The sequence below is a fragment of the Lissotriton helveticus genome, chromosome 3_2, assembly GCF_964261635.1.
Source record: "Lissotriton helveticus chromosome 3_2, aLisHel1.1, whole genome shotgun sequence".
NCBI lineage: Eukaryota > Metazoa > Chordata > Amphibia > Caudata > Salamandridae > Lissotriton > Lissotriton helveticus.
In genome coordinates, this window is record NC_136062.1 from 58943560 (window position 1) to 59015648 (window position 72089).

Here is a 72089-nt window from a genome sequence, read left to right on the forward strand (position 1 = left end):
GTCATCATGGCTTGCGTCTGTTTTTCTTGGGTGCTAGCTGACTACGCTGGTATTATGCCGGCTTCCACAAGTTTACGTACTAATTTCGCTAAACAAGAGAGAAGAAGAAGACTGGTGTACTGTCTGAGTCTAATGTAGTGAGTCCATATAGTGCTAGTAGAATTCCTGAAACTCCCACTAATGTTAGAGCAGAGGCCGACGAAGTGGGAGGTTAGATTTTCAAGTTTATTTATTTTTATTTGCTTTGGTACTCAACTGAGGACCACAAATATTTTAAGCATAAAATTCAGTTTTTACACCATTTAAAATTTCTCATGTTAATACAAAGTTAAAAATGGTTTTACAAATTTGTAAAATTTATGACAGACAAATTCATTTGGGGGAAATTTGCATAAAATGATCAGTTCCTTTGCTGAGTTAATTTTACATTTGACGTATATAGATTGCAAAAACTTTTTCCTTGCCATTACCACTTTTGGATTTGGGCATACAAACATTAAATGCTCTAGATCCTGCTCTCCGCCATTACACAAGTTACATATCGAGCTTTCCTTTAAGTGCCATTTAGATGTTACGGTTTTGACTGGTAATATGCCAAACCGGAGCAGAACGATCGCTCTTCTGACGCCATGATTTAGATTAAAAGCGATATACTGCTGAGGTTTCTGAAATGTTATTAATTCAATAAAATTCTTATATACATTTAGTTTAGAGCAATGCGAGGAGTCTAGTTTAAAGCTAAATCTTGAAGTGTAAAGTTTTAAAAAGAGCTTCAACTGGGATGGTGTCCAAGCTAGCAGCAAATCGGTGTCAATCTCTGCTAGCTTAAAAGCTATTGACATGTTCTTAGAAAATACATGTTTAGACGAGTCTCGGTCAAAGGTCTCAGTTTTGAGCAGGGATCTGAGAGTTCCTTCCTCCGCATGTAGGAGATTGTAAGCCCACCTGATGATATTAGCGATTCCTTGAGAATAAGAGCTGGTTAGTGAAAACTCGAGGCGAAGAGCTTGTACTGGGACAGCCTGAGACACCTTCATTAATCTCCGTAGTATTTTCCCTTCTTTTAGGTCTAGGAAGCTCCATTGATTTATAGGAATATATTCCAGGGTATATGATAGTACTGGTGGTATCTTGACACTGTACACCTTAAGCAGGGAAGAGAAGTGCCTGTGTCCCAAGGCTGCGTATAACCTTAAAAGAGCTCCCGCATGTACATCAGATTTCCTGATAAAGTTCACAATCTGTGGCCGATTTTGTAGAGTGTTGGAGAAAATTCTGCCTAGATAGGTATATTCCTTCACCTCTTCCACCTTTTCTCCCCCAAGGGTCGAACAATATTTCGGGCTCTTTTTCCTCCCCGAAAACGAGACTATTTTTGTTTTAGTGATGTTAGGGATTAAGTAGTTTTCCTCCGTATATTTAAGCAGTGCCTGAAGATTGTTTTGTAGACCAAATGGGGTTAGGTCTAATATGATAATATCATCTGCATATAACAATATATTATGGGAGGCTATCTTTGGTGGAAAATTATGTACTTGCTGGAAGTATTGAGGCATGTCACTAGGGTAGAGTGAAAATAATAGGGGGGCGAGAAGACATCCTTGTTTGAGGCCATTAGGGGTTGGGATAGGGCTAGTTAGGCCCTTTCCCTCCCCATTTGAACCTGGCACCAGGTATCAGTGTGCAGAGAGATTAATATTCGTAATAGTTGATCTGGGATACCCATTTTACTAAGTTTTTTCCAAAGTATTCCTCTGTCCACTCTGTGAAACGTGGTCGAAAAATCGATAAAAGCTGCATACACAATCTGAGATTTAATTGTCACATATTTGTCTAGTATGGTTTGCAGCACCGCGATATTGTCCGTGACTGAATGCTTTGGCCTAAAGCCTGCCTGGTATAGAGGAATCAGTCCAGATGAAAAGGCCCAGTTTTTAAGTTGGTCCAGGACCTCTGCCGTAAAGATCTTTCCTGTGGCATCCAGAAGAGCTATTTGTCTATAGTTACCAGGTTGGAGTCTTGATCCCTTTTTGTGAATAGGAATGATGATGCTCCCCTTCCAAGACTTCGGGATTTCCCCAGTGCTAAAGATGTAGTTAAATAGGGGGAAAAGCATCCTGCTCCATCCTTTGGGGTCGGACTGGAGGACCTTGATTGGAATTTGTTCAGGCCTGTAGCTCCTGTTGATCTCGCTTTTCTTATATGCATCTCGATAGAAAAGGGGGTAGATGTTCTACTATTTAGAGATTTAATTTCTGGGTTGCTTGAGAACGTATGAGCCATTTCTGAGGTGGTATTTAATTTATATAGATTAGCGAGATAATTTTTCCATTCTTTTGGGGGAACCGGGATAGCTTGTAGTGCTTTTTTTGTGCCTGTTTCTTTGGAGATTATGGACCAATAGACACATTGATTGTAGTGCTTTGCTGCTCTCTGCAGATCCACCCAGTTTTTATCTTGGGCTATTCTCTTATGTTTTTGTTTTTCCCTCCTGCGTTGGTTCTTTAGTTTATTAATTTCTACCTGTCTAGACAATGATCCTTCTAGGAACTGTGCTCTTATTAGTTTATTTAGAAGCTTTGTACTGGTGGTTAGCTTTGAATTTTTGTTTTGGATCTTTGTAGGTCTCGATTGCTTCAACCTTTCCTGCAATTTTTGCGTTAATTTATTAATGATCATTTCAAAATTGGTTATTGGGTTTGTAGAGTGCGTTGTTTGAAGAAGGTGGTTAGTGTCTATTAGGGTAGTTATCTTTTTAAGTGTCGTTGAGTTCCAATGAATATGCCTTTGCTTATGGTTTACCATAACTGTACTGTACTGTACTTGTACATGATGTGGCTAGTTGGACATAAATATATTTTCCATTCTGTGCGTAACAGCAGAATGGCATGATCGCTTCCATGGACGAAGTTTATTTGGAGTTGTGAGGCGAGCCCTAACAAGTCAAGGCTGCATATCATATAATCCAGAAGTGAGGAGCTGTTATTTCCCATTCTCGTGTTTGAGGCGGGAATGTCGCCTTCCACATTCCCATTTAGCAAGATTCCATTTAACATTGGAAGTGTTGCTAGCAAAATGTTTCCTCTTTTATCCGCCTTGGTCCCTATAGGAAATACCGGTACGGAAATTTCCAACGCCTCTTCTTTGTACCAATTGGCCCATTTTATTATTTCCTCATTGGATAGTTTTCCATTAAGGTCACCCATAATAAGAAATGATGGATAATCTTGACTTTCGATGATTTGTTCGATGTCTTCCAGAATTTCTATTAGCAGACCATCCATTTTTGCTCCAGGAGGAATGTATACATTAAATATTAATAGTTTTTTTAAGAGATCTAAAGGGTTTATCACGCAATTGATCTTGATACATTGATAATGACGTGATTTTGTTGGTACTATTTCTTGGGCCCAGTTATACTCTTCGCTTAGTAGGATTGCTATCGCGCCATTCGCATGTCCTCGCTCAACCCGCAGAGCAGGGATATCATATGTAATATATCTTTCTTGATAAACGTTTTGTGTAGACCATGTTTCTTGTAGGGCCACAATAGCGGGTGAATTTTTTACTAATTCTTCCATGTTTTCTTTAGTTTTTCCCGCTAAGGGAGGTTAGATAGATACATGCCACAAATGTTATGTACTGTGCTTGCAAGTTGCTAGTGCTACTGTGATACAACTTTCTGTTGAATTATTTTGTGTTAAGCTTAAACAGTATTGGTTACAGTATGTTTTTCTTTCTTCATATAGATACTCCTTCTAAACTAACAAGGAAGGAGTTGGCTATCCAGGCCTGGCAATGGAAGCTGGAGGCAATTGTCACTGAATATCAGTGGCTGGTGGCTCAGGAGGAGGAGGATGACTCGCAGTCAACATCCACAACAGCTGCATCCTCCGCCGCTGCTCCTGGGTCATACAGCCAGCGCAATACTCTAGCGGTACAGCGCCGTGGTCCGTTAGCCACCCGCTGCCGCCGAGCAGCGAAAACAACAGCTGCCCCCCTCAGTACCTGCAAGGCGCGTACGCACCGATTGACCCTGCGAGTGGCCTACCTTGAGCAGGAGGTGGCGAGGCAGAAAGCCCTGCTCAAGGACTTCTGGAGAGAGCTGCGTGACCACCTGGTCACAGGAGGACACCGCTGGCGAAAGTAGAGAGACTGACCCTTGTCCCTTTTTTTAAAGACTTTTGGGGGGTGGGAATTTGGCGTTGGGGTTTTTTGACTTTTGGGGACATTTGATTTCATGGACATTGGTTGGGGTTAGGGAGGGGGTGGGTCAGGTCTTGCGAGATAGTTTATTTTTGTTAGGGTCAAAATAATTATTTATTTTCTACTTAAACATAGCATACGCATTTTTACTGTTTTGTGGAGGTGGTAGAGGGGGGTTAACTGTATGTTTGTTTTCCTGAAACTTAACTGGCTGCTTGATTCAAATTGTCTAAGTAATCGCCCAAATTTGTAGAAAAGTGCCACTGACAGAGTTAGTGAATTCAATTGTCCTACTACTTTACTAGTACTATCGTCAGTCTCTCCTCTCCTCCTACTCTCTCCTCTCCTCCTACTCCATTATTCTTCCTCCCCAAAATGCTTATTTTACCTGTGATTTGTGTTTGAGAATAGGGCTAGGCACAGGGCTAGCTGCATGGTAAATGGCGATTAAGATTGGCTATGGAATCCTGGACTGATGAAATGTCATTTTTGTGGTGGTAGTAGTAGTGGTACACACTGGTAGTAGCAGCATATGAAAAAAAAGGAAATTAAACATTGAGTGGCCTGAGAGGAGCATTAGAACAGTACGATAGATAGTACCGTACACAAGAACAATGCCATAAATTGTAGCCTAAGCAATGCTAAAGTATTCCATCAAAAGTTAACTACTAGTTGAGTGGAGTATGGCTACTTTAAGAAATAGTACTGAAGGACACATCAGCGTAAGCATTCGTCACTTGTAGGAGGAGGATGTTGCTGACGATGAATCCAATCGATGGCGCACATGAAATTCTGATTTGATTCGCAAATACTCATGGGTGTGTGTCAAGCAGAATAAGAATATATCCTCGGATTCCTTGACCTGCCTTGAAATTGATTTTCTGTTGCTTTTGACCTTATCCTCCCCAGCAAGTGTGTGGAATTATTATTGTCATTTAGTCACACTTCAATGAAAACCACACAGCCCGGGAGAAGAGGGTTAGGGTTTGAAAATTGGACGGGAATGGAGGTTTTTGGGAAAGTTTTGTGGAGAGAGAAAAAAAAACACAGCATGGACAAACAACAAATGATAAAAAACAAATCTTTGGATACGAAGATATCCATAAATCTTTTAAGGGACAGAAAGGAAGTGCATGCATGAAGTTGTTTGCTAAATGGATGGTGAGGTTACTGAAAAGTAGTAGTTACTACAACTTACTAACTATGAGTAAACAATTTGACAATACAGGGCTGCAGTAATTACACAATTTCTCTTGTCGATCTGCCCTCAGAGAAAATAAACACTTATTAGTACATTAAATAAGTTTTAAAAATAGCAAATGAACTTATCAAATAGCTGTGGGATGAATTTGAAGCAGAGAGCAAACGCAGAGAGTCGCACTCATAGAAATTCACACAAATAACATTATTTAAAATATAAGGAGAAGTGAAGAGGATACTGTAACTGTATGTTGTAGTTGTCCTGTTCAATTTGGGAAGTTGCATGCATCTAGCCATTCCTCTTTTTGCGGTATTCCTCAATTCCATCTGACTCTCTGTCGATAAATCTTGGTGACCACACTCTCCACTACCTGTCTGGCGGATGCGGAATTTCGGATTGCTATGGTAAGCCTGAGTTAATTTTTTTCCCTTCGCACAGGGTAAAAGCCGGCCTGTAATTGTCGATGGAAAAACAGGAAGGGATATTAAAACACCCAGGAGGTAAAATATAAGGTGCTGTGTTTAGTGCAAAAATAACACTTTCACTTTCAGAGGCGACCGTATTACATACAAGCATCATTTCTAAAGTGCGTACTCTGAGTCTCCCTTTCAAGGATAATAATTAGCACAGAGCAGGCCAGGGTCATGCAGACAGTCAAGGCAGGCACCACTGAGTGAACCAACCTCCATGTAGCATACCTATTTGACACCTACAGACAAAGCAGATCTAATTTTATACAGCATGCCACATAACCTCAATTTTACATAAACTGCTGTCTGGACTCTGGCATAACAACACTACACTGGCTCGACCACTCCGTACCACGACTAGACAGACATGTAGTTCTGCTGTGGTTGTTGTTGACTTGTTAAGTTGTTTACCGGTTTGCCACTCACGAAAGGGCCATAGTACGTCCGTAAACCGACGACGATGATGATCCATTCATCCCAGTGAGTGACTGTAAAGATATTATGTAACTTTGATCATCAATACTCATCATCATCATCATGGTATTGGCAAACTCAATGTTGTTCATGCAGTCATAGTCTACACACAGTGAGTCCAAGGACATTTTCCATATTAAAAAATGCAACGTAGTGGCCCCTGCAGTAGAAGTTCAATTTGCATTAAACAAGGTAATAACAGAGTAGAATTGAGTTACATTTAGTGTGTAAAAGATTAAACATTAACAGAACACATAGGATTCTTTTCATGCATAACAAGCAAACAGCAATTCCTTTCATCGGAGCCAGACAGCCAGTGTTGTCCACTCTGCATGCCATGTCATCATTCATTACCTGTTCCACTTTTTGTCAGCATCTTATTCTTAAGTGAAGGAACACGGGGCAGCCTCTTGTGTCAATTTCAAAAGTAACAGTCAGCATAGCGTCAGTTTCTTGATTCTGCATAATCCGGCTACCTGCCATGAGTGAAACAAATGGATAGGGGGAGTCTGGAGGAGGAGGATAGAGGAGCATGACTGAGTTGTGAACTTCAGGAATGCAGACAGCGTCACCTTCAATATGGAAATAAGATGAAGACAGTGCTGCTGATGAATTTGTAGTGATTAAAGTTTTGATGTGCTAAAAGTTACAAAACAAAGAAAGACACAGACAAAAAGTGAATAAGGATGAACAAATAAAAAAAGTAAGTATTTCAAGCCTAGGTATTAGTAAAGTAGAGCTCATCCTCAAACTCTGTCAATTGAACCTGGAGTAGGTCAGCTAACAGACAAGAACTTCCGTCACCTAAGTCGGTGTCCTCTTCTTCCTGCCTGGATTCACATATTTTGTAATCTGGTGGTATGAAGTGCTGATTAATATTGATCAGTGTTCACCTATCCACATTTTTGAACAAGAGGCGGGTCCTTTGTGATGTTACAATGGTACCAGCAGCACTGAAAACACGTTCAGAAGACACACTTGCGAGTGGGCAAGCCAAATAATTTATATCCAGCTTGGTGATCACTGGCCATTGAGGCCTTTTCCCATACCAATACACCAATGGGTTCTGATCAAAGAAGACCTCTGTTGGGTCATCCAGATAGGCCTGCACCATCCACTCAAGGTCCTCCATGGGTGCTCCACTTTGCGTACCATCTGTTGCCTTTGCATCAATACTGGAAAGAGCAAACCCATGATGAGTTATCCAATCCGCTTCCGACAATATTATGGCTGGGCCTGGTGCTGGTGATGACGATGATACGGTTGCTGCTGTCTGTAACGGCTGGGAGGGAAAGTGACTGCCTTCGGCCACAGAAGTGGACCTTAACACCGGATGGCCTGCTGCTTCAGTAGTACTTATGGTTCCTTCAATTTCCTGCCACTCTTTTTCGAACTGAGTGGCTGACTGAGCTAGCCAATGTTTGTACGTGGAAACATCTGCTTCATAAAAAGGAATTCATGTATTGCTGGCCAGTGCCTTTTTGTACCATGGATCCAGAATAGTGGCACAAATGTAATGTTGTTCTGAATCTATTGCTTTAAGCCTTTCATTGTCAACTAGGCGGCTTAATAAGCTCTCCGCCAACCGATATGAATCTTGTATTTCAGCATCAACTCGGAACATTGAAGACACCGCCTACAGTTGGTGCTCTAGCATGTGCAACAATGGGATAGCTTTGCCCAAAGTACAGTCCTCCCTGCTGACTTAATGTATAAACACCTCAAAAGGACGAAGGATGTCTGTCAGGCTTTTAACTAGGTCCCATTCATCCACCTCTAGCCTCATGTCTTTCATAGAAGCACCCCGTGAGTTAAAGACATACTTATTGATTACCAAGTTCTGCTCAAACAGACGCGCAATCATGTTGAAGGTTGAGTTCCAACGTGTTGCCACCTCCTGGATGATGCAGGGATTATTAAGTGTAAGTTTGTTCTTTTATATTAGATGTATATATGTGCAACTACATCGTCCTGATGATGGTCCTGTGGATTTCGTAGACCAACGGGGGACTGAAACGTCGACGCTTAGCACCGTTTTGCTTATCTGTTTTTTGACTATGCCTCTGATAAAATGCTATGTTTGATTTGGATTTTCATCTAATATGGTATTTCAACTGTCCATAAATTCAGCAAAAGGTGTTTTTACACTACTGTAAACAAGTTTATAAATTGCAGTATTGTGTCCGTTGCCAAATATCAAAAGATACATTTAAAAGAATATACAAAAATAATAAACATCATGTTTGTATATACCTGGGTATTTGTATATGTTTATATACTTCTCTCCTGCAGGTGTTGAACTATTGATCACATATGTGGCATAAATTTGAATAATAAGGAAATTGAATGGTTCCTTGAGGGGCAACTGTATTTTGTTATTGATTATACCCGGTCCCTGGGGGGTTATTGGGTGGTTCCTTTTGATTTAGAACCTCCAGGATGAGTCCTCTGCCTGGCACTCTACGGTTACGTTGAATGATCCTCAGCTGCTTCCAGGCCTTAAAAGAATGGCTGAAATGTGTGCAGATTCTTCGGCAGGTGGTCAGTAACTTGCTGACTGTGTTTTCTTTTTTCAAGAAATCTTGAACAACAATGTTAATACTGTGCGTCAAACACGGCACTCTGAGAAAGCCACCATCAGACATGGCCTTAACTAAATTACTGCCATCATCCGTGGAAACATAACCAATCATGCGATTTCTTGGCTGCAGCCATTCAAAGACCTTACTGTTAAAATCCTCCAACATGTTTACTGCAGTATGAGATTTCTCCATGGCAAACATGGCTACTGTTGCATGTTTCCGAGTAGCTTGAAAAACTGTGACACTGTCAACATATGCAGTGATGCACATGTAATCAACGGCTTGGCAACTGGTCCACATATCAGTTGTCAGGTGGATAGTGTGAACAGCACTCTTCTGCAAAGCTTCCCCAATCACCTGCAGCACATCATGATGTAGTGCTGGAACTGCAACTCTGGCAAAATAGGACCGGTTAGGAACCTTCCATTTAGGGCAGACTGTTGCCACAAATTCTAGAAAACCCACCCCTTCCACGAAAGAAAAAGGGAGAAGGTCCGGCGCTAACATTTTAGCCAGCATTGCATTATACAGACCAGCCGATGGGTGGTTGCGCTCAAATGACGCCTCTGACCAAAACATGCTTTTAATGGTGGTCTGGACCGTTTTCATATGTGATGAGGATCCAGACTTCCTCAACCCAGTTAGGCTCATTGATGTACTTTTTCGCATTGGTGTCTCTACCAGACTACTGTGCCTCCTAGATGTTGCTGGGGTAGAGGAGGGTGAGGGCGCTACCACTGCAGTGCTGCTGCCAGGATACTGTGTGTACCAGAAAAAAATGTCTCTCAGTTCTTCACCTCCCCCCTGCACGATCAGCTCCTCGTCATCAGATGCAATATCAATGGATAAATTTGGATTTGTACTTTTGGCTTTCCGGATGTTACTTAGGTGCGCCTCCCACTGGATAATGTGGTGTTTTTGGACATGACCTCTCTGGCCTCCGGTACCAAGCTTACCGCGACTAACTACTTGTTTACAAATCGAACAAATGACTAGGTTTTCCGCCTTTTTGCTAATACTAAAGAAGTCCCAAACTGGGAACTGGAGATTTCTGGTGGTGGTGGAGGTGCTACTTTCAATGCCAGATGAAGTGGAGGATGGGCGTGGCGGAATTTGACTCTGTTGTGCACTTACAGCACCACTACTTGAGGTAATGGAGGTCGAGCTGATGGAGGTCCCTGCTGGCCCTTCTGATGAGAAAATATGGAAGCTGTTGTTCGTGTTGGTGTAGGAGTTACCTGTGTTGGTGGTGGTACCAGTGGTGCCACGCCACACACATCCTGCACAGCAGCATTACGGGATAGGGATAGGGTTCATCAGCAGCAGAATACACCACTTCTACGTCTTCTTTGTCATCAGCTATAACTGAAAGCCTTGCGGGAACCTTCCTTTTACCTTGCTTTGTCGGCTCATGGCGTGCCTCCCTCTCAGACTGCATTGGTGGGTGCCAATCAAGATCTAGATCATCAGAAGGAAGGGGGCTTGTACTAGTCCTCCTTGACCTTTTCCTTGCTGGGGATCTGGAAGACCATGGATCATCAGGAGGAGTGGCTTGCTCGGCTGATACCTCTGCATGAATCTCGATTTCCTGATGTGCCCCTACTTCTGGAGGAACAAGCATTGTGGGCAGTTGTGCCTCTCCATGCGCCTCTCCATGCGCCTCTCCTTGCGCCTCTTCTTGGGCCACTCCTTGCGTCTCTCCTTGCGCCTCTCCTTGTTGCACCTGTGGATGTCGTAGCGGCTGTGGTTGAACACTCGTCAGATGAGTTACACCCTGCGTTGATTGGATGCTACTTTGCGATGAGTCAACGCCAACATCACTGGCCGATGGTGAAAGAGCAATTAAAGTGGCTGCCTCTGCGGCACTCATGGGCTTGGGTCTAACTTGGCGTGGTGGCACTGAGACCAATGAAGCGGAGGTGCTGCTCCCAGCTTGGTCCCCGGCGGACACCGCTGCTGCAGGCGTAGTTTTTTTTCCCCCAAAAATTGTCTGTCAGCACACCAGTCTCCTTGGTAAGTGGTGCGACTTGCTTCTTTTGCTCAATCCTACTGCCTGTAAAAGCAAAGGAAGCCAGAGGAACATCAGTTAAAGAAATGTTGCATATGTCGTGCTTCAATTAATATTTGCAACTAGGCATTTATTATTGTTAACACAACACACCCAAAAACGGAAAGACCCAAAATCAAAATTGCAATTCTAATCCAAAATAGATGTTTAAATTAATAGAAGAGAGAACACACTGAGAGAGTCATTTCATGCACCTCTGAGTACCCCTGGGCATAATGGATGAAAGCAAGGCAGACTGGGTGCAGGCCTATGGCACAAAACACACTGCCTGGCTTCAAAATGGCCCCTAGACCCCCACCCACATGGGCAGGCCCTGGACCAGGCCTCAAAATGGCCCCCACCCACATGGCCAGGCCCTGGACCAGGCCCCAACAACATCCAAAAAATAGAAATACACACACAAATCACCTCAATCCAATGCCATCCATGCCCTAAATCATGTTTAAATTCAAGAGACCCTACAGAAAGACTTGGTCCATGCACCGCTGAGTACCCCTGGGCATAATGGATGAAAGCAAGGCAGACTGGGTGCAGGCCTATGGCACAAATCCCACTGCCTGGCTTCAAAATGGCCCCGGGAACCTCACCCACATGGCCAGGCCTTGGACCAGGCCTCAAAATGGCCCCCACCCACATGGCCAGGCCCTGGACCTGGCCCTAACAGCACCCAAAAAATCACCCCAATCCAATGCCATCCATGCCCTAAATGATGGTTAAATTCAAGAGACCCCACGGAAATACTTGGCCCATGCACCACTGACTACCCCTGGGCCTTCTGGCTAGTGTGGCTTTAACACATACCCCAAAATTACAAGAAACTTCCACTTAGATATAACAGTGAGCTATTCAATTCCATGCCGTAAATGATATTTAAGTTCAACAAAACTCACAAAAACAGTTGCATCATGCCCCTATGACTAACCCTGGGCCTACTGGATACTGTGGCTCTCCACAATATATCTTTTTTAAAGTTGTGAAGAAGTTTATAAATTGTAGTTGCAGCAACTGCAATGCCTCAAACAAACAACACCAACTTACCAAATCTCAACTCCAAAAGTGATCCAAACAAAAAGTCCTCAAATACAAATATCCAGTAGCAGCCACAAAGAGTAATCCTTCCAGCTCTAGATCCAAATGAAAAGTGACCAGGACATGGACAAAGCACTGGGAGGAGCCTGCTGGACAGGAACAGGAAGCTGGACACTCTGGGGCACGTCTTTCCTCCCAAACCCCCAAAAATGAACTCATTGCACAAAAAAGTGCATCCAAATGTCAATCTGAGGAGTTATTCTGATCCAAATCATCCATTTCGGAAGGTTTATGCTGCCAGCGATAGATTTCTTGTGCAGAATTGCAATTTTTGCGATTTCGGAAAAGCGAGCTGTAATATCTCCCGCCGGATGTCAGCTGCACGTCGCATGTACGTGTTCGCAATTCTTTACTCTCGCGATGCGTGATCGTGGGCCCTTATGACGTATTTGCGTTCTCAAAGTCTCCAGTGAAAGATGGCGGGACGCTATGACGTACTCGCGGTCGAAAAGTCTCGCGCGAACACGCAGCCAGATCCAAAATGGTGCAGCACACGCCAACCGGGAGGAAAACAACTCGGCGAACTCAGAATCACGGTAAGTCAGCGCTGCACGCGCGAGATTGTATTTTTGAAGCGTGACCAAGCAAAAAAAATCCGCCAACTCGCGAATTGCAAATTCTTTGACAATTTTGCGCAATTCGCGGACCGGGAAATTGCCAAAAATATGCAAATTCCCCGAGCAGAACGGATTTTCAGACCCTGCTTACTGAACATTGTTGAAAAAGTATCTGGCCTCATGGATCCCTGTTTGGCTAAAACCTGTAGTCTTGCCACACTGAAGGATTCCAAACTCTGAAAAAGAGACTTAGCGCAAACTTTGAAATCTTCACTGGAAAAAGGTCTCAAAAGTATGGAGCTAGCTAGAAGCCATGATTTGAATTTCTCCCACTATGATCTTTTCGCACCAAAACCAATGGCTTCACCAGTATTGCATCCAATGGCTCTTTGACCTCATGGAGTCCTCATTGGCTGCAGTGTGGTGCCTTTCCCTTCGTTCCATTTTTTAGATGAAGTCCAAAGGGAAAAACCTCTGGCCTGATCAATCCTAGTTCCTGTGCACAACCTGTGCTCCATACCAATCAGCCTCAATTAATTTCTCGCACACAGCAGCCATTTGAGTGCAGTTGGTGCCTAACACTTTTTGGCGCTACTTTAATTTAACTCATGAAATCTTCATGTCTCTGATTTCCCTTACTGGGTTATGTAATTTTAGAGTCATTTCATTTATTAAAATGTACTCTATTATTAAAATTCAGTTTGGTATATCTATTGTGTTTTAAATTTATTACTGTTTTGACATTGCATAATTGCGTTACACATTGCCACTATTTATGCCTGCCTGCTTTGTGCCATAGCTAACAGGGGCTGAGCGTTGGGTAATATAGGTGCACATGCATCAAAAATCAGAAAAGTGAATCCTTATTAGCGATAAATAAGGAATCGCACGTAAGGATTTGTTTTTCGGGATGCATGTACAGATTCGGCAAATCTAAGCGATTTGTTAAAAATTGCAAAAATGAACCAAATACATGATAGCAATTCCTTAAAATAAAAATTAGCAATTATCTAAATCGGTATTAGCGATTTCGGTAATAGCGAAATCGGAATTAGTGAATTCGCAAAAAACGGGTCGCTCTGGAAGCAGGCTGATGACATTACTACCAGGAAGTCATCCAGCCCATGCTTCTTTCAGTGCCCTGATGAGCTCAGAGGAGGAGGCAGAGCACAGAAGCTGAGAGACTTCACCCTCACAACCCAGCCACACTAAAGCTATCCAGGATGGGCAACAATGCGTGAAATCCATCTGCCACGCCCTGGAAGAGGGAGAGAAAGTTCTCTGATAGAGAACAGGAACACTTGATAGATGGGGTGAGCAGCAAGCATGACAAACTTTTTGGAAAGTTGTCCCTCAAGGTGCCAGAAGCCGAGAAGTGCGAGATATGGCTGCGAATAAAGGAGAGGGTTAATGCTGTGGAAGTCACGCACGGCAGCATTGACGACCTTAAGAAGAGGTGCTATGACCTCAGGTAAAGGGTGAAGGAGCGCATTGCAGAAAGGGTGCTGGCACAGGAGGGGGGCCATCCAGAGTATCTGCCAACACAGCCCTGGAGGACCTCGTTGAGGGGACTATTGAGCCAAGGGCAGGCGTGGGAGTCACCCAAATGGACACTTCCGGCGCAGCAACCACAGAACAAGGTAAGATACATGCCTGCGCTGATACGCTGCGTATTGTCTACCCATGCACATTCCCACCAGGCTAATGATAGTGTGCAGGAAGAAGTGCATTACACATATACCCTCACATACAAATTGCATCATGGGACTCGTAGTCATGTTAGCCAAGTGTGAATGTATGATCACCAATTTGCAAGAAATGAAACCAGCAGTACAGGTCCAACAATGTGTCTAAATATGTTATTTATTATGGTAAAAGTAGGCGAAATGATAAACAGATAAAGTAACAAAATGAAATAACAATGCACTGTTTCACACACAGATGCATCTCCCGTAAACTCAGATGACAGCGAGCGCCTCATCATTTCAGAGACACCAGCAGAGACAGATGGAGAGACTCGACAGGACCGTCAATCCACCACACCACCACCACCACCACTACCACTGACACCACCACCACCAACAACAACACCACCAAGACGCAGGCCACATGTCCCAGCCCTGCAGGTAATGGAAACAGAGCCGAGCCTAGCACCCGCAAGGGTTCCCAGCCAGACACCTGTCATTCCGCCAGCTCCAACACCAGCATGTGGCCGAGTCAGACAGCGGCACATGGACAGTATGGGCAGTATGGGCAGTATGGCGCATGGGCAGTATTGCAGCAGGAGCCAAACAGGCTCTAAATGTCTAGGGTGGGGTAGAGTCCCAGATGCTGCGTGCTAAGCGCCTGCAGGGGAGACATATGGGCACAATGAACCTCAACAACAAACTGGCAAAACACATGTGCACAATGACAGATGCTGTGCGTCACCTGACCACAGTTGTAGCAGAGGGGAAGAGTGAAATCAACAAGACCTTACAGGCGCTCACCCGTGCTGTCCTAGCAGGACAACACAGTGAGCACAGGAGGCATCGGCAGAGTTTGCTCAGTTCTACTGCATCTACTAGGGCCATCACCAAGCTCTGCAACAGCACTGCTGTTTTGTCACGCCGCTCTGTGTCACTGCAGATAGACCTGGGACATTACTGCGGGGATGTAGCGAAGGCCTTAGGCCCGGTGACCACTGCAGTGGAAAATCTACTGTCTGGCATAGTTAGTCCTAGCAACTTGGGATGGGGGTAGGGCAGTGAGGTGGCATCGAGCGTGAGTAATGTGTCTGTGCCGGAGACCAGTAGCAGGAGGCGCAGTTCGTGCAGCTCTACAGCCACAGACACACATTGTGGTGATGTAGGGGAGCCATGCGAGAGGAGGCTGGGGTTACGTGAAAAGCGGCGCTATACATGCAGTTCCGCCTATTTGTCCACGGTGGAGTAACCATGGGCCACTTACATTTTGTGATTGTACTCCCATGCTGTCAACGGATATGTTTCTTTTCACAATGTGTTGAATCACCATCATGTTTACAGAATATGAATATTTACTTTGACAAGTGCTCATGTGAATTAAACATTTGCACTCCGCAATATATTGTGATAGCTCATTCTTACCTGACTCTGAAGTGATGTTGTGTGATGTATGTCCACCTCCTTTAACCTTCAACTGTGTTTGGCACGTGTGGCTATCGGTGTTGTACGGGTGGTTGGTCATCCCGATCGTTGTCATTTCCGCCCATCTCAATGGGTATCCCCCTTCTGGTTGCAATGTTGTGTTACATTCCTGCAGCAAGTCTCGGGGTCATATTGCAAAGCACCATCAGTATTATGCAAGATTCTGAAGCTACTTTTCAGGATCCCAAATGTTCTCTCAACCACATTTCTGGTGCTGATATGTGCTGCGTTGTAGCGTTACTCTTGTGGTGTTGCTGGGTAGGGGAAGGGGGATGAGGATATATTCCCGCAAGGCGTATGCACTGTCACCTACATGGGAGAAATCGAAGGCTTAGTGGCAGTAATGCAAATACATATGTGATACTGATGTAATGAAAAGGTATGAGTGTGTACCAAGTAGGTGTCCCTCTCCGAATTCACCATTGAGCAGACGCATGTGGATGCCACTGTGTCTGAATTTATATGAGTTGTGTGTGCTCCGTGGAAATTGTGTCACAATGTCCGTAATTATGTGCTTGGCATTGCACATGACCTGCATGTTGATCGAGTGATAGGACTTCCTGTTACGGAAGATGTTCTCATTGGAGACAGATGGGGACATGCATGCAGTCAATGCATCCTATTACATGGGGGAATTGGGCCACCTGGTAGAAGTCCTCTTTGGTCTGGTTCAACTGCTGTGGGGTTGTGGGGAAGGCGATGTGGGTATGTATCATTGCCAGCATGGCATCAATGAATTTACTGAAGAAGCGTGAAAGTGGGCTTTGTGAGATGCCTCCCGCTACTGCTATACCCCCTGGAAACTTCCAGACGCCAGTAGGTGCCAGCTGCATAGGACCTGGACGTGCGCAGGAATGGCATTGGTCCTACGGGTCTGGTGCTGCAGTAGTGGTGCCAGGTCAGCAATTAGGCGCATTATCATGGCACGATTCAGACGGTACTTGTCATATACTTCATCCTCATTTTAGCCCAGCAATGTAAGGCACACTCTGAATACCCTCTCCTGGATCCTCCTCCTGCACTATGCTGCTACATTTATCCTCATCCTCCTTGCAAGAAAGTAGAGGGCTGCCATTTTGGAAAAGCATACAGGTTCTCCAGTGCCATTTTTGAAGGGTTTCTGATTCATTACACCTGTGAAAGGCTTTACTTTTTTTGTGTGTTTCAGCAACTTTACCTCCTGGTTGAGATTCCCTTTATCCTGCTTATGCTAAATAGCGATTTTGATGATTTTCGGTATTAACGAATTTTGATGCATTAATTTGCGATTCTTTATTTGCTAATCGCTATTGCCAAGCGCAATTGTTGTTTGCGCCATATCCGATTCTTTATTTTGCGATTCAGTAATTTACCTGTTTTTTTTTTTGGGCGATTCTTTATTTTTTTCGCTATTGGGGTTGATGTATTGGAATCTGTTGTTTGGCGCTCGCTAGTGGGCTGTTTTACCGATTCGTTAATTTAGCGAGGACAATTTTGCTTGATGCATGGGCCAGAAAGTTCAACCTTACACGTTTGTGAATATTACTTGAGGTGGGTAGTCACACCCCTCAACTAATTCCGAATTTCTTACAGTCTTTAATCCAGTTGTTAGCATGCAATACACATATTGGATTATCACTAGAAAACTGATGTCCTTACTTGACTGCCAGTTGTCCATTATTAAAAGTCTTATTGCTTTAGAGGCAGAACCCTCTACATCATATGGGTGGAGGACATTGCAAGTCTCCCAATTGGTACTTTATTGACTGTAGTCCTGCAACATATAAGATTAGTAATGTGTATCTATTATGAAGGGCTGATGCTCTGCTAGAGTCCAGAGAGTCATTGTTAATGTCCCCAGTGCATATCTCTGCTAGTCTCTGCTATACCTATGTTTTCTAACTTGACTAAATTCTACTTAAAAGTGAGGTTTTAGAAACGCAGATCACATCCCTTGCTCGGGCCATTCAGACATGCCTAAAGCTGATGCATGCTGTTTCAAGTAATTCTTATTGTACAGTGTTGGATCAAAACACATCTTTAGGAGAAAAACTATACATATTGTGAAAAATGTATATAGAAATCCATGCTTGGCCGGAGTCTCTTTGATGAAGTGGCAGAAATGTCTCTTAGTGCAATTAGAGCTAACCGCTGGGAATTTTAGGGCTGTACTTATGGTAAGTATTCTGTGATCACTATTTATACACTCACAAGTAATGTACAGTGCAATTTTGTTTATTTCAAACCCGTACAAATGTTGAATGGTGACCATTCACTATTGCCTTTTCCGACTTTGAGTTTGTACTTTGATGTGTCCTGTAAACCAAGTGCCTGGCTAGTGTACAAGCTTTAGCCACCTCAAATGTTATTATGAAAATTCAATATATATATATGACAAACTCTAACAAAGGTTAAATACATGTACCAGGAGCTGCTTTTATTCATTTCTGGTTGGCTAGTGTGGTATTTTACTAATTCAAAGCTGCATCACTTTGCCTAAATTGGCAAAGGGCTTTTTTGTCATTTTCAGCTCGGCAGGCTTAGCACTTGATGATCATTGTGCTAGTCAATCAGAAACAACTAGAGAGTATCATAATCTATAAAAAAACATAAACTCACTGGGAGAGATGTTGAGAAAAACCGTTCACCAATAAACATCAGTGCCCCATGCGAGGTTTAATGATTGTGTCAAGAAGCGTACCGAATATATAGAAAGAAAGAGTAGTGAGTATACCAAAAGGAAAAATGTGCCCCTCAGGCACCCACACTAGGTAGGTAGCCGTTGTCTTCATCGGGTTCCCATTATTTCGTATGTGAAAAGATACGAAAACAAAAGTGCAGATGTTAAAATGAGTGTAGATCACTCCCTCAACCAACAATTTTAATAGACGGGTGATTCGAACTCAGTTAAAACCAATGTGCTTATACGGACAGTGAAGAGTTAAGTAAATTTGAACCCCCTGTCCTAAAAAATTGTTGGTGGGGGTCAAGGCTCAAAGGGCCATTTTGAAGCCAGGCAGTTTGCTTAGGCCTGCACCCAGTATGCCTTGCTTTCATCCATTATGCCCGGGGGTACTCAGTGGTGCATGGACCAAGTCTTTCTGTTGGGTGTCTTGAATTTAAATATCATTGAGGGCATGGATGGCATTGGATTGGAGGTGATTTTTGTGTGTTGTTCGACTTTTTGGGGTATTGTTGGGGCCCGGTCATGTGGGTGGGGGCCATTTTGAGGCCTGGTACAGGCAGGGCCTGGCCATGTGGTGGGAGTCAAGGCTCAAGGGGCCATTTTGAAGCCAGGCAGTGTGCTCAGGCCTGCACCCAGTTTGCCTTGTTTTCATCCATTATGCCCAGGGGTACTCAGTGGTGCATGGACCAAGTCTTTCTGTGGGGTGTCTTGAATTTAAACATCATTGAGGGCATGGATGGCATTGGTTTGGGGTGATTTTAGTGTGTTTTTTTTACTTTTTGGGGTGTTGTTGGGGCCTGGCCATGGGGGTGCGGGGCATTTTGAGGCCTGGTACAGGCAGGGCCTGGCCATGTGGTGGGGTCAAGGCTCAAGGGGCCATTTTGAAGCCAGGCAGTGTGCTCAGGCCTGCACCCAGTTTGCCTTGCTTTCATCCATTATGTCCAGGGGTACTCAGTGGTGCTTGGACCAAGTCTTTCTGTGAGGTGTCTTGAATTTAAACATCATTGAGGGCATGGATGGCATTGGATTGGGGTGATTTTTGTGTGTTTTTTGACTTTTTGGGGTGTTGTTGGGACCTGGCCATGTGGGTGGGGGCCATTTTGAGGCCTGGTATAGGCAGGGCCTGGCCATGTGGTTGGGGTCAAGGCTCAATAGGCCATTTTGAAGCCAGGCAGTGTGCTCAGGCCTGCACGCTGTTTGCCTTGCTTTCATACATTATGCCCAGGGGTACTCAGTGGTGCATGGACCAAGTCTTTCTGTGGGGTGTCTTGAATTTAAACATCATTGAGGGCATGGATGGGATTGGATTGTGGTGATTTTTGTGTGTTTTTCGACTTTTTGGGGTGCTGTTGGGGCCTGGCCATGTGGGTGGGGGCCATTTTGAGGCCTGGTACAGGCAGGGCCTGGCCATGTGGTGGGGGTCAAGGCTCAAGGGGCCATTTTGAAGCCAGGCAGTTTGCTCAGGCCTGCACCCAGTTTGCCTTGCTTTCATCTATTATGCCCAGGGGTACTCAGTGGTGCACGGATCAAGTCTTTCTGTGGGGTGTCTCTTCTATTAATGTAAACATCCTTTATTGATTAGAATTGCAATTTTTATTTTGTGCCTTTCCGTTTTTAGGTGTGTTGTAAAAATAAATGCCTAGTTGCAAATATTAATTGAAGCACGACATATGGAGAAGTGTGGCTCAGGGGTTAGAGGCAGCAGACCCGGAAGCTGAGATCGGTCCTGGACCAGGGTTCAATTCCCCACCTCGGCGGGTCTTGGGCTAAAAATTCCACGGACTCGATAATTCTCGCCCCGGTGCCTCCTCGACTCACGGGTTCACACTCTGCGACTCTGGGCAATAGCTTGCTTAATCTCCACAACGGCCCCTCGCGGCGGGATGCCTGACTTTCACCTTGTGGATACCCTGCTATCTCACAGGGGAATACCAGGAAGGGTTCCCTAAGCAAGCGCCGGGAAACCCACTGCGGGTAGCTGTGCGCTATATAAGCTCAACTACATTTACATTTACATTTACATTTACATATGCAACATTTATTTAACTGATGTTCCTCTGGTTTTCTTTGCTTTTAGGTGCACAAGAGAACCACAAATCAGTCATCGTTCATCATCAGTGCCAGGAAGAAGTCCTGCTGCGGTGTGTGCAGCACAACGTCACGTGACGTCACGTGTGGGCACAGACAACTCTGCAACTCGTGCAACTGCGGCCTGCTGTTCTGACATCTGAAGAAGATGGGCCCAAAGAAAGGTGGCTGTAGCTCCTCCACAAAGAATGTTGCCAGTGCCACTGCCAGTAAGAAGGAGCAGAAGAAGCAAGTGGCGCCACTTACCAAGGAGAGTGGTGTGCCTACAGACACTTTTTGGGGGAAAAAACCTACGCCTGCAGCAGCGGGGTCCGCCGGGGACCAAGCTGGGAGCAGTACCTCCGCTTCATTGGTCTCAATGCCACCACGCCAAGTTAGGTCCAAGGCCATGAGTGCTGCAGAGGCAGCCACTTCAATTGTTCAATCACCATCGACCAGTGATGTTGGCTCATCGCAAGAAAGTAGTATCCAATCAAGGCAGGGTGTAACTCATATGACGAGTGTTCAACAACCACAGTCGCAACAACAACCACAGGTGCAACTAGTACAAGCGCAAGTACATGCGCAATGAGAGAGGCGCAAGGAGAGGCGTAAAAAGAGGCGCAAAGAGAGGCGCAAGGAGAGGCGCAAAGAGAGGCGCAAGGAGAGGCGCATGGATAGATGCATGGGGAGGCGCATGGAGAGGCGTGAGGAGAGGCGCATGGAGAGGCGCAACTATAGGTGCATGGAGCGGCACAACTGCCCACAATGCTTGTTCCTCCAGAAGTAGGGGCCCATCAGGAAATCGAGATTGAAGCAGAGGTATCATCCGAGGAAGCCACTCCTCCTGATGATGATCCATTGTCTTCCAGATCCCCAGCAAGAAAAAGGTCAAGGAGGGCAACTACAAGTTCTTCTTCAAGCCCCCTTCCTTCTGATGATCTTGATGTTGATTGGAACCCACCAATGCAGTCTTGAGAGTGAGGCACGCCATGAGCCGACAAAGGTAGCTAAGCCTAAAAGGAAGGTTCCCGCAAGGCTTCTACTGATGGGTGATGATGACGACGAACAAGAAGTGGTGATTTCTGCTGCTGATGAACAGTCTGACGATGACCCAGTTATCACAGTCGTCACTCCAGGCCCAGCGGGCATGCAGCAGACAGACATTTTTACCCTATCCCGAATTGCTGCTGAGCGTGATGTGGGCGGCGTGGCACTGGTACCACCACCACTGCAGTTAACTACTACACCAACACGACCTACATCTTCCATATTTTCTCGTCAGAAGGAAGGGTGGGCAGGGATATCCATCCACCTTGACCTCCATTACCTCAAGTAGTGGTGCTGTAAGTGCACAACAGAGTCAAATTCAGCCAGGCCGATCCTCCACTTCATCTGGCATTGAAAGTAGCACCTCCACCACCAGCAGACATCTCCAGTCCCCAGTTTGGGACTTTTTTAATGTTAGCAAAAAGGCTGAAAACATGGTCATTTGTTCGATTTGTAAAACTGTAGTTAGTTGGGGTAAGCTTGGTACCAACCACTATCATTTGGGAGGCGCACATGAGGAAGATCCGGGAATCCACAAGTACAACAAATCCAAACGTATCCATTCATATTGCATCTGATGATGACAAGGGGCGGATCGTGCAGGGGGGAAGTGAAGAAACGACAGACATTTTTTTCTGGTACACCCAGTACCTTTGGCAGCAGCACTGCAGTGGTAGCGCCCACACCCTCGATCCCAGCAACATGTATGAGGCACACTAAGAGTCTGGGAGAGACACCAATGTGAAAAAGTACATCAATGAGCCTAACTGGGTTGAAGAAGTCTGGATCATCATCATCACATATGAAAATGGTCCAGACCACCATTAAAAGCATGTTTTGGTCGGAGGCGCCATTTGAACGCAACCACCCAACGGCACGTCTGTATAACGCAAAGCTGGCTAAAATGCTAGTGCTGGACCTTCTCCCTTTTTCTTTCGTGGAAGGGGTGGGTTTTCTAGAATTTTGTGGCAACAGTCTGCCCTAAATGGAAGGTTCCTAGCCGGTCTTATTTTGCCAGAGTTGCGGTTCCAGCACTACATGAAGATGTGCTGGAAGTGATTGGATCGGCTTTGCAGAAAAGTGCTGTTCACACTATCCAACAGACATGTGGACCAGTTGCCAAACCGTGGATTACATTTGCATCACTGCACACTGGGTCTCTTTTGCAGGGGTTAGAGAAAAGATGTCTACAGGTGTTGACCATGCCACAATTTTTAAAGCGAGTCGGAAACATGCAACAGTAGCCATGTTTGCCACGGAGAAATCTCATACTGCATTAAACATTTTGGATGAGTTTAAGAGTAAGGTCTCTAAATGGCTGGTGCCAAGAAGTCACATGATTGGTTATGTTTCCACGGATAATGGCAGTAATATAGTTAAGGCCAAGCATGATGGTGGCTACTTCAGAGTGCCGTGTTTGGTGCACTGCATTAACATTGTTGTTCAAGATTTCTTGAAAAGTGAAAACACAGTCAGCAAGTTACTGACCACCTGCCGAAGAATCTGCGCACATTTCAGCCATTCTTTTAAGGCCCGGAAGGTGATGAGGATCATTCAACGTAGCCGTGGAGTGCCAGTCAAACCCTAACGCTCTTCCCCCGGGCTGTGTGGGTTTCATTGAGGTGTGACTAAATGACAGCAATAGTTCCACACACTTGCTGGGGAGGATAAGGTGCAAGCAACCCCCTCAAATCAATTTTAAGGCAGCTAGGTGAATCATAGGATATTGTAACTCTGCTTAAAAAAACACCAATGAGTATTTTACTATTTTCAAATCAATTGTGAATTTCATGCCCACCATCGATTGGATCCATCATCAACCTCATCCTCAAGACTTGTTACACTGCTGTGTCACTGTACTTGTTGTAGCCATAATCATCCATGCAAAAAAATGTTTCCCATACTTATCTTCAGCATTACTTAGGCTTCAAATATACTGTACCTTCTAATACTCCTCTCAGGCCACTCAATGTCTCTTTTTTTCCCTTTGTTTTTCATATGCTGCTACTGCTAATGTGGTACAACTCCTACTACCACCGGTACCACCCCTACTACCACCACAACAATGAAATTTGTGTCCTGGATGGATTTCATGGGCAACCTTAATCGCCATTTGCCATGCTGCCAGCGCTGTGCCTAGCTCTATTCTCAAACAGAAATCACAGGTAAGATAAGCATTTTGGGGAGGTAGAATAATGGGCTAGGACTCAGAGGAGAGGAGAGACTGACAGTAGTGCTAGTAAAGTACTAGTAGGCCAATTGAATTCACTAACTCTGTTAGTGGCACTTTTGTACATTTTTGGACGTTTTAGATAATTCATGCTGGCAAGTTTGAGGAAACCAAACGTGCAGTAACCCCGCCCACCACCCCAAAAAATAATATGAACGCGTACACTATGTTGAAGTATGTAAAATAAATATATATATATTTACCCTACCAAAAATAAACTAGTCCAAAGACCCAAACCACCCTCTTTCCTAACCCCAACAATTGTCCATTTCAATGTCCCGCAAAAAGTCCCTCAGAATCCCCAACTCCCAATTCCCCCCCCAACAGTCTTTAAAAAAGGGGCAAGGGACACAGTCACTTCCGGCGGTGTCCTGTGGACAGGTGTTCCCGTAGCACTCAGCGGAGGTCCCGGAGCTGGTGCTGCTGCTTCTCCACCGTGAGCTCCAGGAAGTCCACTCGGTGGCATAGCCGGCGCAGATGTGCCATCCAGGCCCTGGGGGGGGGGCAGCTGCTGGTGTTGTTGCAGCTGAGCGGCGGCGGCGGGAGGCTGTCGGACAACGGCACCATACTGGAGGCTGCTGGCTGGTTGACCCGGGGGCACTGGACGAGGATGCAGCTGTTGCCGCCTCCTCCTTCTGTTCCCGAGCCCACAGCCGGCGATATTCTGCACAAATGGCCTCCAGTTTCCGGGCCCTGGCCCAGACAGCCATCTCCTTTCAGGTGAGCTTTTGTGGAGCATCTATATGAAGAAAGAAAGTGAAGAAAGAAAGAAAAATACTGTAACCAATACTCTTTAACAATAACACAAAATAATTCAACAGAAAGTTGTCTCACAGTAACACTAGCAATTTGCAAGCACAGTATAACATTTTGGCATGTATCTTCCCGCCGTCTTTGTAGGCCTGTAACATTAGTGGGTGTTTCAGGAATTCTACTAGCAGCACTATGGACTCACTACATAGTCAGAGAGTCAGAGAGTACACCAGTCTTCTTCTTTTTTTCTCTAGTTTTGCGAAAGAAATTACTTGTACGTGAACTTGTGGTAGCCGGCATAATGACAGCTCAGTCAGCTTGCACCCAAGAAAAACAGACACAAGCCATGATGACGCAGACGCACATTACTTTAAGCAGTACATGCAGGTGGGGATAGGGAAGCTCTTACTCTTCTATATGAGTGGCACTGGCCATACTCGGTTACATCAAGGGCTACTGCTCAATGTAATTTATATTTTGCACTGCCCCACCCGGGCCTTCAGTACTACAAAAGGAAAATGAAGATTATTCATTTCTGATCATGTATCCAGCCGATCACATGATCTTTGCTTATATGATGGATGACTTTAGGTGCTTTGTTGTGATAGATTGAGTGAACAACAGCAATAGTCCACCCATGATTGACACAGCTGAAAGAAAATTATTAACATAGGTTTGAGTGTGGTACCCATAATTGCCGGAGGAAGGGACTTGACTTGATATAATTGTCAGCTATACAATACATACACAATATATGCTGTGCTTGCAAAGTAAACTACTGCACTGTTACTTTAGTCAAGGGAGAATTTCTGAACAATCATAACTTCTAATATTTGGATTTCCTCTGCTTTGCTACTCTGACACAGACATGCTGTTCAAACAAAGAAACACTCTTCTTCCACTGAGCGTCTGCTCTACATACACCTCTGCTATCTATGAGGAAGAAGATACCATCCAGGCTTCCAAAGTAAACGTCTATCATTCTTAATGCCTCAACTGTACCAACTTTTTCTCAACAACCAACTAACACCCTTTTCATTTTATTTGGTAAACCACCGTCTTAACTTGCATTTCAGTTTCACCCAAATGATATATTGCAATGCACACCACACATGCATTTTCTGATTTACCCACGCAGGCAGTCATCTTTTCTTTCTCCTCCAACCATCCTTGCTACAAGCAGCCATGCATCTGATTCCTTCCTATCAGCCACCTCTGCATGCATTCAAAAACACGTATAATTCTTTACAGTCATAAATGTTACGACTCACTTGTCCTTCCTTACATCCTTCTTTCCCTTTTAGTTCATCACATCCCTCAAGTTCATCTGATCTGACTTAGCTTCACGATAAAAGTTTCACAGCTGAGTTTAAGTCAAATAGAGGGGGCCATTGCTTACTCGAGAACTACCGCCACTAATGCTATGGCTAAGTCAAGGGTGACTGTCTTCTCCGTGATTGGCAAAAATGTAGTTCTAAATTAGTAACTGTTCATAACAGTACAGTGTACATCTACTAGTGTACTCTCTACTGTACAGTACATCATACACCCCTTTGCGCGCCTACTCTAAAATGTCAAGAAGTAAGTAGTATAATAACTTACCATCGTCCGCCGCTGCTGAGCCATTCCCTGCAGCAGCTCCTCCTGGTGGCACTTGTGGCACCGCCGCATCCGCCCTTGGAGTGGACCCCTCCACGCTGCTGGCCCCGGCACTAGTTGATGTTGTGATGACGACTAGAAAAAAATGTCATATTTTTAGATGCCATACACCACCCCCTATTTCGTCTCTTAAAGGAAGAGAAAATGATAATACTTTAACAATGTTTAATTATTGGGACTGAAAAAAAGTCAACCTTTTTGGGGAGAGTGTTAACTTATATGGTTAGCCATAACATGCAACACTTTTTGGCACAACTGATGAATGCTTGCTTTTTAACGTGCAACATTTTTCTAATTACTGACAGAACCACCTACTCCTCATCACCACCAGGAGGACTTGAAGTTCCAACAAGGTGAGGGCTCCCGATTCCCACACAGTTACTATTAATAATTAGATGTGTTAAGTTGAAGTATATACTAGGGAAGGGTTTTTAAACTTTAAAGTCATCTATCACCACTGCTCACTGGGAATACTGCGCTATTAAAAATACAGAAATTGTTTTTTTATTTCTTAATTAAAAATAAAACTTTAAAACTAAAAAACACTGTGTGGTTTTTATTCACGAGTGAGTGAGCGGAAGGGTTTGCAGTTGCACTATTGCACTTTGCAAGCATGCTTCCATGACTCTGATAGGTCGGGACTCTGTAGTCTTCTACTGTTCTTCTGGGTCGTATAATCATTGGTCAGACACACTAGATAGTCGGTCAGGGGATTGGGGGTTCAACTTCTGTTCTGACTGAATAATGTGGAAAGTCCAACTGCACCTATCATCAACAATGTCCTATTTCTCTTGTGCATACTTCTGTATGTGCAGAATAGTCCCTGAAACATTAGCGGTTTGATATGTGCTACTATCAAATCAAACAGCCAACTACTAGCTTAATTTTTGGTGGACATTGACATTTTGTTGTTGGAAATTGTCAAAGCACTAACATTAAGAAGACTGGAATAGACAGCAAGGGCAACCCAGAGGACTGCACTCAGTGCCTCTAGAGCTATTGCTGGATCAGACTTTTTTTAACACCATTTGCCGACTGGGCAAGCTTAGCTACCTACACAGACCGACTCATAAGAAAAATAGTAAATAGTAGTAGCACAGAGAGTGATGGTAGAAGCAGGATAAGAATGTAGAAACAGTCTACAAGAAGGTCAAAGACTATTTTGTAAAAACTAGAATTAGGAAACAGTTTGGAATGAATAGGAGCTGTAAAAGGTAGGGAAGTATAATTATTAATATTAACAACAGAACAACTTACTGGGGCCAGCAGAAGAGCCTGCAGAGGACCGATCCTGCCCACCTTGTTCCACCGGAGTCTCAGGTGTGGTCTTCTCCTTGCCCCTGGGAGGTGCTGATGATCATGAAATAAACACAAACATGGAAGATTGTTTTTTGAAATATTTGAATTCTTTGACCACAATCTAAAATTATCTCGGGGAAACAAATTACCAACAATTGCACTACATTTATTGATTGACCGATCTGATCTGGTCAACTAGTATAGATAGTACAGTATTGCTGGATTCGCAGACCATCTACTTGGAAAGTTATGTAAATCACTAATTAAACCAACAACAAAAAGGTTCTACTACGACTGCCAGCACTCAGCAGCACGTGACGTGACAGGCACAGTATGTCATCATGATTGCAGACCACTAAAAATGTACTACTACTAAATAACAAGTCATAATATACTCATCCTATCAATCCACCACTATATCTTCTTAGTGGCAGCAGGAGTACAAAGTAAGGACTAGACTTGAGTCTCTAGTCTCTCTAGCATTATGCAGTTCTGCTCAAATGAGCACAAAGTTGCAAACAAGTAAGTATTGGAGCAACGCCACTGAGCAGACGAGCACCTGCAATCACAGAAGTTATTTAAACATTAATTTACCTGCAATGTTATCGAATCGGCATCATTCTTGCTCTTCGGAAAAAACATATATTAGCAATATAACACAGAGCAGAAGAAAACAAAGTAGTTATTAAATAGCTACTCACCAAGGCCAGGGATCTCCACTCCTAGCAGGTCCTGCTCCCGGTCAAGTAGGTCAGCCCACCGGTGTGTCGCCTGATGGTAGGTGCGCAGGACCCCCGACTCCCTACGCATGGCCCGGCACACCTTATCCCACAGCTGGCGACGCTCCCGGAGGCCATACCCTGATCCGGGCCTGCCCCCTGCTGCCACGGTCTGGGAAGGTGGCGCCGGACGTAGAAAACCAGTGCGGCCACCTCCACCACGCTGAAGATCTCCCTGGCTACTACTTGCCCCCCCTTCAGGGAGTCAGGTATGGGGTGCGGGGTGCGGGACTCTTCCCCTTCGTCTTCCCGGCTCCCTTTGCCATGGTCCTGGACAGAAATCGAAATAATAGAAAGAGAATGGAGAAAAAGTAAATAAAAAAAAGAGTTAAAAAAGTAGTTTTAAAGTAACCAAAAGTAGAACAAAACACAAAATATAGATGTGGAAAAAGAGAGGGATAGATAATGGGTAAAAAAGATTAAAAAAAAGTTCAAAGAAACAAAGGATTGCAAAGATTAGGGGAGGATTGAAAAAGCATGCCCAGAACCATAGCAATGAATGAAAAACAAGATGGCCACACCCATTGAGGACCGCCTGGGTAAGTTCACGCGGTATTTCTCCCAGGAGCACGCAAAAACGCATGCAACCACGTAATCGCACCCCGCACACAATGCGGGAATGCAACTAGTGCCCGTAAACGGAAATACGCAACGCAAACAAGATGGCCGCGCCCATGTATGACCGCATGGGTAACTTCGCGGTCTGCGCGCTGACAGTGGCCCGCGAACACGCAAAGCGCCCCGTGAACACGCAAAAAAAATTACTAATTCGCGGATTATGCTTACCGCGAATTTGTAAATTTCGCCCATACTTACAGAGAAGGATACTGTCATCCATACGGTGGAGCCTGACAGGTACCGCCACCATTCTGGGACTAGAGGGAGGTCTGATAGGAGGTCAGATAAAGCCACTCATCCAAAAGCCATTGTAATATGGCCGACAGAGACCCCTGATACGATGGTCGAGGCAACAGTCGGAAAGGAAGATGACGGATTGAGTCCGCTCTAGAGGGTGCCTCCCGCTAACCTCTCCGCTGATACATGGCACCTAGTGCCCCCCGCTACCCCATGGTCACCTTTCAAGCATGAAACACTCTTTATTATGAAGGGGGCTTAATTTTTCTACAAACCTTTGTGTAGTGCACGGAGCATCTTTTTTCGGCATCATACTGTGATGGCAATGGCGGCTTCGGCACGGGCTCTGTGAAAAGAAATTCTTAGTACCCCATGTGGCAGTTAGGCTCAGTGGCAGCCCGTAACTGTATCATTGTGAGTAGAGCAGAACAATGGCATCACCCTGGACTGCTCTTCTTTTCATCTGTTTCCACACCAGGGGATTCAAACAGGGTTGGCAGCTTCAGACAGACGCTGGTGATACTTTACAAGGTAATGACTCCACAGCGAATCACTGCACCTAAAGGACACGGACGGACAGGAGACTCAGCAGCGATAAGCTCTGTTCCTGCCGTGAGGACTGTCGGTGTTGAAGGCAGACTGAGGATCTTGGTGCAGTGCAGATGCCTGCTTACAGCTGGGAAGACCGAACCTACGTCTGCTCCGCTCAGGCAGGGCCGGGGGGTTGCTCCGGTCCTGCGGATCTGAGACCTCCATTCCTGGGCTTGTGAGGGCTGATACCCTGATCTCTGCAGTTCATGAAGGCCTGGAGAAAAAAGATAACCCCCTGGTCTGCCCTGCTATGAATATGGACACAGTATTACTAGATTTTGGGCAGCATTGGAGTGGTCCCCTTTCAGCACATTATAAGAGTATTGAAATTCATTCAGATATTCGTAGAAAGGGAGAAATAGAGAGCCATTTATTACAAACACAACCTGATGGCTCAGAATCAGCTAACTGTAACTCTTCTCTACAATTTGCCATCCTGCCTGGTTTGCAAATACAAACCCAGCCTCATCTATAACCCTGTGCTAACAGTCTGGGCACCAGTATGGCTGTTGAAGGGGACTCTGAAATCGATACTACTTTGGCAATCGTGTTTACCTAGTGGTAATCTTGGCCTAGAGTTAACTTCTGGCTCTGTGCTCACCCACGTTTTCAGACCTCCTTTGGATACTCAGATTGGTGTCCAGCTGGAGTCTGCAGCTCAGCCATTAAATGCCATTGGTGAGGATGACGAGATCAACAATGTCTCAACATCAAATACAGTACAAATCTGTGCCCTGGGGGGGAAAAGGTTTAGAGGCCCCAAAACTCCATAGGGGCCAAGGGCGGTCAAGGCTCCCACTTACTACAACAGTAGGGTGACTCAAAGACTCTGCCTCGAGCAGCATGAAGGCTGGCTCTGGCATCAGCCATCTACGTAAATGGGTGGCATCAAAGGGTGAGGTTAAAGTCATCATTTCATGACTTTCTAGTCCTGGGAACATGGAGGCTGTTGTTTCCATTGCACCAGTGGCACCTGCAGTAGCCATGGGGGAGACTCACTAATGCCCTCTAATACTGGTAAAAATACTACTGCCCAGCTAACAGCCCAATTGGTAAACTCTCAATAAGATCGGGGCAGAGAGCCCGAGGCACTGGGTTCTGCATCTGCCCTTCTAATATCAACGGAGTATACTGACCCTAGGGAAGGGCCCCCCACTAGCGTGTTGCAATCTCTCGATTCTCAATTCTGCAGGCACTATCTATTCAGTGAGCCGAGGCTCAGGAAAACTATATTCAAGCTAAAGCTGATATCTGCAAGATCAAACAGGCATTGAAGGATGTCACCACCAAGGTTGCTTCACTGTCGTCAGATGTCACAGATCTGCAAGAACGGTTCTCCGCAGTCAAAGAAGTCAACACCTTCACCTCAATAGTCACTAAAACCTGTGAGACTCAGATGGCATTTCTACAATCCAAAGTGAAGGATCTCGAAAATCGTCAACGGCGGCATAACCTGTGGGCTTTGTCATACCGGAAGGTAGAAAAGGCTCCGATCAACAGGCATACATAGTTAATCTATTTCTATTTCAGCAAGTGTTCCCAGATCTGGCGGACTGGGATATGGACTCGCAAGTTCAATGGGCGCATCGATTACCTCTTTCAGCCCCACAAGGGAATCAAGCTAGGTCATCTCTCTCATGCCCAAGTATGGTATTCCTGGGCACCTTCTTGCTACTTCAAGCAATTTATGTCAGAGCACGTCCTTCCACTCCAGTTAAATGAGATACAATCACTACTTTTGTGCACTCAGATCTATGTAAAATTACAATGGAAAAGCGGTGGAAGTTCCGTCAGTTCATTGATCCCTTTAAGAAAGTCTGCTCACAAGTCTTTTTACAGGAGCCAGCCCACCTGAAGATCATAAGAAATGGACATTCACATTTTTTCAATATTGAGCATGATGCTTGACAAGCACTTTCAAAATGGCAGTCTGAAACTGCTGGCTAAAAAGTATAGGCTGAGCATATATGTAAAGTGAGCACGGAATTGCTCTTCCTTTTCTTCTTTTTAACTTTTTTCTCATTGCTCTCCATTTTTTTAATATCTACCAAACATCTTCTTCTACTTTATGTACTTGAGGCATTTACTTCCTTTTTTTCTCTTATATATTGATGTGGGGGAGGATGGGGGTCACGGGTTGTGGGGAGCGGGGTGGATGCCCTCTTTAAGCTGCCAAGGGAGACTGTTACGTCGGATAGCCTCACATCACCAGGTTGTCGGAGGGTTGAGATGGGGAGGGGCGGGGGATGGAGGTGGTTAAATAGTCAAAATAGGGTTATAAAAGTAGGTGCAGAACACAAGACGCTAGAGGATTGAATCAGGTTGGAGTATTAAAATTAAAATTATGCAATGTCTGACTTAAAATGTATGTGTTCGAACATCGCAGGGCTGAATCAAGTGCGAAAACGACATCTAATCGGAGATGAACTTTGCGTATTAGGACCACATTTACTCAGCTTAACTGAGACTCAGCTCGCAGACAACTTGGGAATGACACACTAATATGTACCTCGCAACCGGTTTCTATCTATGGGGTCACTATACTGAAATCCCCCCTCACACTAAGGGGAGATGGGCAATAGTTCAGTTGCTAATAGCAGGGCGTATGGCCGCGATTTACATAGTGTATGGTTCTAGTTTGGACTGCCCCGATGTCTTTGACTATTTAAGTGCCAAATTATTGGGGTGGCTCGGGGATTTGATAGTCATGGGCGATTTTAATTGTATTATGGATAATAAAATAGATACTTCCAATAGTAAGGTACGGGCCAGAATGGTTAGGACCAGGGCAGCTTTGTGGGAACTACTGCACATACATCAGCTTGATGATGCCTGGAGGATACTTTTCCCAACGCTGCCAGGGTATACATTCTACTCTCACCCACATAAACACTTTTCCTTTATTGATATGATCTTTATTAAGAGATCATTGTTGGAAAATGCACTGTTAAAAGTCTGTCCCAAAATTACATCTGATCACAATCGAGTAATGCTAACTTTGCAGAAACAGCTCGGTGCTATAAAGGCTCCTCTGGTTTTTCCTCTTCCCAGAGACGTATTTAGTAATCTTGAGTATCAGACATATATCAGAAGCACACTGAAGGAGTATTTGAGTAGCAATCTTGGTACGGCCAATATTTTAATAGTGTGGGACTGTATGAAATCCTTCGTCAGGGGGGCGACTCTTCAGTTTATTTTAGCACAAAATTGGCGGGCATCTGAAGCAGCAGGATAGAATTATTTAGACCTAGAACACCAACATGCTGGGGCAACCATAGAGAGAGATGCAGGGGCGCAGCTAATATATCTTTGGCTATTAAAAGTTTGATCCAAAGTCAATGGAGGGCTAATAGATAAAACCGCTACCAACAATCACAAGCATAAAACTCTGCAATAGGAATATGGAGAAAGAGTGGGGCACTTGTTGTCAATCCAGATTGCTGACCAGAAGGCTAGGTCTAACATCAAAATGAATAAAGGAGATGTCAGCTTGTCTTTTACGCAGCCACAGGATATAGCGGAGCAGTTTAGGTTATTTTATTCCAAATTATATTCTGAGTCTGCTTCATTTAATAAATATACTTTTCTTGAGTATTATCAGGAGAGTCACTTGCATCAACTCGAGACTTTGGATTCCATGGAGCCACAAAAAGATATAGAGCTAGTCAAGGTGAGGATGCTATTAAGTCTTTACCCTCAGGAAAGGCGGTTGGCGAGGATGTTATCCTGCTTGAACTTTATAAAACCTTCAGGATATAATAGGACCAATCTTCATGCAGTTGAGTATTGATATTACTAATGGGGAGCGACACTCCTGCCTCATGGAGTGCTACTAATTTTGTGGTATTCCTTAAGAAGGGAAAGCCAATTGAACACATTTTATTGAATTTTGGTACAATACGTGGTCTTATACTTTCATCACGCTGGGTTACAGGGCATTCGCTGCATAGTAATCTTTTTTTAGTACATGAGTCATTCCCACTAGCCCTGTTGTATTCTTGATATCCTCATACTTGATTATACTTGTTTGAACTCCCCCCAACAGCCCCCAACTCCCCCACCCTCTCCCGCACTGCAGGCCATTGAAAAAGACTTTCCTTCAATTCTTTTTAGCTTTCCCTTGCTAGTTGACGATAGAAGTTCTTATCGTCCAATATCCTTAATTAATGTAGACGCCAAAGATTCTGGCTTCACGTCTGGCTCCCTTTATCCATAAGCTAGTCTCGGAGCAGTAGCTGGGCTTAGTCCCTAGCAGAGACACAACGGCTCACATCAGCACAGCTATATCCGCCTTTGATGTCTCTGGCAAACTTAACAAACACATATGGATGATCATGCTCGACGCAGAAAAGGCGTTTGACAGAGTGGCCTGAGAAGCCGTATGGCTTACCATGGCAACATTTGGTCCAAGGTTTATCTCTTCAGTGCAGAAGCTGTATAAAAAGCTCTTTGCAACCATTAAATTGAATGGCATGACATCAGTCCTCTTTGCTGTTCAACGTATGACACAGAAGGGATACCCATTGTCCCCCTTGTAGTTTGCTCTCTACATTGAGCCGTTTATAAGGCATCTGCTGCTGAATTGAGGGATCTCCTTAGTGTGTCTGAATAGTGTGGAGCTCAAGGGAACTGGGTATGCAGATGATATTGCAGTCTTTTCTTCTAACCCTGGAGATGATATAGACTCTATTACACGAGTACCTGAACTATTTGTCTCATTTTACGGCTATATGTTGAATTTAGCTAAAACTCAGACAATTGTAACCTTTCAATCAGAAACTCTGCCTCCCACATTAGGGGTTACACAAACAGCTAACTATCTTGGTGTATGTCTTAGCAGTCAGGTTGATGATGTTGTATCTCTGAACTATGAACTGCTTCTTACGACGGTTTCGGCTAAACTGTCTTGTTGGCATTGGCTTCCGCTTAGTGTATATGGGAGGTGTAATGGAATAAGAATGAATATCCTTCCTTAAATTCCTATATTTATATTGTTAAATACCCCTGTGGCTTCTTTGGTCTTTTTTAAAGAGATAAGCCAGTGTTATAGGTAGCTTTCTGGGCTTACAGACGCGCAGGAGGGCTCTCAGGCTTATGAAACTATCTTACATACAAGGGGGTTACGAGCTCCCAGACTTCAAGCTTTACTATTGGGCTGCTTTTTTGGCTGGATGCTCTGCAGGTTGGACGCTGGTCCAGCTTTGTTGTCTTATCAGCTAGCCTACGGGCCATCGGTTGGGTTCATGCTATATAAGACTTCCGACCCTAAATACTACAAATGAGTGAAGTTTAAGATAGTTAAAGACATTTCAGGAAAAGGCAAGATATTTGTAAGCAATACTCTTTGCCCCTGTTGCATAAATATACGGTGCTATGGGGCAACCCTATGTGCCCGATGTATTTCAAGATCATGTTGGAAAAGGCTGACGAGGTAAAAAGTTATCAGTAAAGCTGAACCCATCGGAAATATTGTCTGGAATATATACGAGATCCGGTCGAGGTGCTATTGGTGCAGCTTATCAGAAATTTCTTGCAGCAGCTAATGATGATAGCTTACAGATCGCTATTAAAATAAGCAGGGTTCTTAGGGTTGAAATAGCTGCTGAGGAGATACAGGAGTCTATGGGCGTATTAGATGGAATGGTAACTTCTGTCAATTTAAAACTACAACATCACCGGATAGTTAATATGTTGTATTGCACACCAGAGATTATATCCAAGTGGGCTACATCTGGATCTTCCGATAAGTCATTTTGTCTGAAGGGGGCGTGGCCAACTAAGATGGCCGAGTAGACGCATTAGCATGGAGCTACATCCCGCTAGATAAGTAATCCTGCATTAATCCTTGTGTGAGAGGCAACATAGCCCCACGAACTGTGGAGGATACCGACCTAGACCCTGGTGAGTCAAAACGGGAGGCATTTCACTGCCGCCAGCACCGACAACAGCAACACTCCAAAGCCGGACACAGGAAGAGTGCCTAACCCCGAATAAACCAGCGGGGGCATGAGCAGTGAGGCGGCGTTCGCTGCGAGGACTCCTAGAGGTGTTGGTGTGGCCCTTGAGGGTCAGAAACCAGCTGCTGTCAAGGTGCAGGGCAAGAACTGATGGTGCGGCCGTTTGGCCAACCCAATCGATATAGTCCCATCCTAGGCCTACAGTGATTCCCGGGTGCGGGCTCATCCCCTGATTAAAGGATAGCCCCCGTGATTGCGACAGCGGATTTCCCCAGAACTTGGAGCACCGGCGGTCACCATGTCCAGCTGCTGGCAAAGCGAGAAAGTGGCCAGTCATGCCAGCCCCAGGTACGCGGTATGCGCACATTAGAGAATGGACGGAGTGGTGCAGTGCGGCTGGGGATGATCTGAGCACCGGGATCTGACCGAACCTGCATGCGGCCTGGGGGCTCGTAATTTGAACTCAGCTCATCAGAGAACCTTGTGATCACCTGTGCATAGGAGCAGCACACAGGGGAGTCCTAGGAGGGAGGCATACTGAACAACTGCCCATATTGATGGTTGGAAGACAGAGCTACCATTGATAAGACCTATTGGCCCTGAGGGAGAACCCAACTACACAAAAAATAAAAAAATGCAGCCAGGAAGCCAAGAAAGGGTACACTTAGGAGAAGTGCAGGATAGACTAGCGCTCAAATTCCCCTCCACACCAGAGACATGTGTAACTAACAAAGAAGGCCATAGCCTTGGTAGTGGGCCAGGAGAAAACTTGACCTGGTGGCAAAGCAACTCTGCAAGACGATAGAGACTGGTTTTATCATGCTGCTGGCAGGCCGGTAAAATGTACGAAGGTCCCTTTTCCATACTAGAGGTACAAGGACACAGACATCGGGACTGCTAGGGGCCTGTATACTAGAAGCATTGTGCGCGGAAGTGAGATACACAATATGCCGCAGGAGCATAACAGTATGGAATAAGGTGTAGTAAGCAGGATAGTTAAAACAACTATGCTTAGGGCCCCCTCTGCATGACATCAAGACGTGGTCCCAATATGGGGAAGGACAAGCCAACGAGGGGAGGACAAACTAGTACCATTTTACAACACACTGTCACAGGACCCAGTGTATTGGATCAGCCCAGGAGGGACCCGAACAACCCGTCCACTTCCGACAAGAATGCCAAAGATAAAACAGATATTCTGAACACCATTAGAGACTCCAGAGTGGCCCTGGAGTCCAAGATTGATACCATGGCAATAGAAATGAATCATTTGTGCCTTGATCTACGGAAAGTAGCTGAAAAAGTTACTACGGAGGAGGAAGATGTGGGGACACTGAGAGAAGAAGTCAATCGGCTTCACACAATAGTCTCGGCATTGCAGACTCAAACCATTCGACTAGAAGACAGAGCAGAGGATGTTGCAGAGCTTTCAAGAAGGAACAACCTCCGCTTCGTAGGTTTTCCCAAAAAAGCAGAATGAGAGGCGCCGGAAATTTTCCAATTTCCTTGCTTTGGAAAGAGCCCACTGGGTCCTCGGACCCCGACCAAGCCCGGGTGCTCCGCCGAGAGCATTATTTGTATGACTGTGTAATAATTCTGCAATATGTACGACTCAATGGCTCACCGAAATATGAAGGCAATTCAAATATTCCTGGATTATACTAAGAAAGTGCAAGAGCCCTGGAATAACTATCTAGGAGGGGAAACACCAACTGCAAAGCGGCCGTTTCCACGCATAACCATAAGCACGCATGCATTTACAACGTATGCGTGGTTACCACGAATAGCCTTTACCATGCATACCTTTACTACGAGACACATAGTAAAAGCATGTGTGATAAAGGTAAAGAAAATCAAAAGGGGGTCCCCCCCCCAAAAAAAGTGGGTTTAAAAAAAGGGGCTTGGGGGGGTCTCCCCTCCAAAAAAGAACACAAATTCACCAGTTTCCGTCGGTTTAAGTTAAAGAAGAAAAACAGATGTGGAGGCAATCAGCGTCGTTAGAGGAAACGGAAAGACACTTCCGCTACCTCTTAATGACGTAGAACGGAAATCGGAAGTGTTTCAAGTGGAGAGGTAAGGGGGAATGAGGGGGTGGTGTCCCACAGGGGTACATTTTAAGGGTATATTTTTAGGGTTAATTTGTAGGGATCAAAGATATCCTTAAACATGAAATTGCCATTAACATGCATAGTTTAACAATGAAAATCGTTGTAAAAGTTTGCGTGTTAAAGGCATTCGCGCTGTAAGGCATGCGGGTAAAGGCATGCGTTGCAACGGAATGCGTTGTAACATACAACCATCTAGGAGTTAAAAGGTACCTCATTGAACACAACCTCAATTACAGCCTGCTATTCCCTGCAAAATTGCATGTTCAATATAAGGAAAAGGTCCACTTCTACGACACGCCACAAGATGTGGTGGAATTGATGGAATCGATTGGCCTGATAGCTACAGATCAAAATCAAGGTTGGCGAGAGCAGAGGTCACACTGTTGCCGGTAAAGGGGATAATGGCTGGAAAGCTTGGAGCAACTACCCCCTTTTGAGGGAGGTGCTGGGGTGTGGAAGAATTCTGGTCAATTCAGTTGGGACACTACTAACAGACTCGGCAACGATTCAGCTCCAGAATCAGTTTTCCCCCCTCTGCCTGGTGCAGGAAACTCAATCAGAGTCAGAAAGGGCCATAGAAGAAGAAGACAAAAAAGGGACAAAATGATTTACTCGGCAGTCTCAATGAGAGATTAAGAAGGTGGACGAGTGCCTGTAAAGATCTGTGAGTAAAGGATGCTCTGGAGACAGGTCTCAGATGGTAGATAGACTAATAAGCACTTTCAAGTCTTACGAATGGTGCATATGTCGGGAGCGGGTGGGTACATCCTGGAGATGATATGACTTATGGGACGCTATGCTGTGAGGTCCCACCACTAAGATACATTAGGACTTCGCAGTCGCCTTCCCCACGTGAGTGGCCTTACGGGGATGACAGGTTCGGTGGGTCCCACGGGGTTCGGTGGCTGGACCTTGAGGTTGTTAGCTATTGGAATAGCCATCTATAAACATATAGATATCAAAGTTGAACAATAACATGTTGATCCAGTTGGGGTAGTGTTATTGTCATAAAAACCAAAGGATAAGGGGGAGAGAGGTTAGGAGGGGGTGGGGTGGAGCCCCAGGTCCTTAGGCCATGGTTGGTACAGAGGGCATGGGAAGCTACTGCCTATGGGAAGGGAGGGAGGGAGGGACGGTTGGGGAAACACAAAGTTGGGAATATGTTCATAACCAGCAGCCAAATCAGGAGTCCTGATTCTCAGAGGGAAAGTTGTATAGTTGCTATTGAGTGGGGTTGAGTGAGACATGGCCCTTCATACAGAGGAACGCAGAAACCTCAGATCAAATTAACGTCACAATGGTTCAATGAGGTACCTATAAATTAACCTGGAATATCAGGGGATTGAATAATTTTGTAAAATGTAACCGTGTATGTACCTACATGAAACGGTATGGGGTTTCAATAGCTTTCTTGCAAGTAACACACCTTTGGGGAGACTACCTTAAATATTTCCAAAGACGCTAGAGGGGTCAGATATTTGCCAAATCTTACATAGGGTTTTAGCAGAGGTGTATTGGTGTGGGTCTCACCGGGGGTCCCCTTTAAAATGACTCAAACCAAGAAAGATCCCAATGCTAGATTTAGAGTGGCTGAAGGCATGTTGGACGATCACAATATGTGCCTGATCAATATTTATGCACCCAATATGGAAGATGGTAACTTCCTAAGGTCGACCCTCAGTCAGGCCCAACTCACCCAGACACAGAAGTACTGATTGCGGGAGATTTTAATTCTGCATTTGATGACAAATTGGATAGGCTACCACTTAAATTACATACTAAACCTGAAGTAAGAGAGGCCGTGAAAGCAGTGCAATCCAATTATGGATTAGTAGACATTTGGAGACACAGACATCCACACCCAAACATTTACTTGTGCTATACACCAGCGACAGATACATATAGTAGGCTTTCTGCAAATGAGAACATTGCACAGGGTGGATGCAGTACAATATCTGGCCAGATGCCTTTCCTATCACCCCCCCCCCTTGTTAATAAGCATTCCCCTGAATAGGCCCCATTCCAAAATTCCATTTTGGAGAATTAATGTTGAAGCTCTTTGGAACCCAGTATATAAAGCTACTATAGATACGGAACTGAGAGGCTACTTCAATACTAACTGGACGACAATAGAAACTAGGGCGACTGAGTGGGATGCAATGAAAGTGGTGCTGAGGGGGGTCTTCATGTCAGCAGAAGTGGGAATTAGAAAAGTGTTAGAAAGAGACCTGCCCAAACAAGAATGGAAACTAGCTACTCTAGAAGTATCAAATCCTACAAACGCAGAAGGTCACCAGTGTCGGATTGAACAGAGACAGAAAGTAAGAGGGCTATGGGATAGGTTGGATATATTTGACCGTACTAATAGCAGGAATCGTTGGTACACGGAAGGAGACAAACCTGGCCATTTGTTAGCACGACTCATAAAAATGGAGTTGCAACCCAATCAACATTAGTAATCACTGACCCCGGGAGCCAGAAGATGAAATACAAGCAGCACAAAATAAATGTAGCATTTGTGGACCATCTGAAAACCATTTACACAGAATCCCGGTTTGAAGTTCCTTCCTTGACAATGGAGCCTTTCTTAGAGGAGATAGCTCTGCCCTGTCTAGATCAAGTAGCATAAGATATTCTGGGTGCCCTGCTGATTAAATGTGAATTAGAAATAGCAATCAATCAGATTAGAACTTTATAGTCATTAGTCACTGATGGCCTGATGACCGAATTTTATAAACAATTCCCGGAAATATTTGCAGACAGATTACTCAAGACTGTAGCGGAGGCACAAGAGAAGAAGGAACTACCAAAGTCATTAAGGGAGGCTCCTATTGCACTGGTTCGCAAACCAGAGAAAGACCCAACGCTACAGAACTCTTAAAGATCCATTTCCATGTTAAATGTAGATCTGAAGCTCATCAGTCAAGCCTTGGCATTCAGATTGCTCCCTTATATGCCCCAGAATGTATATGAAGATCAATAAGGGTTCATACCTTGAAGGAATACCCTGAGAAACATCCGCCGCCTGACACATGTCATGCAGATATTGTAAGGGAGTCTGGGAAATAGCGCCTTTGCCTTCCTAGATATAGAACAAGCATTTGATTCGGTCAAATGGGACTATATTTGGCAAGTACTGGGCAAAATGGGCATAGGACAGAAGTACATCGAATGGGTTAAACTTTTATATACAGCCCGATGGCAAGGGTTCGCACTGGGCGCTATGTGTCAGACAATATAGAGCTCCAAAGAGGGACACAACAGAGATGTCCGCTGTCCTCATTGTTATTCGAATAGCAATGGAGCCGCTAGCCTGCCACTTAAAAGTGGTGCTTAGGGAACATGGAATACAAATTGAACCAACAGAATATATAGTTTCCCTATATGTGGACAACGCTGTGGTGTACCTCAAACACCCAGGGCAGTCTATGACACTATTGCTTAAAGCATTGGAGAATTTTGCGTCAGCGTCGGGATTAAAGATTAAAAAGTCAAAATCTCAATTATTTCCACCTGTCCAACCAAAAGGGGACAACAAAATACACCTCCTGCAGTGGGAGCTCCGATGGGAGTTGAATTCATTCCGGTACCTGAGAATAGAATTCACGTTGCCAGAGATATAGACTGGTTCTGTGATCTGAATATGGGTCGAGTCATACGGGTACTACACAGCAGCATCGGTTTCTGGAATAACCTAAAACTATCCCTGATGGGTAGCCCTTGTTTTCATTATGAGTTTGTTGTAGCTACATGTTAGTGCGTATACACAGCTTTAGATTGTTGAGAATACTCCTTTGATCTGCGAAGTGTACTTCGTCACTTCTGTAGATGTCATCCATAACAAAACATAGATGGTTGTTATAGATTGAGCCCATACTATGGTCTTTGAGGTAAGCAGAAATAGCTTTATTGACATTCTGTCTAGCTTTCTCAATGTGTGGACAGAATTGATTTAACCACTTCTATTTCTGTCTTTGGCATATATTAGAGTATTCAAAGACAGTATAAGGTAAAAGCAACATCAGTTGCGCAAAGGTGTCCTTTGTTAGCATTTCTAGACCTACCCTGCTGAATGTGTCTAGGTCATAGTCACCACAGTGCACAATCATGAGGTCAGGGGGTTGGAAAAGCAAAATGGTTTTAACCAAAGGCATCAATTGGTGCCACTCTAATCCTCTCTTTGCAATTCCTTTAACCGCATGCGTGCGGGCGGAATTCCGCCCGTACGCTGGGATTTGCGGTATCGCATGTTCCATGACGAGCTGGGCTCGTCATCAGCGTAGCAGGAGGCTACCTCATGACGAGCCCAGCTCGTCATGAGCGTCGAAGGGGTTAATATCCGCATTTTGCAAAGTTAGGTCTTTGTCAAGAACTCAGCGTTCAGCATATCTCTTGCACCAGAAAATATAGCTGTGCCCAATAATCGATATTGTAAGCATCCTGAAGGGATGTCTGGAAAGAGTGAAAAGATGTCTGTAGCTGAGATAGGCAGTTGGTAGATTGAGCGGTATCTAAAATGGAGGAAAAGATGCTGTTTTAAAAAGAAAGTAGAGAATTGATTAGCTGTTTAAGAACATTGCACATTCAAAAATAGAGTGCATGTTTAAAAAGCATGTTTCTTATTGGTTAGTAAAAAATATTTGAAAGGTACAGTAGAAAGGATAAGGTCATATTTTGCAAATGTCAGCCACACCTGCTGTTTGCATTTGTAACCTTGTGTGCTGATCTTGAAAATATGGTGAACTCTGGCCTGTTAGTTCAGTTGAATGTTCCATGAACTGTTACTATGAAAATTGGCATTAAGCAGAATGGTGTAAGGGTTGAAACTTAACTGTGGACTTAACACGTGAAATTGTAATTTATATATAAGTGATATCCTATTCAAGTAAGATTTTCCAAGTCAGTACTATCTTTAGAAGTGGTGTGTCCTTAAAAAATAGTGGTATTTTTATTTGTAATATATTTTTGAACTCCCGTATGGATTCGCGGCTCCATTGCTTTGAAGCACGGTGGAGTTGTGACTACAAAAAATTCCAGAACCAGATTGGGCCCTTTTAGAAGTCAGTTGGTAAGGGTTAATATGTCTAACCAAAAGAAATTTGTTTTCTAATTTGAAATAATGGAGCAAGCTATGTTATTTGTTACTTACATGTGTTTGTGTGGAAAAAGAGAGGGAAAGTTTGCCATTACTGGTTTTACTTTGCTGAGAGTGGTGCATTGCATTTATTGTGTGCATAAGAAAATCATTTATGAGTTTGTGATATTTTAAATTCTACAAATCAATTTGGAAGGTGAGTTATAAATGTGTGAGGTCTATTATGTATTAGATTTATTCATAATCATTACATTTATTGATGGACTGTGATATTTGAAATATATTATTAAATGTAGAGATGCAAATTATAGTTTGTTTTATTGTAGTTAAATGTTGTTTTAAATAGATTCTGTATAGTAATATGTGTATATTGGAAGATGGATTAGTGATTAAGATGGTTTGTTTTAGTGTGTGGATATGTACATTTGTAGTATACCACATATTGTAGCTGTTGCGTTAAAATTGGAGGTAGAGTCTGTCAAGTTTCAGGGTGTGCATGGACCTGTGTCTCAAGTATGTCTCTACACATATATGTATTTCCATATGTCTTATACATTTGAAGGTGCATAATGTATAACAAAAAGGTGTTGTTTTTATGTGTTTGGCTCACAACTGTGAGTAGTAGTGGAATGGTGAAGATGCTGCATAATAGTGTGGTTTGAAAGATGTTGACATTAGGTATTATTGATTAGGCTGCTTTTTTAAGTTTCTAGAGAGGTACGGTTGAAATATGCCACATCATGTTTGGTGTTTGCTTGAAATTGGAAGTTTGTTCTATGAATTTTTAAGGTTTGGATAGTGTTATGGTACAGATATATTCATGTATGCTTTTAGGAATATGGTGAGACTTTTAGTAAAGACATGTGAAGGGTTCCTGCTTTTTATTTGGGTAGGTGTAACATTATAAGTAGTTGTAGAATGGTAAATCAGCAGCCTGAAAGTGAGGTTTGAGATCTTTGTAGAGATGTTATTTATTAGAGTAATTTGTATGATGTTTTCAGTGTCTGTTTGAAAATTGAAGTGTAGTCTGTGACGTTTTGAGCTGTGGATGGTGTTGTGACTGAGATATGTGTTTACTTGCACATATATTAAGGTATAGACTCCTACAACCTGCTTGCTGGATAACTGACGTCCCTGCTGGGCTGCCCGCTGTGTGTCCCTTTGTGCCATTTGACTGCCTACTGCTCGCGGAACCCGCTTCGCGGGTCCCGCTTCGTGAGGAGGTGTGTCCCTGATTGGTGGTACTGTTACCGGTGAGCGTAGGGGCAGGGCAGGGCTGCGAGCGCGAGTGCAGGGACTCCATTGACCAGGAGTCCCTGCTTGGCCAATTTGGAACACCTGGCCCCGCTCTCCCTGCTAGCCACGCCCCCTGCGCTGCTGTGAGGAGGTCTATTAAACTTGCTTCCATCTGCTGACCGGCGGGACTCCTACAACCTGCTTGCTGGATAACTGACGTCCCTGCTGGGCTGCCCGCTGTGTGTCCCTTTGTGCCATTTGACTGCCTACTGCTCGCGGAACCCGCTTCGCGGGTCCCGCTTCGTGAGGAGGTGTGTCCCTGATTGGTGGTACTGTTACCGGTGAGCGTAGGGGCAGGGCAGGGCTGCGAGCGCGAGTGCAGGGACTCCATTGACCAGGAGTCCCTGCTTGGCCAATTTGGAACACCTGGCCCCGCTCTCCCTGCTAGCCACGCCCCCTGCGCTGCTGTGAGGAGGTCTATTAAACTTGCTTCCATCTGCTGACCGGCGGGACTCCTACAACCTGCTTGCTGGATAACTGACGTCCCTGCTGGGCTGCCCGCTGTGTGTCCCTTTGTGCCATTTGACTGCCTACTGCTCGCGGAACCCGCTTCGCGGGTCCCGCTTCGTGAGGAGGTGTGTCCCTGATTGGTGGTACTGTTACCGGTGAGCGTAGGGGCAGGGCAGGGCTGCGAGCGCGAGTGCAGGGACTCCATTGACCAGGAGTCCCTGCTTGGCCAATTTGGAACACCTGGCCCCGCTCTCCCTGCTAGCCACGCCCCCTGCGCTGCTGTGAGGAGGTCTATTAACCCCTTCAGCGCTAATGACAAGGGTAACTCGTCATGGACTTTCCATTGATTTCAATGGAAAGTCAATGGAGCTCATCGAACACCCTTAGCAGCCAAGTGGTTAAACTTGCTTCCATCTGCTGACCGGCGGGACTCCTACAACCGGCTTGCTGGATAACTGACGTCCCTGCTGGGCTGCCCGCTGTGTGTCCCTTTGTGCCATTTGACTGCCTACTGCTCGCGGAACCCGCTTCGCGGGTCCCGCTTCGTGAGGAGGTGTGTCCCTGATTGGTGGTACTGTTACCGGTGAGCGTAGGGGCAGGGCAGGGCTGCGAGCGCGAGTGCAGGGACTCCATTGACCAGGAGTCCCTGCTTGGCCAATTTGGAACACCTGGCCCCGCTCTCCCTGCTAGCCACGCCCCCTGCGCTCATCACACCCTTTTAAGAACAGGGGCTACTTCCGCTGCGCGGGAGAGCGCCGGGAGAAGCCCGGGACAAGGGCGGGACCGTCTGTGGCCGTCCGGGGCCGAAGGAGGCCGGGCTGGGCTACCCCCCTAATTCCTGCTGGACCGTACTTTCCACAGTAAGTGACATTGTGGTTGAGCCTGATGCTGACTATGGCTACGTCTACATCGATAAGTCCTGTATCTAGCCACTTGATAACTAACTCGGTCGAGGATACCCCATCAGCAATTGGCCCTCTAGACAGATTCTTTTTTAGCCGTTCACTATCAATTGACAAGGAGTTGTCTCTGGCTGAGAAGCGCGCAGAGCGCAGATTGTCCATAGAGTTACTTAAGAATTCTGTTGACAAACTCCCAAATCTGGTGTACCCCACCCTGGTGACCCCCTTGTCATCATTGAACCTTCCTATAGCAACCGAATATATTGAGGGTCAAGCTCAAATAAGAAATAAGGATGTTGCAACAGAATCAAATAACTCTTGCGGGAGTAACATTCAATCTACTATGCTCCCTGACTCTGGTGCTCAGGCAATATTGGCCCAATCTAAGCTGGGGTCTAAAAGGAAAAGATCAGCCCCAGCAAGGAGATGCAAAACGGCGGCGAAACCACCGCAAAAGCATAGGAAGTTACATAAAATCGTGAACACTGGAGAGGTAGTTATAAAAGAAACAGAGAGTGTAGAAAATGTTCTACACACCAATCCTGCCCTTTTGGACAGACAGGACACTGAAGTCAACTCTGGTACTGATTCCATCGTACAAAACAATGATAATGTGTTCTCATTTGTAAATGTGCTCCCTGAGTTGGAAAAATTATTAAGATCCTTGCTTAACCCTATAGAGGATAGAATTAATAAGCTCTCAGAAAGGCTTAACCATTTTGAACAGTCTACATTAGACAATTTCTATTCCACAAAATTGCTGATTAAAGCGAATGTTGGGGTGGACGCAAGTATAAATCGCCAGGTTTCTAATAACCCTGTTAACCAGGAAAAGGGAAGAAGGCCTCAGAATAATTCTCCTTTACCCCCAAAGCAAGGTAAATCCTTAGTTGCAGTAGCTACAAAACCCTCAGAAAAATCGGACAAATCGAAAATGGGCTCTGTTTTAATTCAGCCGACTATAATACATCATATACAGTCCCCACCACAGCAGGTAAATCCCCCAATTGTTATGAGTGTGGACAAAGTACTGTCAACTGCAGAAGTAACCACTAGCATGCAAGTTGCCCCAAACACTCAGGTGGGAGGAAATAGGGCTCATGCCCGCCCTGTGGTAGATAAGAATTTAGTACCAATTCAACAAAATAATAACCAACAGGCGTTAAGGCTCTCCTCCCAACCAGTCCCTCAACTTTCTACATCTATCCCGCCTCCCTCAGTAAAGCCAACTTACAGAAAACCCCCGATTAATCTCACTCCTGATTCCTTCCCCTATGTAGCAGTCCTAATAAATGTACCATCATTAGCGCCAGGGCAGAGAGAAACTTTCCAGACGCTTAAAAACAAGACCATGCACTGGTTAAAGGACAATCGTCCTCTCCCTGGTGATATCGATGGGCTAATCATAGGGGTAAGGAGAATAGACTGGATGGGGTATACAGCGAAAACCTTGGGTGGAGACTGTATAGTGGTCAATTTCCAAGACCCTAGGGTGGCGGGATGGATAACTAGGCAGGGATGGGGAATAAATAAGGGAGGTATTGGAATTGTAGACCTTACCTTTTTTTACCCCCGATCCAGTAGCGTAACAACTAGCCTGCTTAGCGAACCCCTAATACCCCCAACTGTACCACGGCCAGCCAATTGCCCATTACCTCCTTTAGTTGGTTACAACCATAACAAATACACAAATCACAACTCTTGTGTAGGATGGCAGGACCTCGGATGGGGATATTGACAAACCAGTACAGTTGGGAAGTGGGAGAGTCATAATGTGCCAACAATGGCTGGGGAGGGTAATGTTGATACTATAAGTGTAAACGAAATGTCTGATAATATGCTGATAGGGAATTTGGTTGAAGAAAGTGGTTTTAGTTTAGAAATTCCAAACTCTAATGAAAATGTACCACCGCCAAAGAATGACAACATGATTGTAGATCGCATGGATGTAGGGGAAAGGCCGATCAATCCTATTGGAAGTTTAACGCCACTTCGAGTATCCATTGATACCAACAACTTTGATGGTTCTGTGGCTAGTATTGGTACCCTTTTATCCTGGAATATTGCAGGGTTGGGCAGTAAGATGGATTCCCAATCTTGGGTGAATTTTATAAATGGGTATGATATCTGCTGTTTCCAAGAAACCTGGGCTTGCGATTCTCTTTTCTGTTTTGGTTATTTAAACTATTGCATACCAGCCCAAAAAGGTGGAAGAGGGCGGCCAAAGGGAGGCCTTACTGTATGGGTTAAACAAGATTTGCATATTAATATCAAAATGTTGGATTTGGGTAGTTGTGATTTACAATTACTAAGAATCTCCACAGGTAAGGGTCCCCCAATAGATTTGTATAATGTCTATGCGAGAGGTAATAATGAAATTAATACACCCACCATAGAGCTGTTATCTGCTGCCATAGAGGCTACGTCACAAGAAAGTAAGTTGATAATAGCAGGAGACCTCAACAGGACTTTTGAGCCGTTGGATTGTACAAACGATCCTTTAGGGAGCGAAGAGGATAACCTATGGGGAGTACCCTCTCTATGTTTAAAACCTGTTAAGAGATGGACTAAAGAGATTTTAATCCTAAATGGTATTTGTATGGAACATGGTTTAAGAGCACTCAATGGGAGGACACAAGGGGACAAGGAGGGTGGGTATACCTATGATAATGGTATTTACAGGAGCAGAATTGACTACATATTGTGTAGTCTCCTGCTGTGGGAGGGAGTTGTTGATATGACTATTAGGCCCAGGGTCGAAAGTGATCACAACCCCCTCTGTGTGATTCACAGGTGGTGGAATGCAGGGGTGGGAAACTCTTCCGAAACCAATGATGACATCCCGGCCATGAGTAATGACGAACGTAGGTTAAAATGGCCAAAAGTAGTGGCAAACGAGGCTACTATGATCTTTATTAACAATGTGGTCGACAGTGCAATTTCTGCAATGGAAGCAACGGCCCCAGTGGTACCAGGAGATAGCGGTATCACGGAAATTCATAACGAGTTGTTCTCCCTCCTTAGACCGTGCTTCTTCACCAAAAGCAGGAAAGTGAAGAAAGTAAAAGAGGTGGGAAGGTGGTTTGATAGTCAGTGTAGATTGGCACGACTTGAATTGGGACAAGCCATAAGGAGTAGGGACCGTGAAGCAGTAATAGAGCAAAGGAAACTGTATAAGAGGGCCATCCATTTAGCGAAAAAGAAATGGGATGAAGACCATTGGGCAGAACTGAAAGAGGCCTCGGGCAATAAAGACTCTAAAAGGTTCTGGGAAATCATTAAGTGGGGTAGAGGAGCTGGTCCCGGAAAGCCTGATAATAACGTGGCAGAAGATGCTTGGGTCGATTACTTTAGACCACAGTATGCCAATGTTAATCATCCTACGGTGACGAGCAGCATAATACCTGTTTACGCAATTGATAATCTGTTTTCTCTTAGAGAGGCGGAAATTGCCATCAAGACTGTGAAGTGTGGGAGGGCCCCAGGCCCAGATGGGATTCCCTCTGACATTTTTAAATATGATGTGACAAGATGGGCGAGGTACACCTTCCTCGTAGCAAATGCCCTGGCAAAGGGGGAAGTGGTCCCTGACCTCTGGAAAGGTGCAACTATTATCCCTATTCACAAGAAGGGCGACCGTTCGCTGCCTGCCAATTATAGGCCTATAAGCTTAATAGCTACTATGCAGAAAGTAGTTGGGAGGATGATAACAAACCAGCTTATGGACTGGGTTGATAACAACAACGCCCTTTCTCCATATCAAGCTGGATTTAGGCGAGCAACCAGTACCATTGACCAGGTCTTCCGGTTCACCATACTGCGGTGGAAGACTGTTGTACTGGGAAGGGGCTGCCTGTACGTCGCGTTTGTCGACCTACGGGCGGCATTCGACCTAGTCCCCCGGTGCAAGTTATGGTCGGTTCTGCAAAAGATGGGGATTCCTGCAGATCTGCTTACATTAATCATGCGACTGCACGAGTCCAACTTTGCAAGAGTCCAGTGGGGTGGAAGTGGGGAAACAACTATGGACTTCCCAGTGGAAAGGGGCGTCCGGCAGGGCTGCTCCATGGCCCCCCTATTGTTCTCGTTATTTATCAACGGGATTGTTGAGAGAATGTTGGAGGCGAGCGTTGATGCCCCATCGTTAGCGGACACCAGGGTTCCTATCCTGATGTTCGCTGACGATACTCTCATCTTATCTAAGACCCCTATGGGGCTGCAGCGTGCATTGAACATTTTCGATGCTTTTTGCGTTGAACATGGCCTAGAGGTGAACGTGGGAAAAACAAAATTAATGGCCTTTTCATCTGGCCGTAGGAATCACCCCAAAGTAACCTTGAATAACAGCAGGTTAGATACTGTTGCAGAATTCACGTATCTGGGAGTTCAGATTGCAGAGGGCACTGGTTGGGCACATCACGTGGACAAAGTGGTCCTTAGACACCAGCAGCTCTCAGGTGCCCTTAGGGGCGAGCACCGTAAATCTAAGACAAAGCCCATAAAACCCGCACTCACGGTGTATGATGCAAAGGTCTTGGGTGCTACATTATACGGCGCAGAGTTATGGGCCTGGGAAAGTATTGCGGCATTACAGATTTCAGAGAATAAGTTTCTGCGAGGGATCACAGGACTTCCACAGAGCACCCCGCTAACTCCACTGTTTTTGGAACTGGGTAGGCGCTCTATCATAGATAGAGCCCGATTGCGCCCAGTCCTTTACTGGAGGCGCCTCTGGACGACTCCAGAAATCAGACAATATGCGGAGGGCTTTCTGTGGATAATCCAGGAAGATACCTTCCACAAAATAAAATGGTTAAAACATCTGAAGTCTATGCTAGTTAACCTAGGGTTCTCAAATCTTTGGAATAATCCTGTGGGAGAGATCTTCCCTAGCAAGGAAAATCTAAAAAAACAGTACTGGGATTGGGTGGGTGCTAAACTGCTGAAAGACACAAGGACCGACTCTATGTCTGGCCGCTTTCTGGAGTCAAAAATTTTACCTGCCCTAGAAACCTACTGGGATAACATCACGGTACCAATGGATAGGAAATTGGTTTTCCAGTTAAGGTCAGGATCTATCCCCCTGAAGAAAATGACAGCTGGCTGGAATAAATCGATCAATAACTTATGCCCTGCATGTGAAAATGCCGTAGAGAGCATAGGCCACTTCCTATTCGTATGTCAAGCCTATATTAAACCAAGGGCTAAATGGCTTACGCCGGTATGCAAAAACCTGGGGACACGCGATAGTACTGTGGCCTTAAGAATCTTATGTACAACTACACAGGATTCGATAGTCATAGGGGTGGCCAAATATCTAGGCTGGGCCTGGGCAATCAGACGACGGGCTCTGGGGAAAATCATGTAATTAGGGATCCCTTTTAATAACGGTTACTGTAATATATTTTATCAATGGTTTTTATATGCAATATTGTATGAGCTGCACTGTAAGTTTAATGTATTTTTAATGTTAACATGTATTATTGTGTAATTGTTTTAAATGTCATGTGCTTTTATGAAAATTGTTTCGAATAAAGCTTATACAACAACAACAACGGTATATGTTATGTGTTTGAAGGTGATAGATGTATAAAACAACTGGTATACATTTCTCTGTATATAGGATGCTGGTAGCAAAAGGTACAGACCTATACATACATGGTTTCAGAAATATAGGGAGACTTTCGTGAAAGATAAGTGAAATGTTGCTTTGCAGTTAGCTATGCTCTATAACTGATTACTGCTAAAATATTCGAGCAATAGTAGTAGACAGGTAATGTTTGACTTATGTTGGGAGAAATTATTGATTATGGTACTTTGTAAGAGTCTGTGTAAATGTTCACTTGAGATTTGCCACATAAATCTAGGTGTGTTTGAAATGTTAAATGTAGTCTGTCAAGTTTTAAGAACTTCATGTTCTTGTGAGTGTGGTTATGTTTCTATTTGCACATGTAATCTAATATGTGTAATGCATTTGGCAATAGGTATAGATAGAAGCATGCATGTTTTTATGAATATGGTTAGAGTTATGATAGAGACATGTGATAGGTTGCTGCTTTATGTTTCACTTGGCCCAATATTCGTAGAATGGTGAAGGTGTAGCACAAATGTTTTAAGACATGTTAACAGAAGGGATTACTGATGAGGCCACTTTCTATGAGTCTGGGGAAAGGTACACTTGAAATACAGTGCAGTCTTCTCTGCACCTGCAAACTTGTCTTTTATACCTTCAATTCCACAGTCTGTATCCTTACACTTCCAGCAAACACTCTGTCACTGCTGTTTCAGTATTTTAGTGAGCCATTCAGCAGTATGTGCTTATCTATGCACTGTGCTAAACCTGAAGCAGTTATAAATTCAGCCGGGCACTCTCCTTGCTGAAGTGTAATCATTCAGTCAGTACCCAAGTACTCAGGCAGCAAAGTAGGCCTTAGGGCATGGACTGCTTCAAACCCCTATACACTATGCATGCAGTCTTTTATGCACCTGCAAACTTGTCTTTTATACCTTCAATTCTCCAGTCTGTATCCTTACACTTCCACCAAACACTCTGTCACTGCTGTTTCAGTATTGTAGTGAGCCATTCATCAGTATGTGCTAATCTATTCACTGTGCTAAAACTGAAGCACTTATAAATTCAGTCAGACACTGTCCTTGCAGAACTATAATCATTCAGTTAGTACCCAAGTACTCATGCAGCGAAGTAGGCCTTAGGGCATGAACTGCTTCAAAGCGCAATGCACTATGCTTGAAGTCTTTTATCTACCTGCACACTTCTCTTTCATACCATCAATTCCCTAGTCTATAGCCTTACACTTTTACCAAGGAGTCTGTCACTGCTGTTGCACTGTTGTAGTGACCCATTCAGCAGTTTGTTCTAATCCATTCGCTGCACTAAATTTTAAGCACTTATAAATTCTGACAGGCACTGTCGTTGCAAAACTGTAATCATTCAGTCAGTACCCAAGTACTCATGCAGAAAAGTAGGCCTTAGGGCATGCACTGCTTCAAACAGCTATGCAATATGCTTCTAGTCTTCTATCTACCTGCACACTTGTCTTTTACACCTTCAATTCCCTAGGCTATATCCTAACACTTCCATCAAGCATTCTGTCACTGCTGTTGCACATTTGTAGTGACCCATTCACTGTTTGTTCTAATTCATTCATTGCACTAAAACTCAAGCCCTTATAAATTCAGTCAAGCACTGTCCTTACAGAACTGTAATCATTCAGTCAGTACCCAAGTACTCATGTAGCGAAGTAGGCCTTAGAGCTTGACCTGCTTCAAACCGCTATACACTATGTTTGCAGTCTCCTAGGCACCTGCAAACTTGTCTTTTAAACCATCTGTTCCCCAGTCTGTATCCTTACACTTCCACCAAACAATCTGCCACTGCTGTTTCAGTATTGTAGTGAGCCATTCAGCAGTATGTGCTTATCAATGCACTGTGCTGAAACTGAAGCAGTTATAAATGCAGTCAGGCACTCTCCTTGCAGGACTATAATCATTCAGTGAGTACCCAAGTACTCAAGAAGCAAAGTAGGCCTTAAGGTATGGACTGCTTCAAACACCTATACACTATGCATGCAGTCTTCTATGCACCTGCAAACTTGGCTTTTATACCTTCAATTGCCGAGTCTGTATCCCTACACTTGCACCAAACACTCTGTCACTGCTGTTTCAATATTGCAGTGAGACAATCAGCAGTGTGTGCTTATCTATGCACTCTGCTAAAACTGAAGCACTTATAAATCCAGTCAGGCACTCTGCTCGCAGAACTGTAATCATTCAGTCAGTGCCCAAGTACTCATGCAGCTAAGTAGGCCTTAGGGTATGGACTGCTTCAAACACCTATACACTATGCATGCAGTCTACTATGCACCTGCAAACTTGGCTTTTATACCTTCAATTGCCGAGTCTGTATCCCTACACTTGCACCAAACACTCTGTCACTGCTGTTTCAATATTGCAGTGAGACAATCAGCAGTGTGTGCTTATCTATGCACTCTGCTAAAACTGAAGCACTTTTGAATTCAGTCAGGCACTCTGCCTGCAGAACTGTAATCATTCAGTCAGTACCCAAGTACTCATACAGCAAAGTAGGCCTTAGGGCACGGACTGCTTCAAACCCCTATACACTAGGCATGTAGTCTTCTATCCACTTCCAAATTAATCTTTTATACCTTCAATTCCCCAGTCTGTATCCTTACACTTCCACCAAACACTCTGTCACTGCTGTTTCAGTATTGTAGTGACCCTTTCAGCAGTATGTGCTTATCCATTCACTGTGCTAAAAGTGAAGCACTTATAAATTCAATCAGGCACTCTCCTTGCAGAACTATAATCATTCAGTCAGTACCCAAGTACTCATGCAGCAAGGTAGGCCTTAGGACATGGACTGCTTCAAACCCCTATACACGATGCATGCAGTCTTCTATGCACCTGCAAACTTGTCTTTTAAACCATGACATACCCAGTCTGTATCCTTACACTTCCACCAAACACTTTGTCACTGCTGTTTCAGTATTGTAGTGAGCCATTCAGCAGTATGTGCTTATCAATGCACTGTGCTGAAACTGAAGCAGTTATAAATGCAGTCAGGCACTCTCCTTGCAGAACTATAATCATTCAGTCAGTACCCAAGTACTCAAGCAGCAAAGTAGGCCTTAGGGTATGGACTGCTTCAAACACCTATACACTATGCATGCAGTCTTCTATGCACCTGCAAACTTGGCTTTTATACCTTCAATTGCCGAGTCTGTATCCATACACTTGCACCAAACACTCTGTCACTGCTGTTTCAATATTGCAGTGAGACAATCAGCAGTGTGTGCTTATCTATGCACTCTGCTAAAACTGAAGCACTTATAAATTCAGTCAGGCACTCTGCTCGCAGAACTGTAATCATTCAGTCAGTACTCAAGTACTCATGCAGCAAAGTAGGCCTTAGGGCATGTACTGCTTCAAACCCCTATACACTATGCATGTAGTCTTCTATCCATCTTCAAATTAGTCTTTTATACCTTCTATTCCCCAGTCTGTATCCTTACACTTCCACCAAACACTCTGCCACTGCTGTTTCCGTATTGTAGTGAGCTATTCAGCAGTATGTGCTTATCTATGCACTGTGCTAAAAGTGAAGCAGTTATCAATTCAGCCAGGCACTCTCCTTGCAGAACTGTAATCATTCAGTCAGTGCCCAAGTACTCATGCAGCTAAGTAGGCCTTAGGGCATGGACTGCTTCAAACCCCTATACACTATGTATGTAGTCTTCTATCCACCTCCAAACTTGTCTTTTATACCTTCAATTCCACAGTCTGTATCCTTACACTTCCACCAAACACTCTGTCACTGCTGTTTCAGTATTGTAGTGAGCCATTCAGCAGTATGTGCTTATCAATGCACTGTGCTGAAACTGAAGCAGTTATAAATGCAGTCAGGCACTCTCCTTGCAGGACTATAATCATTCAGTCAGTACCCAAGTACTCAAGCAGCAAAGTAGGCCTTTTAGGTATGAACTGCTTCAAACACCTATACACTATGCATGCAGTCTTCTATGCACCTGCAAACTTGGCTTTTATACCTTCAATTGCCGAGTCTGTATCCCTACACTTGCACCAAACACTCTGTCACTGCTGTTTCAATATTGCAGTGAGACAATCAGCAGTGTGTGCTTATCTATGCACTCTGCTAAGACTGAAGCACTTTTAAATTCAGTCAGGCACTCTGCTCGCAGAACTGTAATCATTCAGTCAGTACTCAAGTACTCATGCAGCAAAGTAGGCCTTAGGGCATGTACTGCTTCAAACCCCTATACACTATGCATGTAGTCTTCTATCCATCTTCAAATTAGTCTTTTATACCTTCTATTCCCCAGTCTGTATCCTTACACTTCCACCAAACACTCTGCCACTGCTGTTTCCGTATTGTAGTGAGCTATTCAGCAGTATGTGCTTATCTATGCACTGTGCTAAAAGTGAAGCAGTTATCAATTCAGCCAGGCACTCTCCTTGCAGAACTGTAATCATTCAGTCAGTGCCCAAGTACTCATGCAGCTAAGTAGGCCTTAGGGCATGGACTGCTTCAAACCCCTATACACTATGTATGTAGTCTTCTATCCACCTCCAAACTTGTCTTTTATACCTTCAATTCCACAGTCTGTATCCTTACACTTCCACCAAACACTCTGTCACTGCTGTTTCAGTATTGTAGTGAGCCATTCAGCAGTATGTGCTTATCAATGCACTGTGCTGAAACTGAAGCAGTTATAAATGCAGTCAGGCACTCTCCTTGCAGGACTATAATCATTCAGTCAGTACCCAAGTACTCAAGCAGCAAAGTAGGCCTTTTAGGTATGAACTGCTTCAAACACCTATACACTATGCATGCAGTCTTCTATGCACCTGCAAACTTGGCTTTTATACCTTCAATTGCCGAGTCTGTATCCCTACACTTGCACCAAACACTCTGTCACTGCTGTTTCAATATTGCAGTGAGTGCTTATTTATGCACTCTGCTAAAACTGAAGCACTTTTAAATTCAGTCAGGCACTCTGCTCGCAGAACTGTAATCATTCAGTCAGTACTCAAGTACTCATGCAGCAAAGTAGGCCTTAGGGCATGTACTGCTTCAAACCCCTATACACTATGCATGTAGTCTTCTATCCATCTTCAAATTAGTCTTTTATACCTTCAATTCCCCAGTCTGTATCCTTACACTTCCACCAAACACTCTGCCACTGCTGTTTCCGTATTGTAGTGAGCCATTCAGCAGTATGTGCTTATCTATGCACTGTGCTAAAAGTGAAGCAGTTATAAATTCAGCCAGGCACTCTCCTTGCAGAACTGTAATCATTCAGTCAGTGCCCAAGTACTCATGCAGCTAAGTAGGCCTTAGGGCATGGACTGCTTCAAACCCCTATACACTATGTATGTAGTCTTCTATCCACCTCCAAACATGTCTTTTATACCTTCAATTCCACAGTCTGTATCCTTACACTTACACCAAACACTCTGTCACTGCTGTTTCAGTATTGTAGTGAGCCATTCAGCAGTATGTGCTTATCAATGCACTGTGCTGAAACTGAAGCAGTTATAAATGCAGTCAGGCACTCTCCTTGCAGAACTATAATCATTCAGTCAGTCCCCAAGTACTCAAGCAGCAAAGTAGGCCTTAAGGTATGGACTGCTTCAAACACCTATACACTATGCATGCAGTCTTCTATGCACCTGCAAACTTGGCTTTTATACCTTCAATTGCCGAGTCTGTACCCTACACTTGCACCAAACACTCTGTCACTGCTGTTTCAATATTGCAGTGAGACAATCAGCAGTGTGTGCTTTTCTATGCACTCTGCTAAAACTGAAGCACTTTTAAATTCAGTCAGGCACTCTGCTCGCAGAACTGTAATCATTCAGTCAGTACTCAAGTACTCATGCAGCAAAGTAGGCCTTAGGGCATGTACTGCTTCAAACCCCTATACACTATGCATGCAGTCTTCTATGCACCTGCAAACTTGGCTTTTATACCTTCAATTGCCGAGTCTGTACCCTTACACTTCCACCAAACACTCTGTCACTGCTGTTTCAATATTGTAGTGAGACATTCAGTAGTATGTGCTTATCTATGCACTCTCCTAAAAATGAAGCACTTATAAATTCAGTCAGGCACTCTGCCTGCAGAACTGTAATCATTCAGTCAGTACCCAAGTACTCATACAGCAAAGTAGGCCTTAGGGCACGGACTGCTTCAAACCCCTATACACTAGGCATGTAGTCTTCTATCCACTTCCAAATTAATCTTTTATACCTTCAATTCCCCAGTCTGTATCCTTACACTTCCACCAAACACTCTGTCACTGCTGTTTCAGTATTGTAGTGACCCTTTCAGCAGTATGTGCTTATCCATTCACTGTGCTAAAAGTGAAGCACTTATAAATTCAGCCAGGCACTCTCCTTGCAGAACTATAATCATTCAGTCAGTACCCAAGTACTCATGCAGCAAGGTAGGCCTTAGGACATGGACTGCTTCAAACCCCTATACACGATGCATGCAGTCTTCTATGCACCTGCAAACTTGTCTTTTAAACCATGACATACCCAGTCTGTATCCTTACACTTCCACCAAACACTCTGTCACTGCTGTTTCAGTATTGTAGTGAGCCATTCAGCAGTATGTGCTTATCAATGCACTGTGCTGAAACTGAAGCAGTTATAAATGCAGTCAGGCACTCTCCTTGCAGAACTATAATCATTCAGTCAGTACCCAAGTACTCAAGCAGCAAAGTAGGCCTTAGGGTATGGACTGCTTCAAACACCTATACACTATGCATGCAGTCTTCTATGCACCTGCAAACTTGGCTTTTATACCTTCAATTGCCGAGTCTGTATCCATACACTTGCACCAAACACTCTGTCACTGCTGTTTCAATATTGCAGTGAGACAATCAGCAGTGTGTGCTTATCTATGCACTCTGCTAAAACTGAAGCACTTATAAATTCAGTCAGGCACTCTGCTCGCAGAACTGTAATCATTCAGTCAGTACTCAAGTACTCATGCAGCAAAGTAGGCCTTAGGGTGTGTACTGCTTCAAACCCCTATACACTATGCATGTAGTCTTCTATCCATCTTCAAATTAGTCTTTTATACCTTCTATTCCCCAGTCTGTATCCTTACACTTCCACCAAACACTCTGTCACTGCTGTTTCAGTATTGTAGTGAGCCATTCAGCAGTATGTGCTTATCAATGCACTGTGCTGAAACTGAAGCAGTTATAAATGCAGTCAGGCACTCTCCTTGCAGGACTATAATCATTCAGTCAGTACCCAAGTACTCAAGCAGCAAAGTAGGCCTTTTAGGTATGAACTGCTTCAAACACCTATACACTATGCATGCAGTCTTCTATGCACCTGCAAACTTGGCTTTTATACCTTCAATTGCCGAGTCTGTATCCCTACACTTGCACCAAACACTCTGTCACTGCTGTTTCAATATTGCAGTGAGTGCTTATTTATGCACTCTGCTAAAACTGAAGCACTTTTAAATTCAGTCAGGCACTCTGCTCGCAGAACTGTAATCATTCAGTCAGTACTCAAGTACTCATGCAGCAAAGTAGGCCTTAGGGCATGTACTGCTTCAAACCCCTATACACTATGCATGTAGTCTTCTATCCATCTTCAAATTAGTCTTTTATACCTTCAATTCCCCAGTCTGTATCCTTACACTTCCACCAAACACTCTGCCACTGCTGTTTCCGTATTGTAGTGAGCCATTCAGCAGTATGTGCTTATCTATGCACTGTGCTAAAAGTGAAGCAGTTATAAATTCAGCCAGGCACTCTCCTTGCAGAACTGTAATCATTCAGTCAGTGCCCAAGTACTCATGCAGCTAAGTAGGCCTTAGGGTATGGACTGCTTCAAACACCTATACACTATGCATGCAGTCTACTATGCACCTGCAAACTTGGCTTTTATACCTTCAATTGCCGAGTCTGTATCCCTACACTTGCACCAAACACTCTGTCACTGCTGTTTCAATATTGCAGTGAGACAATCAGCAGTGTGTGCTTATCTATGCACTCTGCTAAAACTGAAGCACTTTTGAATTCAGTCAGGCACTCTGCTCGCAGACCTGTAATCATTCAGTCAGTACTCAAGTACTTATGCAGCAAAGTAGGCCTTTGGGCATGTACTGCTTCAAACCCCTATACACTATGCATGTAGTCTTCTATCCATCTTCAAATTAGTCTTTTATACCTTCAATTCCCCAGTCTGTATCCTTACACTTCCACCAAACACTCTGCCACTGCTGTTTCCATATTGTAGTGATCCATTCAGCAGTATGTGCTAATCTATGCACTGTGCTAAAAGTGAAGCAGTTATAAATTCAGCCAGGCACTCTCCTTGCAGAACTGTAATCATTCAGTCAGTGCCCAAGTACTCATGCAGCTAAGTAGGCTTTAGGGCATGGACTGCTTCAAACCCCTATACACTATGTATGTAGTCTTCTATCCACCTCCAAACTTGTCTTTTATACCTACAATTCCACAGTCTGGATCCTTACACTTCCACCAAACACTCTGTCACTGCTGTTTCAGGATTGTAGTGACCCTTTCAGCAGTATGTGCTTATCAATTCACTGTGCTAAAAGTGATTCACTTATAAATTCAGTCAGCCACTCTCCTTGCAGAACTGTAATCATTCAGTCAGTACCCAAGTACTCATGCAGCAACGTAGGCCGTAGGGCATGGACTGCTTCAAACCCCTATACACTATGCATGTAGTCTTCTATCCACTTCAAAAGTAGTCTTTTATACCTTCAATTCCCCAGTCTGTATCCTTACACTTCCACCAAACACTCTGTCACTGCTGTTTCAGTATTGTAGTGATCCTTTCAGCAGTATGTGCTTATCCATTCACTGTGCTACAAGTGAAGCACTTATAAATTCAATCAGGCACTCTCCTTGCAGAACTGCAATCATTCAGTTAATACCCAAGAACTCATGCAGCAAAGTAGGCCTTAGGACATGGACAGCATCACACCCCTATACACTATGCATGCAGTATTCTATGCATCTGCAAACCTGTCTTTTAAACCTTCAATTCCCCAGTCTGTATTCTTATACTTCCACCAAACACTCTGCCACTTCTGTTTCAGTATTGTAGTGAGCCATTCAGTAGTATGTGCTTATCTATGCACTGTGCTAAAAGTGTAGCAGTTATAAATTCAGCCAGGCACTCTCCTTGCAGAACTGTACCCATTCAGTCAGTGCCCAAGTACTTATGCAGCTAAGTAGGCCTCAGGGCATGGACTGCTTCAAACCCCTATACACTATGCATGCAGTCTTCTATGCACCTGCAAACTTGGCTTTTATACCTTCAATTGCCGAGTCTGTACCCTTACACTTCCACCAAACACTCTGTCACTGCTGTTTCAATATTGTAGTGAGACATTCAGTAGTATTTGCTTATCCATTCACTGTGCTAAAAGTGAAGCACTTATAAATTCAATCAGGCACTCTCCTTGCAGAACTATAATCATTCAGTCAGTACCCAAGTACTCATGCAGCAAAGTAGGCCTTGGGACATGGACTGCTTCAAACCCCTATACACGATGCATGCAGTCTTCTATGCACCTGCAAACTTGTCTTTTAAACCATGACATCCCCAGTCTGTATCCTTACACTTCCACCTAACACTCTGTCACTGCTGTTTCAGTATTGTAGTGAGCCATTCAGCAGTATGTGCTTATCAATGCACTGTGCTGAAACTGAAGCAGTTATAAATGCAGTCAGGCACTCTCCTTGCAGAACTATAATCATTCAGTCAGTACCCAAGTACTCAAGCAGCAAAGTAGGCCTTAGGGTATGGACTGCTTCAAACACTATACACTATGCATGCAATCTTCTATGCACCTGCAAACTTGGCTTTTATACCTTCAATTGCCGAGTCTGTATCCATACACTTGCACCAAACACTCTGTCACTGCTGTTTCAATATTGCAGTGAAACAATCAGCAGTGTGTGCTTATCTATGCACTCTGCTAAAACTGAAGCACTTATAAAGTCAGTCAGGCATTCTGCTCGCAGAACTGTAATCATTCAGTCAGTACTCAAGTACTCATGCAGCAAAGTAGGCCTTAGGGCATGTACTGCTTCAAACCCCTATACACTATGCATGTAGTCTTCTATCCATCTTCAAATTAGTCTTTTATACCTTCAATTCCCCAGTCTGTATCCTTACACTTCCACCTAACACTCTGTCACTGCTGTTTCAGTATTGTAGTGAGCCATTCAGCAGTATGTGCTTATCAATGAACTGTGCTAAAACTGAAGCAGTTATAAATGCAGTCAGGCCCTCTCCTTGCAGAACTATAATCATTCAGTCAGTACCCAAGTACTCAAGCAGCAAAGTAGGCCTTAGGGTATGGACTGCTTCAAACACCTATACACTATGCATGCAGTCTACTATGCACCTGCAAACCTGGCTTTTATACCTTCAATTGCCGAGTCTGTATCCCTACACTTGCACCAAACACTCTGTCACTGCTGTTTCAATATTGCAGTGAGACAATCAGCAGTGTGTGCTTATCTATGCACTCTGCTAAAACTGAAGCACTTTTAAATTCAGTCAGGCACTCTGCTCGCAGTACTGTAATCATTCAGTCAGTACTCAAGTACTCATGCAGCAAAGTAGGCCTTAGGGCATGTACTGCTTCAAACCCCTATACACTATGCATGTAGTCTTCTATCCATCTTCAAATTAGTCTTTTATACCTTCAATTCCCCAGTCTGTATCCTTACACTTCCACCAAACACTCTGCCACTGCTGTTTCCGTATTGTAGTGAGCCATTCAGCAGTATGTGCTTATCTATGCACTGTGCTAAAAGTGAAGCATTTATAAATTCAGCCAGGCACTCTCCTTGCAGAACTGTAATCATTCAGTCAGTATCCAATTACTCATGCAACAAAGTAGCCCTTAGGGCATGGAATGCTTCAAACCCCTATACACTATGCATGACGTCTTCTATGCACCTGCAAACTTGTCTTTCCTACCTTTAATTCCCCAGTCTGTATCCTTACACTTCCAACAAACACTCTGTCACTGCTGTTTCAGTATTGTAGTGAGCCATTCAGCAGTATGTGCTTATCTATGCACTGTGCTGAAAGTGAAGCAGTTATTAATTTTAGTCATGCACTCTCCTTACAGAACTGTAATCATTCAGTCAGTACCCAAGAACTCATGCAGCAAAGTAGGCGTTAGGGCATGGATTGCTTCAAACCCCTATACACTATGCAGGCAGTCTTCTATCCACCTCCAAACTTGTCTTGTATACCTTCAATTCCCCAATCTGTATCCTTACACTTCCACCTAACACTCTACCACTGCTGTTTCAGTATTGTAGTGATCCATTCAGCGGTATGTGCTTATCTATGTACTGTGCTAAAAGTGAAGCAGTTATAAATTCAGTCAGCCACTCTCCTTGCAGAAGTGTAATCATTCACTCAGTACCCAAGTACTCATGCAGCAAAGTAGGCCTTGGAGCATGGACTGCTTCAAACACCTATACACTATGGATGCAGTCTTCTATGCACCTGCAAACTTGTCTTTTATACCTTCAATACCCCAATCTGTATCCTTAAACTTCCACCCAACACTCTGCCACTGCTGTTTCAGTATTGTGAGCCATTCAGCAGTATGTGCTTATCTATTCACTGTGCAAAAACTGATGCACTTATAAATTCAGTCAGGCCCTCTCCTTGCAGAACTGTAATCATTCAGTCAGTGCCCAAGTACTGATGCAGGAAAGTACGCCTTAGAACATGCTCGACTTCAAACCTCTAGGCACTATGCATGCAGTCTTGTATCCACCTGTTCACTTGTGTTTCACACCTTCCATTCCCCAGTCTATATCCTTACACTTTCACCAAGCAATCTGTCACTGGTGTTGCACTGTTGTCGTGACTCATTCATCAGTGGTTAGTAATCCATTCACTGCATTAAAACACCTAGGGGCAGATTTACAATAACTGGCGCATCCCAAGGGATATGCCAATTATTGTGCGCCATGCCACCACCAACATGGATGCACTGCATTTACAATGCGGCGCCCCATGGGGTAAAAATTGCATAGATGCGTGACGCATCTGTGCCGTACACGAGGCGGATTGCTGGAGTTGCGTCACAAGTGCAACGCAGCTCCAACAATGCTCTGGGGGCACTATGCTCACAATGCTGTGTCAATCCTTACACCTGCTTCAAGCAGGTGCAGGGTTTTGACGCAGCATGGGCCCAAAAGTAACTGAGTGAAATTTTGTAGATTTCAGCCACTTTTAGGAGGCGGACCTGCACCGGAAAGCCCCCCCCCCCTGCACAGGAAAGCCTCCTTTTGGCTCAGGGCTTTACATCGTAACGCAAATTCCAGATGCGTCACGTTGTAAATACCCCGCACCATGGCGCATCTTTTGCGCCACCACTGTGTCACAAAAGTGACACTGGGATGTGAGCTATCTGCGCAAAGTATTGAGTTCGAACAGACTATAGAACAGAGTAGGAAAAATATACATTTTCTGGATGTGGAACTGTTTCTGGAAGGTAACAAAATTTTGAGTAAACTGTTTAGGAAAAGCACTGCGACAAACTCAATACTTCGCGTAGATAGCTCACATCCCAGTTCAGTGATGCAGGGGATCCCGTATGGAGAAATGATACGAATAAGGAGAAACTGTAGCAAATATTCTGACTTCAATTTTGAATTAGATCAATTACAAAATCGGTTATACCAGAGGGGTTATAATGAGTCCTCATTGCGTAAAGCCAGAGGACGAATCATGAATGTAAAGAGGGAGTCCACCCTGGTGAAAAAACAAAAGATGGTTTCTAAGGATCGATTAGCTTTTGTCGCAACATTTTGTGTACAGAAGGACAACATTTTCAGAGCTTCAAAAAAGAACTGGAACATGTTGAAAGGAGTACCAGGCTTGACGCATGTGAAAGGAGATAAACCTGAAATTATCTATAGGAGGAATCCTACTATTAAGCAAATGATTTCTAGGAATTATTTGGAGCCTACTGCCGTTGACACTGGCAATTGGTTTCCACAACCACCAGCTGGATTTTATGTATGTGGGGGATGTAATATGTGCAGTATAGGACTGAATAAGACTAAAACCTTTTCTTATTACACCCAACATACATATGTAATTAAGGAATTCATCAATTGTAATAGTACAGGTGTTGTCTATGCTATTATCTGTGACTGTAATAAGGTGTATAATGGGAGCACTAAGCGTGCTTTGAAGTTGCGAATTCAGGAGCCTAGTAGATCCATCAGGAACAGAGATGAAAAATCTCCTTTGTACAGACATATTAGGGACAACCATGAAATACAGAATAAAATCAGATTTCATGATATACAGAAAATAGTCCCTAACAAAAGAGGAGGAGATTGGGAATTAAAAATTAGAAAACAGGAAGCAAGATGGATCACCAAGTGTAGGACTGTGCATGTAGGGTTAAATTTTGATAATGAACTTCATTACTTTCTTTAATTGATGGAAAGCACTAAAACTGGGTTATACTGATTAAGTTAGGCACTCTTCAATAGGAATGTTGTGAATGAAGAGAGTGGTAATTCTTGAATCTGGACCAGTATAACTTGGTATTTTCTTAAGCTATGAGTTTAAATTAACTTTTCTGAAAGATTCTTTATGATAAAAAATTGTATTTTGTTGGAGAATGGTACACTAGTGTGGTGAAGTAGTAGTTAATAACAGATGGACTATTTCTCAATGTCTCGGGATCAAAAATACACATAAAATACATTTGAATAATTGTCGTTTGAGTCTTGATTGATTATCGATGTGAATTTGAGTCAATAATGGTAGCACTTTTATTTATGGAGGGTTTTCTTAAAATAGAATAAAAAGAATAGGGCTAGAACAAGAATATTCTACGTTATATATTTATGCATGTTCAATATGGTGGATGAGGAACGTTGCTTCAGATTGGATTGAGTTTGACAGGATTTGATTGGAGGCTTAGAGCATATCCGGTTTTGAGCCGAAAGTCACCACTATTCTGACGTGATGGAACCGGTGTTGAACGATAATTTAGAGTAGTTGGGTGAAGTATAAGTTGAGGATGATGAATAGTACACAGACGATGGTTTTGCATTGATAGGTTAAGCCCTCAATCCAATGGGACTTGTAACGAAGTTAGTGTAGGCAAGACGTAAGCCTATTTTGACCGGAACATTTTCGGATTCAGGCAGCGAGAAAGGAATTTGACTAGCGGACCAGAAAGGGAACCGCATTCCCGCAATGTTTAACGCGGGTCTGGAGTGATTTAGTAAAGAGGCTTTGAAGTTATTGGGTCAAAATACGATTGCGATGCTGATTGGTAGCAGGAGATGGAGGACCAGAAAAAAAACTACTTGGATAATTAAAACGGCTCAAACAAGACTTTATTTTTTAACATAAGTTAGGTGGTTTGTTGCCATATTCGGTCACATTGTGATTGGACCTTTCGAGATGGCTAACTCTGATTGGTGCATGGGGATGGAGGACCAGAAAGGAAACATTGAATATGGAAATTAGCGACTCTAACGAGGCTCGCTGTTAATTGACAGGGGTATATATACACCCTAGAGTGTCACAATACGAGCACACTGCTGATTTATCACGATCGGAGGTGTCGCTGCCACAGGATGATGGGACCTACCCTTTATGAATAGTAATAAGATGAGAACCTAGGAGGAGCATATGAGGAGAGAGTTTATAGTTTATAGATAAGAATCCCTGTTTATCAAGGCTGGAGAATGAGGCTCTGGCCCTTTTTTTATCTTTTCATACAGACTATTGGTACATGTTGGATTAATGAAAGTCAGTATCCCTGTTAAGAAAGAACTTCAAATCTCTTTCAGTAAAAGAGATTATAGGTGAGATCCATTAAGAAATAAGTAGAGAGTATGATTAGAACTTTTTAGATAATTTATCATTAATAGTTGATATTAATGTGATGAATCATTGGGGACATTGAGAACACAATAGAATTTTAAGGGCGGTTTATGACCTCAAGATGGAGAGAGATATCTAAATTAGATCAATAATTTGTAGATATCACTCAATAATGAGACTAATGAAATTATTTTGTAGAAGGGTATACTTTTCTTCTTTCTTCTTTTTTCATAATTTTCTACAGACTTGGTGTTAAGCTGGAAAATTGACTCAATCAGTGGAAGTACTATTAAGGATACACTCGCCATTGCGAACTGATTGGTGCTAATCAATGGTGAGCAAGTGGGACTAAGGGGTAGGAGAATATAAATATAAATATTTATTAAAAAAGACTTGAAGATTTATAATAGGACAATCTTTTTACCTATTTTGAATTGTTTTAGGTGGAAGTGACTGGATTAGATACACTTTAGATATGTCATGCAACAATATGGACCATATGAAATTTGAGGTATGTTTATAATGTATTATATGCAGGTCCATGGGGAGGCTTGGATGGGGGCTCTGTATACAATTGAGTGATGTAATTGAATTTCATTTTGGTGGATCTTCAGATTATTTGTGTTAAGTAGATCTGTTTTTAATATCTTAATTTGTTTAGAATGGAATATAGGCAGGTAGAATAAGGTATCTCACAATATTTGTGATCTAAATGGAAATGTCTATATATCCATGAACAGAGTATTTGGCCACTATGAAGCTGGATGATGTTTGTAAATCTGTTTTTATTGTTTATTATTCTACAGCCCTGATGATTTCCGACTAGGACGAAATGCGTAGGCTGTGTCATATGTGAATTTCTTCTCAAGAACTTTGAACGTTGAAATTTTGAATTGGCCACATTGGACTTTGTACATGATGTTCTGTTGAATGACTTTAAATAATTGGAATAAGTAGAAAAGAAAGAAAAGAAAAAAGAGAAGAAACTACAGCATTGGACTGAAAATAATTGTTTTCTGATTTTGGGCACTCCTTCTTTGATTATTTCACACTTATGCAAACAATTGATAATACTTATATTTACCAAGCTACTCACATAAACAAACACCACTTTATTTATTCATATAGATAGTAACTCATACTTAGTGTGTTATAAAATCAGTATTACAAGTATCCATTATCCATACCTCAATCATACTATCACTGAGTATTATGTATACTTATTTATATAGAATAACTGTCACATGCACTGCCTTTTATATTTTTAGTTTGTTGGACATATATCATTGAGAAATATATTTACTCATTCACTAACCCGAACAACTGTTTCCACATACAGTCTTAACCTCATATACTTACTAAATCAACTATTTACATATCTTTCCACAGTCACACACGTCCCACCCAACCACACACACATTCATTCACTATCCCATACAAATACTCATTTAACTAATTAATAACTAATGTAGACTTTCACATAGGTAGTAACCAACTTATGTAGTTGTTTGCACAACAAGCGATAGAGTGATACAGGTATTCACACAGTCTAATCACTATCCCATATATTTAGTGAGACACATTAAATTCGTCACATAGACAGTCAATCACATTGCTACTAAATCCTCCTTTCAGTCACTTATACATCCACTCAGTCTTCAAGGCAGATTGTTTTATATATATATACATAATACTTATTTAAATATCGAGCCAAACCACATTGACTGGATGATGTCATCAGTGATGTCATCAGTGATGTCACTTGAGATGTCATGAATGATGTCACTGACCATGTCATGAATGATATATTATGTGACGTCATCAGCAGTGGATTGCCGGCGCACGAGGTATAGTTAGTACAACTAAATATAACGGGGGAATTTTAATGGTTTGGTATGAGTGAAATGTCCAGCTAACTATAACATGTGTGAAACCTATGGTATTTTCAGTGAATTTCTAAGTTTTTTTAATGCTAATTCCTAACTATAACATATGTGAAACCTATGGTTTTTTCAGTGAATTTCTAAGGTCTTTTAAATGCTAATTCCTAACTATAACGTGCCTAAGACCTATGGCTTTTTCAGTGAACATATATATATATATATATATATATATATATATATATATATATATATATATATATATACACAAACACTACCTACTGGCGGTCCCAGAGAGGTATCTAAAGGTTAAGACCTAGTTTCCATAGGAAAAGTGTTTTTTGATTTGCCAATATCTGTGGTACTGTTTGATGCAAAATTTTCAAAACTAATGATGAGCTCACTTCAGCTGCTGAGTTAAAAGTTTGGGCGTGATTTGTCAAGCGGGTGCTGAGAAAAAAAGGGGGGTCCCAAAACGTGTTTTCTCCATGGTAATTTCTATAAGAAACTTTAGACAAGGCTACAGCCGGAACTATAGAACAGGATTACACCAAATTTGTCAAAAAGGTAGCTCTTGGTTCAGAAAGCATTCTTTTTTAGGAAATGGTGTAAATCCATTCAGTACTTTTTGAGAAATATATTTAAAAATATCCAAATGAGGATGCGGGGGATCTGCAAATCCTCCCGATCTCGAGCCTGAGATCTGATTGGCTGCCTACAATTCAAACCCCTAGGACTGCTCAGGGCCCAAAAAAGCATTTTTAAAAAACTAATTTCAGCAGGAGTTGTGTAGGGTGCACAAATCCCGTTGAAAATAAAAATTAAAAATGAAGCACAGTCTCCTGCGTTTCTATTAAGCCCTGGGTGGGCCAGGTCCCGGGGGCAATGTGTAATTGTGGTGCAGGGGCTGGCGGGGGTATCGCCTTGCCCGGGGGCCCCACATCCCCAGGTCTTATTTTATTAAATGCAGGTGGCCACTCGGCCCACCCACAGGCCGGGGGACCGCCACCTCCCTGGGGCAAAATTTTAAAAAGTGTGGGGGGCTTGAGCCCACACTGCATTGGGGACCACCACCTCCCTGGGGCTTTACACAGATGTGAGGGGGGCATGCAGCCCCCCTCCAGGAGTCCTCCATGGCCCTGGGGACTACCAAGTCCAGCTCAAGCAATATACCGGGATGCCCACCCAGTGACATTGCAGTTCGCTATGGCATGGCATGACCTAGCAAACTTCTGCTTTGCTTCATGGAAGCGAGAACAGGAAAACTGAAGCAAAGCAGAATTCATTTTGGGTAAAGAGAGATGCATGTTTGCAGCTCCCGTTGCCCAAAATCAATGCCGGCTCCCGCAGGAGCCGGGGAGCCGGCAGAGACCGAGGAGTAAGCAAGGGCGTAAAATCCGTTCTGTTAGCGTAATTTGCGCATTTTCGGCAATTGCACGGTCCGTGAATCTCCCGAAATTGCAGAAAAATCCGCGAAATCGCGTGCGGGACGGATTTTCAAAAACTGAAGTACATGAAGCACTTACAGGGTTACAGCAGGTGCCCAAGTTGAAGCTAATTTCTTTGTAACCATTTACAAAATGGTAGCAAAGAAATTAACTTCAACTTGGGCACCTGCTGTAACCCTGTAGGTGCCCAAGTTGAAGCTAATTTCTTTGTAACCATTTACAAAATGGTAGCAAAGAAAATAACTTCAACTTGGGCACCTGCTGTAACCCTGTAAGTGCTTCCTGAGCGGCGCCTCCAGAGTTGTTGCCTACTTCCAACTTATTTTCTGACCCTGCTCTGACCCTCAAAGCAGGGTCAAAGAATAGTTACAAGTATGGCACAATGATCCAGGCTGACACAAAAATTAAACCACAACAGGAAGCACTTACAGATAAGGAAGTAGGTGCCGGACTTGAAGCTCAAATTCAGTAACACATTAACAAGCCCCGGTTGAGGCTGGGCAGGTGTGCTTTCTCCCCATAATCTACAGTGGTGAACCAGAGGGTGCTGTGATGAACCAAAATGTGCAGTTGTGAACCAGAGGGTGCTGTGATGAACCAGAGGGAGGCAGTGGTGAACCAGAGGATGGCAGTGGTCAACCAGAGGGTGCTGTGATGAACCAGAGGGTGGCTGTGATGAACCAGAGGGTGGCTGTGATGAACCAGAGGGTGGCAGTGGTGAACCAGAGGGTGGCAGCGGTGAACCAGAGGGTGGCAGTGGTGAACCAGATAGTGCTGTGATGAACCAGAGGGTGGCAGTGATGAACCAGAGGGTGGCAGTGGTGAACCAGAGGGTGGCAGTGATGAACCAGAGGGTGGCAGTGGTGAACAAGAGGGTGACAGTGATGAACCAAAGGGTGGCAGTGGTGATCCAGAGGGTGGCAGTGATGAACCAGAGGGTGGCACTGCTAAACCGCCCGGGAGCCCTGTGGGTGTGAGCCCCCGTGCTGCTGAGCTGCCTAGGGGTTGTGAGTAAACGCGCTACTGAACTGCCCCGGGGCCCAGTGGGTGTGAGCCCCCGTGCTGCTGAACTGCCCCGGAGCCCTCTCAGTGTGAAAATCATTCATGCTCAATTGCCTAGGAGCACACATTGTGCTAAATGGTCCCCAGTACATATATACCCGTACCGCACAGCACCATTATGCTCTTGCACCATGAAGTCTGGTGCCTGGATGTACCACCGTCTGGTGCAGTCAAAATGTAAAGTCGTAACTTGCTACACAGCACCAATAAACACGTGTTCCCCCTGGCATCTGTATGCGCATGTACCAGGCGTGGAGCACCCGCATGCCACTGCACCCTACTGCCCAGCACCAGCATATGCCTGTTCGGGGCAGTTTAGTATGAGATGGGACATTGTCCAGCAGCAGCAGCTGCAATGCGCCTGAACCCACTGAGCAGGATCAGAATGGTTTTGTACCAACACGCGCAGCAGAGCTATCTTGGACATCTGAAGGATTCTGGGGTCCTGTGCTCATCTGCTGCTCTGCTCGATCTCTGACCCTTTATAAACAAGATGCATGTGAACTCGCATAAAAGCCCCGCCCGTTTCGTCCCCTCCACCACACACTAGGGGTATGAAACGTCTTCCCGCCCATCCCCACTATAATGGTCAGCTCAGTCAAGGTACCATGGCGCTGGCAAAGTTACAGGCACACGTGGTCAAATATTTGTGCAAATGGCACAAAAATCTGCGAGTTTGCGGGAACATTTGCGGATTTGTTTTGCCATTTCGCATGAATTCGCAGACCACGAATTCGCAAATTGCGCCCATACTTACCGTGGGGTCATTGGGGCTCCCCTGGTGGTCCCCAGCAAAGAGGTCAAGCCCCTGGGATAGGGTCCTGGTGCAAAAAATGGCCCGGTTGGGGGGACACTCCCTTTTTGCTTTTTTTAAAAACATTGGCCAGGCCCCGGGGAATGGGGGTCACCTGGGCCAAAATTGACCTGTGCAGTGGGTCTACGCAGCCCCCCTTCTTTAGAAAATATTTTTAAAAAATGTACGAGCCCTGGGGGATGTGGTCCCTGAGCCAAAAATTGCCTGGGGAGGGAGGCCGCTTGGCCCCCCCCTGCCTCAAATAAATAAATAAATAAAATTATATATGGCCGGGCCTTACGGGTGGGGTCCTTGGAGCCAAAATGGGCCCATGGAACTGGGGGGGCAAATATTATTATTTTTCTCTTGTGATAGGAGTTGCAACCATTTTGCGGCTCTCAGCACGGCCCCGTGGAACGTTGCAATGGATTTGCGGATTATCTTAAATAAATAATTAAATAGTATACAATTCAGAAGGTAATGTTGCGGTTGTGAAGTTTTTTGTAGAGCTAATGAGATTGAAGTTCATAATAACATTCACACTGAGAGTTAGAAATAGTATTAAAAAATATAAATTAAAAGTTGAAATTGAAAAGTGAAATGTCTTGTAGTAGTTTGAATTTGTGCTTTTGTTTTACGGATTGCCGATGGGTTTGTGAATCCATGAAATATTTAGATAGAGTATATATGCTTAAAATATCTTTCACTGTTGGGTTATAGGTTGGCTCTAAAAAGAGCTGTTGTGTTCATTATGACTCTGTTCCAGCTACATGTAAATTCGGATGCATAGCTTAAGATGTTGAGAAACTCTCTGTTTCCTTCATCTGTGAAGTGAACTCAGTCACTTCTGTAGGTGTTATGCATGTCAAAACGCAG